A 71,816-nucleotide genomic window follows, 5' to 3' on the forward strand; every position below is an offset into this window, starting at 1 on the left:
CGGCTGACTTGTGTGTCCTAAAATGAGAATATGTGCAGCTATGTCAGGGGCGTATAGACAAGCCATATAGACAAGCCCAACTCTTTTGGGCTTCAAGAACTAATGTATGGGTAGTAGTCTCTCATATTTCTCTCAAGCCAGACAACACAAATGGTGTATTAAAGAATGCATTTTTATTTCTCAAAGAGTCTAACAAGCTTTAGCGAAGATGAGGCAGATCACAAGCATCCCTAAATACCCAGTAGTTAAAATCACTAAAAGTACAATGAAGAGAGTAGCAAGCATATAGTTAACAGAGTAAAACCTGGGTTCCTCTCAATCTAACGTTCAATATCAGAGTTTCATGTTTACCTAAAAGGAAGGCATGGTGGGCAAAGACACCCTAACCATACATGGCATGTTTCTCGTTCACCCAGGAGCTCCCCCAAATTGATCAAACCCTGGTCTTTTATAACTCCCACAATGTCAATGACCTCATCCTTAGTTTTGGACCTGGTCAGATCACTATTTCCATTTCTCTCAATGAAGCCAGGTCTGTCACTGATACCAGTAACACCCAGATGAAGGTATACCTGCTAAGCTACGCTATGTGATGCTTCCAGCACTTGACTTCATGGCACCCTGCCTTCCTTTCCAAGAATACATGCCATTGCTCATAGTTATCTCACCACACCCTTTTTCCCTTTGAGATGGATTTGCTTGAGGACTGAGGGCTTTATCACACCTACTTTTTTTTCCTGGTTTGCCTCCACGATTTCCACCTCTGTTTCATTAGCACGTCAAGCTAATGGTCTCTTTCACATGTGTTTGTGGTATTGCCTTTAGCTTGTTCGTTCTCCCACTCCATTGCCACTTCATCCTACCCTGCCCCGCCCCTTCTCCCTCCCCCTCCAGTTCATTGGTTCTTGTCATTGATGGACATTGTGATGGACATGGGTGCCTTCCCTCCTCCACCCTGGAGTTTTGATCTTGCTCTAGTCATTACAGCTCATCATCCACCTGCCTGTAATAAGCCCCCTCAAATCATAAATGGAAAAGTTAAGCACACACACATAGAGACGCAGGCCACAGCTAGACCTAAGGTTTATCCTGGGATCATCCAGGGTTCGCCCTTGCTTGAGCACTGGATCCCCTGTGTGTCACCTAGATGAACAGGTTTGACCCCTGGATGATCCAGGGATAAACCTTAGGTCTAGGTTAGGCCACAGTCTCTATCACTCACAAACAGACACAGCCAAAAACCCTATGCAAAGCGACTACTCTCTGATCCACGTGATTCCTTCTCTCCACAAGCACCACTACCTGCTCCCCACCTCAAATCTGTCCCCTTTTAGCATGTGAAGGAAAGGGTGGTGGTGGTGGAAAGGATGACCAAGATTTTCGCTAGAATAATAATAATAATAATAATAATAATAATAATAATAATAATAATAATAATATCATCATTGGCTTGATGAGGGCTTGGCTTTCTTTCTTTTTTTCCTGGGGGGTGGGCTGGGGGAGAGACTCACCAATTGGGACAAAGCACAACCAGATCTGCAGTCCGGTGTCAGCTCCCAACTCCTCCCCTCCTCTCTCTGCCTGCCTCTCGCTCTCCATGTATGTAGTACATAGGCCGCTCTGCTGCAGGAGGAGCATCAGCAGCATCAGCAGGGAAGTGCCTTCAAGAGAGGCTTCCCAAGCACTTTGGGAAAACTTGATACTTTGCTGCCTTCCCTCCCCACCCAAGTTCCTGCGTCATGCTTGATCTTCCTTTTCTCCACTGTGTGTGAGTGCCTGTGTGTGTGCATGTGTGTGTCAGGGAGGGAGAGAGAGAAAGAAGAAGCCAAGCTCCCTGTACCAACCAGCCGCACTTGAGTGAGACAAGCCAGGAAAAGGGGGCTTTACAAACAACCACAATGGCAGATCTTTTTTTTATTATTATTATTATCATTAAAAAAAAAGAATAGACCCACCACCACCACCACAGTGTGCTGGAGGAGGAGAACCACCCCGCCCTCCTCTTTGGTCAGCAAGACCTCCTTCTAAAGCACATGCCCCCAACAAAGGACATAGTGCAAGGGCAGCAATACGCAGGGGCGGAAAGGCGCTTTAATCCCACATGGAGGAAATAAGCTGGACTTTCCGCACTCTAGGAAAACACGGAAAGGCAGGGTGAAGAGGTGGGGTGACTGCAGGACAGGCATGATGTCATATGAGTACCGCGCTGCAAACAGCAAACCAGGCATGATGAGAGTGTGATAAAACACTGGTGTGATGGAGCTTTGAGCCTGAACCAGACACAGCAAGAGAACAAGATTTATAAATTGCTCACTTCAAAGAGAAACAATGGCAGCATATGATAACTAAATTAAAAAGTAGAGATAGAATAGTTACTGCCACAAAGCCTATAAAGATGCAGCCCCGGACCTGGGCAGTATCTACACTATTCATTACACCGGTGTTTAAGTGCATTGTTGCGTCCTTCCTTGTTACGTTACAAAATGCAACTTGAGCCCAGTCAACCGGAATACCTTTTCTTCTATCGTTTTATCCCAGCACACTCTTCTTTAGAATGTTCTTCATTATGCTCATTGTCTGTGAAGTAAACCTCCTTCTTCCTGGCCGGCAGGGAGGCGGGGCGATGCGTTGGGACGAGGGAAGCCCTGCAGCATTTTAAAGGGGCCATGTGCGCCCTGAAAGGTAAGTTTTTTTAAAAAAAATTAAGCCTCTGCCCCCTCTTTCACCGCCCTCCCTCCCCCTCCCCCTTGTCGCGTTGTGCCAGCTCTCCTTCCCCGCCTCTAGCAAGGCCCTCACTTGCTTTGGTGGTTGCACTGATAGATGTAATGGCTGGCGAACGGAATCTCAAGACATTTTTTGATATGATTTCGGTGGCATTGCATACATTGGAGAGTGCAATTCATGCCTTGCAAGATATGGATGAGGAGGAAGTGATGATTCGCTGTTCACGGCTGAGGCGGTACAGATTATATAGAAGGAGGTTTGCCTGCCTTGTTCAACGTGTAAACGTTAACCTCAATGACATGGCCAAAATTTCACGAGTAATCCACATGCCTGTCGTATTCCGACGATACTGGTCCATTCCCACTAGCAAGGATTGGTGGGAAAATTTTGTCCTAAAGATATGGAGCGATGCACAGTGGATCAAGACCTTTCGAATGACAAGGGCAACTTTATTTGAAATAGTTGCCCTGTTAACTCCTTCTCTCCTTCGTAAGCATACCGCAATGCGCGAACCCATTACAGTTGAAAAGAAAGTTGCAATTGCGATTTGGAAATTAGCCAATCCGGGGTACTACAAAAGTGCGGCTAATTTGTTTGGAGTTGGGTGGTCAACTGTTGCTACAGTGTTCGTTGAATTCTGTTTGGCCCTGGAGGAAAAGCTTCTGAAAAAGACTGTATGTGTTGGAAACCTACAGAAGGTAATTGAGCATTAAGAAGGGGGTTGGACAACTCTGGTATTCTATGATTCTATGAGCATGGGCAGAGTGCATTGCCTGTGGCTGATGGGAGTCAAACAAGCAAGGATATCTGGAGGGAGGAAGTTTTCCCAACCTAACAACTGAATTCCTGCATTAAGAAGGGGGTTGGACTGGATGACCTCGTAGCCCCCTTTTCAACTCTGCTATTCTATGATTCTATGATTGGGGTAGTTTATGTTCTCTCTCTCTCTCTCTCTCTCACACACACACACACACACACACACAAATATGTGTCAGTGTACTGGAATGGTTAGAGTGTCAGGCAGGTTCTAGTCCCCACTTGATCATGAGGCTCACTGGCTAACTTTGGGCCAATCACTGACTCTCAGCCTCACCTACCTCAAAGGGTTGTTGTGGGTATTAAATGGACAAGAGGAGAACTATGTAAGCCACCTTGGGTTGCTTGCAAGAGGGAAAAAAGGTTTCTCTCTCTTTCTCTCCCCCTCCCCTCTCTCTCTCGCTGTATGATGCATGATTGTGTGGACTTGTGTGAGACACGCACACACTGTATTTCAAAATTAAAAAATACAGAATAGTCCAAAACACACCTGCAAATACTGCTATAAAAAAGAATTGTTCCAGCACTGAGCAGGGGGTTGGACTTGATGGCCTTGTAGGCCCCTTCCAACTCTACTATTCAATGCTTCAAACAGCAAAGCTAAGCTCTCTGTTTTTTTCTTTTTCCAAATGGATCCAATGGCCTGCCTGGGTGGGGAGTCAGCTCAGGACCTGAAGGTCATGAGAAGCTGCCACCTCCCCAACCAGGCGCACCGAACTGGGGCCGCAACCTGACATGCCCTCAATGGGTGCGCGGCTACCGGAGGAGGAGGGCACGGGATGCCCCAGTCCCGCCAGCCCCGCGGCGCCCCCAGACCCTTATCTGCGCAGGGGAGGCATCCACCACTGGCCGCGGCTCCATGGCGCAGTGCCGGCGGGGGTGCGGGCCCAATCCTAGGGCTCCATGCAGCCCGTCAGCCGGGCGGCAGCCCCCGCTGGCCTCCACCTGCCCGGGCTGCTGCAGCAGCAAACCTCCCGCCGCCGCCAGAGAGAGCAGGTAAGGGGAATTAGCAGCGGCGGGGCCAGGGAACCCCCCCCCACTGCGCCCAAGCACCAGGTTGGGGAAGGGCTGCTCTAAACAAAAAAAGAAGTAGGTGGCTCTAACTTGTTTGTCATCACTTTCCACAACCCCACAGTCACCTCTGCATATCCTATTCTCCATCCTGTCTTCATGCTTTATCTGCTTTGGCAGAATGAGAATATCACTGGTACTTTCTGCCTCCTTAGGGAGGATGTAGCGTTAAGGCTTGTGAGCCGTAACTTCCAATTTCCCTGCTTTTTGGTGCTTGGTGGAAAAGTGTACGTCCTTAACGTTGTTTTATAAACCTTAGGTTTTTTGTTCATTGAATCAATTTGTAAGCATTCCATTAACTTAGAGTTCCGAGTAACATTGTTGTTTCTTACATCAGTGATTGTAGATGCTGTTTAAACGTGATATTATGGATTCATATTGTTGTTGTTGTTTTTTATTCCCCCCCCCCCCCCCCAGATTTTGGATGGATTCGAGAAATTAGGCTTCAAGCACTGTTTTTCTGCTCTAGATGGAACTCATATTCCTATTGTCTCACCGATAAGGCAAGGGGATGATTTTATTAATAGAAAAAGATATTACTCTATGGTTCTTCAAGGAGCAACCGATCACACCGGCCGTTTCATCAATGTCGAAATTGGCTGGAGCGGTCGCAATCACGACGCCTATGTATTTCGTAACTCGAACCTGTTCGAGGTTATGGAGGCAGGGGCACTGCTCCCTGAAAATCCAAAATGGACTGTTGGGAGAAATACAATCTCACCAGTGATTGTTGCGGATGGCGCATATCCGATCCGCCCATGGCTTATGAAACCCTTCGGTGGACATGTCTCCTCCAAACAGGCTTATTTTAACTACCGGCTAAGCCATGCCCGTAATGTAGTTGAGCGGGCTTTTGGTCATTTAAAAAGCCGGTGGCATTGCTTAACGGAGAGATTGTATGTTGCTGAAGAAAATGTAATTTCCGTTATCTCTGCTTGTGTAATTTTACACAATATTTGTGAAACTAAGGGCCACGCGCTGCATGAGAATTATGAGGAGCAGAACACCATTTCTGTAGCTACCTTGGGGATGCCTTACAATGGACAGAATAACACTGACGCTGTGTCTGGTACTAGAATTAGAAAGGCGATGTGTGAGTACTATTGGGAACAGCGCAGGAGAGTGTAATATTATAAAACACTCTTAAACTCTGTTTTGTATCTAAATGCTATAATGTGCACTGGAAAAATATACAGTTGAAAAACACAGTATGGCAATGCTGTAATTATTATTATTTATTTATATAGCACCATCAATGTACATGGTGCTGTACAGAGTAAAACAGTAAATAGCAAGGCCCTGCCGCATAGGCTTACAATCTAATAATTGTTTATTTAGGATATTCATGTTAAGTAAAATAAAATGTTTATTTTCTCTGTCATCATCAAGGTGGAGAAAGAGTTATGTAGAATTGCCAGAAAGGAACGTGAATCAGAGAACTTTAAAGTCTAATTCTCTTCAAGACATTTCTATATGTAATGTTGAAAGTTTTGGTACTTATATGTAATGATGAAAAAAAATTTGGGTGACGCAATTCAAAATAAAAAATGTCCAATTACCTATTTGTTGAAAATTCCATTATTTAAAAGGAATCATGTGTAGGACATGTGAGTTGTAGTAATTGTTTTGTACATGTGTAGTTCTTTTATGCAAAAACTGACTTTGTTTAAACTTAAGACATTCTCAATATATACCACAGAAGAAGGGAGTGGTTCAAATGTTTATTATAATAAACAATAATGTTGTAATTTTTACAATATTTGGTCCTTTACTCTCATACACACATATAATCAACTATTGCTGTTTTTTAAGAAATACTTTGAAAACATAACAGCAGTAATTATATATGGTTTCCAAGGGTATCATTACATCAACAATAAGCATAACCCAACGTTTGTAACAATTTTAACTTTACTAGTAAGCTATGTTTCTCAATGCTATCATTTAACAGCTTTGCATTAACATTTTTTTTAAAAAGGTCATGGTAGCTTTCTATAAGACATAATATGGTTACAGATTCAAGTTTTTTTTAAAGACTTTATGTTGTTCACATCAGAGAATTAACTTGCTTACTGTTAGGTTTTTTTCCTTATACCAACAGTTAAAAGTGATAGTGAAGCTCTTGCCGTGCTGCATATATGTGCAGGTAGTAATAAAGCAAAGAGAAATTGTAATTTTTAAGGAGAAAACACAAGAGGCCTTTTAATATTATGTGCTGGTCGCCGATGTTCATACTGAACCTTTTTGGGTGTACTTGATTTCTCTAAAAGTGATTCATTGCTCTCTGGTGAGGTACTTATTTCTATGTTTTCAATGACAGGCTCTGGACAATCTGCAAATACAATACTGTTATTAACTGCTGAGTTAGTGATTGAGAAATTGCTAGTGGAGGCATGCATGCTATTCACCATGACTTTTAGAAGTGAAGCAGTTTCTTTAACAGATTTCAGAAGCTCTTGTCTATCTTCTCTTAATTTCTCTTCATTTCTGGCAGACCGCATGATTTTCTCTGCAATTTCATTTCCAGCCAGTCTCCTCTTCCTGTTCCTGATCAAGGTCAATCTCGTGGCAGGGGATAATGTCGCCTTATGGTTGGGTATTCCTGTATCTGGAATATATTTTAATTGAGCAATAACAGGAAAATATCACATTAGAAATATAATAGAAATCAGGAGGGAAGTCTAATTCCATTTGATCTGCTAGTGAAGTAGTTTCTTTTAAAACCTATAAACACTTCCTCTTTAAAGACATATTAACCTGCAAAATTCAATTTTAAGAATGGAGTAGATTAATATTTATGAAATATTACATATAGCTTGTAGTTTTAAAAAAAATAAAAATGAAATTTAAAATCGTTCTCACAGTTCTTAAGATAAAATGTAGAAATATGAATCTGTTTGTAAAACAAAATAAAAAAAATATATCTACCTATTGGAGGTACATTTATCTCCACAGTTGATTCCTCTGTGCTGGTTGATTCCTCATTTGTTTCAGCTGTTCCTACGGATGTAGGATTTATAATTAATGACAGTTTATACTGTAGAAATGTTTTAAAAATTTCAACAATTACAACAGGACTTAAGAAACAAAAAAGGAAAGTAGTATGAAAAGTTCTATGTTCTTATTTCAGATAACCTCACCTGAAGTACTTTCAACAGATGATGACAGTTCAGAAAGTTGAACATCCATTATAACTGGGTCTTCTGCTTGAATGATTAAATCATCTTCTAAAATTGGAATTTCTAAAAAAAGGAAAGATCAGAAGTATACCCATTTGACTGTTATCATAACAGTTGAAAAGTATAGTTCCAAAGATAAGACATAATCTCCACCGTGCCTGGATGCAGCTCCAGCTGAGAGCCCCCTCCCTCCTGCTACCAACTGTCTCTGGAGAGGCCACCAGTGAGGGAGGAAGCAGCAGCCAGGCACCTCTCCACCGTGCCTGGATGCAGCTCCAGCTGAGAGCCCCCTCCCTCCTACTACCAACTGTCTCTGGAGAGGCCACCAGTGAGGGAGGAAGCAGCAGCCAGGCACCTCTCCACCGTGCCTGGGTCCAGCTCCAGCTGAGAGCCCCCTCCCTCCTGCTGTCATCTGTAACTGCTGAACTTTACAACTAAGATTGTAGTGCCTGAATTTGCTTTCCTTTTCCCCCTCCTCCTCCTCCCTCCCCGTCCCCTTTCCTTTTGTGTCATGTCTTTTAGATTGTAAGCCTGTGGGCAGGGACTGTCAAGAAATACTTTTGTAAGCCGCCGTGAGAGCTTTTTTGGCTGAATGGCGGCATAAAAATCCTTAAATAAATAAAAATAATAATAATGCAGTAATAATGACGTCTCATCTTTTTTTTAATATAGTCACTACGATGCTGTTACATACCACTCTGTTGAATTATCATTGAATTGTCTTGATGATAACCACTACACGTTTCCTCCTCTGTATCATTGATTGTTGTTACTGGCTCACTGTTATCTTCCAAACTTTCCTCGTAGCTGTCTAACACTGCCTCTGTGTGAATGAGTTTTATACTACTGCTGACACGTTTGGGTCTTATGGTAGCGTCTCCCCTTAGAATGCTATGCAACTCATCATAATACGGACAGGTAGCAAAATTTTTTCCAGATCTGTTGTTGTGATTGTAAACCTTACGATACTCAAATCGAAGGGATTTTGTCTTTGACCTACATAATAGGCTACATTCCTGAGCTGTGCGGCTGTGTCCTTTTTTCCCTATTTCCATAGCTATATACTCAAAAGAATTCAGGTTCCGGTGCTTTGTACGTAGCTGCTCCTGGATTCTTTGCTCACCCCAGATATTTAGTAGATCTAAAATTTCATAATGACGCCATGTTGGACCTCTTCCCTTGATAGGATTTTCCATGGCGATTTTTTTCCCCAAAGACGTCAAAGATCTTCCACAAAATAACTTTTAAAGTAATAATGTCAAACGGAATTTACTGTCGCTGTATTGGAAACAGAAATGTAATACTATTAATTCTATTCAGTATTTATGAAATGATTAATTTACAGAAATAGTAAGTTTAATTTTGTGTGGGATGTGATTTCATTATAAACAATAGCAGAGCTAGAAATATTTTTTACATATGCATATATATATATATATTGTACCGCCTAGAATTTATAAATCAAATCAGAATCAGCATTACATAATTTTTTGTATTTAATACATTTAATTATTAGGTGCAGCTGATGTAGTAGTTAAATAAGATAATGATTAATCTACTAAGGCCGTATTGAGTGATGGAGAATTAGGGCGTAGCTATACCAGAGCTTTATCCCAGAAGTGTCCTGGCTTTAAACCTGATCATGTAAGTGTCAAAAAGGGCATTCATCACTCAGGCTTGAACCTTCGATAATCCTTAGGTATAGCTACAGCCTAAGCAGACTGTTTAATAACAAAGGTAACCTTGGAAACGCAATAATGGATATGTATGAATTACTAGCGCTTATGCATAATACTGAAATACATTACTTATGTTCCAGAAGAAAGTTGCACTAATGGACAACTTCAATTTGTGCTTCAATAAACAGCAAAGATCTACCTTAGTTGAAAAAAAAGAACAAGTCTGGGTTACACGCACAGCACTATTAAAAACCTTCTAGACTAGAAATTTTTAAATCAAGCGTTATGACTGATGAAATACGTACGTGGGAGAAAGCAGAAAGTTATGCCAAGGAGCAGTAATCCTGCAGTAATGAACTGCTTATCAATAACTGTGAAAACATTAAATAGGGGGTTTTGCATCAAAGGGGGGTTAGAATCAAAGCATTGACAGCACTTTAAATATGAAAAAACATAGTTACAGCAAAACACATAATTGCAGCTGGAATGCATAGCGAAGTACTATAGAAATTTAGAGAAAAAAGGTGTTTGGGGGTTGTTTCATCACAGACATTGATACACTTAGCAGATGCTTATCTTTTAAGAAAAAATACCAGAAATGAATAATACTTACATGACTTCAATCCATCTTGTTGTAAAGTATAAGCATTGCTGCAACCACGCTCAGCATACCACTGAAGGATTAGAAAAATAAATTGAGGGGGTTTAGAAACACAGTCTTAGCTACACTGTGCTGTTGAAAACGTTTATTTAAAATATTTAAATTAAAAGAAATATCATACTTACGTTGCAGGAAATTAACTTTTTTCTAAATAAGTTCTACTAATAGAAGAATGCTCAACGGTGCACTAAGAAACTGAAGAAATAAAAAGAGGGGGTGTTAGAACCACAGGAGTGACTTCACTTTGCAGAGTAATAAATGCAATAAAGGAATAGAACCTTTCTAAAATATTAATTTATTTGAAAAAATATATGGGCGTCATCAATGACTTGAATTGCAGCAGGAATGTAATTAAAGAAGCATAAAGAAATTTAAAAAAAAAACAATTGGGGAAATTGGCATCTCATCCTAAATAGCAACAAGGTTATGAATTAAGTATTAGCACATAATAACTTTAAAGACAGTAACAAAGTTGAGGTTGGAGAAATTTGTCATCTTTCCCAAGTAGAAAAATTGCAGCAGGACTGCTCAGAGAAGCAATATCCCTGTTTTGTAATGCAAAACACAAGGGATGTAAATGAACTCAAAACAAAAAAAAACATTAGCAAGATTGGAAACCGGCTTCGTTTTAAGAATGTAAAACAAAGAAATGCAAATACCCTCTTATATTAAACTGCTCCTGCTGTACGAGTAAAATTGAACTGGGGTTAATCAAGGGAGCATTAACGCTTTAATTTTAAAAAGGAGGGTTAGAAAAAAAACAGTAATTACACTTAGCAAAGGAAATCCGTTTATTATAAAAGCACGGAGGTAGGGAAACAAACCGCTCCTAATCACCCACTTGTAATGAAACATGAGAAATCAGCAGATCGATAGAGTGTTGTTTTTTTAAAAAAGGGGGAGTTAAAGAGAGCACAAAAATAAAGGAAACAGTTTCTAAATTAATCAGTCAGCACATTCAGAAGACAAAGCTGATGAATTAGAAACAAGAAAGACAAAGCACTTACCCAGTAGAACTTCATTCAGTTGCGGATTAGCACTAATGGCAGACTCAGGAGAAAACGGCTGCTTTTGGCGCCTACCAGAAGTCGTCCTAATCAGGAAGCAAAGACCATGGTCACGAGACATGACTTTGAAAGACGGCGTTGAAAACAACGAAAGGTTGGAGCACATTGTTACTATTAAAACGATTTTAATGGGTTAAAACGGAAAGTGGAACGGTTTTAAAAGTCAGAAGAAACGTAACAACAACAGCATCACGTGACCACTGACGTCATCTCTGCCAACTTGTTACGTTTCATCTAGACAAGTGTAGACAGCCTCCTGGAGGCTTATGATCATGCAATGTGGGAGGAGTGGCAGAGGGGATCTTTGCCTCCCTTTCCTCCCACCCTGCATGTTTTGCTAGATGTGCTTTTCTTTGCCCATCTAGTGAAGGTGTTTCAGAGGGAGATGGAAAGAGGCTGGAGAGCCCTTGGGGTAGCTTATATTCTGGCCTCTCCTTCCTTCTCTGCCCACCAAAATGGCCCCTTTCCCTCCTCCTCGAGATCCCAACCTCAGAGGCCAGCTGGCACGGTTCTTTCCATGCTGACTGTGGGGTGCCAGGGGAGGGGCTTCAGGTCTTTGTTTCCCTCCTCCAATGTCAGAGCACTGTCTCCAACCTTGGAAGGGGGGGGAGAATCCAAACTACCCCATGGCCTCCTTGATCACTGTCTAGGATTGTTCCCTCTATAACAGATGTGTAAATATTTATGAATAATTCTATCCACTGGATAATCCCTCTGATTCGACAACTAGATTATTCTAAAAATGTTGTTGTTGTTGTTGTTATTGAGAGAATATATTTCCTTACTTTGACTATGGAAGCTGTAAAGGGTTTTAAAGACTAACAAAGTACCAGGTTTGGATGGTCTCACAGCTGATTATTATTATTATTATTATTATTATTGTTATTATTATTGCTGCAGGATATTTATAGGCCTTGTTATTAAATGCAGAGTACTGAGTTTCCAAAGACATGGGAAGAGGGTAAAATTATTGTTATCTTTAAAGGAAAGGAAAGGAACCTCTCGTGCAAGCACTGAGTCATTACTGACTCTTGGAGGGATGCCAGCTTTTGCTGACGTTTTCTTGGCAGGCCTTATAGCGGGGTGGTTTGCCATTGCCTTCCCCGGCCGTTATTACCTTTCCCCCAGCTAACTGGGTACTCATTTTACCAACCTCGGGAGGATGGAAGGCTGAGTTGACCTGAGCCGGCTGCCTGAAACCAGGGCCAGATCTACACGTTGTTGTGAAGGCGCTTCCGTGCGCCTTTTTAAAAGATGTACCTAAAAGAAGTGCCTCTTTCTTTACTGTGTGTACTGTAAGCTGGGCAGCGCCGCCTGCAGAAGAATCTCTACCCCATTCAAAGACGCTGCTCGGGCCGCTTCTCCCTCGCGTGTTCTTCCATTCGAATAATCCCCCCTCCCACCCGGTGGCTCTTCTGGCGCGTCCCGGCAGCGGCGGCTCCTCCTGCAAAACACTTTTCTCCCTCGGTGTGTTTTTATTTGCATTTGCGTGCACGCGGCGGACAAGTTCAGCTCCTGCCTCTCACTCTCCCCTGCGGTGTCATCTCCCCGGGACTCTCATCGGTGTGTGCTTGCACACGCGCATGCAAACGCAAATACAAACACACCAAGGGAGAAAAGTGTTTTGCAGGAGGAGCCGCCGCCACCGGGATGCGGCAGAAGAGCCACCAGGTGGGAGGAGGGATTATTTGAATGGAAGAACACGCGAGGGGGAGATTCTTCCACAGGCGGCGCTGCCTAGCTCACAGTACACACAGTAAAGAAAGAGGCGCTTCTTTTAGGTACGTCTTTAAAAAAGGCGCACGGAAGCACCTTCGCAACGATGTGTAGATCTGCCCCAGCTTCTGCTGGGATCAAACTCAGGCCGTGGGGAGAGTTTCAGCTGCAGAAACTGCTGCTTTACCGCTCTGCGCCACACGAGGCTCCTGTTATCTTTAAGCAGGGGAAATATTACATTATATCAGAACCATATATACTTATTGCCTTGCTAAATCAGGATTTTAAGATTTCTACCAAATACTTGCAAATAGGTTTTGCAAGTGTTTTGTAAATATATTAAATTGTTTGGGTGAATTTATTAAATTGCATGGGTCATTATATAAAGAAAGATGAGACAAGGTGTCTCAAGAGACAAATCTCATCAACTAAGATTCAGAAATTCTTGAATTTAATATTTAACATTTAAATATTAGAACAAAGTCTTTGAACTTTTGTTTCTAGGTGTAGAAAAAGCATTTGATAGGCTGGAATGGAGACATCTTGAGCACATGTAAACAAAATTTGGATTGGGGCAGGACTTTATTGGATGGATCAGAATAATATTGTAAAATCCTACTGCTTCTGTTCGTGTTAATGTTGGAAAGTCAGTAAGAGAGCAATCCTATGGCCGCAAATAGTGTCTGGGGTGCCACAGGATAGTTCAGATTCCTGGACCTGGAGTTGGAGTCAGCCAGAAGTCCAAGTTCCCTGCCCCCTCCCACTTGCCCTCATAGCCAATGTGGAGAGAACTGCATGGGCAACTTCAGAGGGAAAGTAAAGGGGGTGTTTCCATAGGCAGAGAGGGGAGGTGACTGGGGAAGCCAGTTTATGAGGAATCCTCTGGCTTCCCCAATTTCCTTCCCTCCCCTTTCCATCAGCTAGACATGTGAAAAAGCTCATCTAGCTGAAATGCAGAGCAGGAGGAGAATGGAGGTGAAGATCACCTCTGCTGTTCCCCCTGCCCTGCATTGGATGGCTGTAAGCCTCCGAGTTTGGAGGATCATACCCTAAGGCCTTAGCTAGACCTAAGGTTTATCCCGGGATCATCCCGAGGTCATCCCTGTTCATCTAAGTGACACACAGCGGATCCCAGAAGCAGGCAGGGACGACCCTGGGATAAACCTTAGGTCTAACTAAGGCCTAAGTTTCCAATTGAGAAGGGCCACCTATTACAATTGTCCATTGTCATAGTTACTTTTTTTGCCATAGCTATAGAATTTGTTGCAGAAGCTATTTGATTTGGGCAGGATCTACACTACTGCTTTAAAATGGTTTATAACAGTAGTGATAACTGTTGGGGCCCAGGACATCCATGCCATAAACAGTTTTCAAACTGTTTTCAAAGTGTCATATACTACTTGGTGAAGATCTGGCCTCCATCACAATATTATGGGCCTAAAACTGAAGATAATCCAGCTGAAAATAAACCCATTTGCAGATGATAGTCTCTTGATTATAGAAAGTCCCAAACATTGTTTTCTGAGGATTTTAGAATTGTTGGGAAACTTTGCTAGGGTTTCTGGATATAAAATTAACTTAATATAATCTGAATTTAATTTTGATAATAGAACTAGAAGGTATTCAATTCCACAGAGGGACACACCAATAAAATATTTTAGAGTTTGGATTACTGGTAAATTAGGGGGTCTAAATTGATTTAACTATGATAAAGTGTATCAGGAAATTAAGAGGGATTGTTTAAATTGGACTCAACTAAGAATTTTTTGGATAGAAAGAATTTCAATTATCAAAATGAAGATTTTCCCTTTGATCTATTTTTTAAAAACAATTATCTCTATGCAAGAAAACATTGTAATAATAACAAGCTTATTTTGGATTTCCTATGGGATGGAAGAAAATCCAAGAATCAGAGCACAAACCATGTATCTTGAGATGGGAAGTTTTGTATTTTTGTGTATAAAATGGTAATTGTGACCATGCTATGCCATATAAAAGCATGGGCCAAATTGGATATTTGACACATTTGGAGCAAGGAAATGTTCTCAACCAGATTTAAATAAATACTTTATGGTACTGTGAGAAGAAAAATCTAGGCTCTATCTGGGAAAAACTGTGTATTAATTTATTGACATGGCAAAATCATAAAAGCAAAATTAATCCAGGGGTGTTCCCACTTACTGCTTTAGATTACAAAGAAGTGGATGAAGGTCAATTGAGGAATATGGGAAGAGGGTGGACTAATGAAATTTACGGAGGTACGGAGTTAAGGTTTAATGAAATCTAATAATCATATCAAATGAGTGGCCTATTTTATAAATTATAGGATAGATTGGCAGAGGTAAATAGTTGTAATTATATTGGACTGAGTATAGGGTGACTATATGAAAAAGAGGACAGGGCTCCTGTATCTTTAACTGTTGAATAGAAAAGGAAATTTCAGCAGATGTCATTTATGTATATGGAGAACCTGGTGAAATTCCCTCTTCATCACAAGGGTTAAAGGTGCAGGAGCTATACTAGAGTGACCAGATTTAAAAGAGGGCAGGGCACCTGCAGCTTTAACTGTTGTGATGAAGAGGGAATTTCACCAGGTGCTGCATACATACCAATGACACCTGCTGAAATTCCCTTTTCAATCTAACTGTTAAAGATACAGGAGCCCTGTCCTCCTTTTCATATGGTCACCCTAACTGAATGCACTCCCATGTAAGGTGGCAGGGGGCTTATTGCACCAGCAGACCAGAAGAATGTAGCAACTGCAACACCAAGCAACATTTGTTCAACGTTTAAAACTTATAGCTTACAGCAGTACTGCCAGACATAGGGTGCTTCCAGATGGAGGGCTCCTAGCACCACCAGTTGAAAGGCATTGTGCAGCAATTCGGTCTTTTTGTCCTTAATGGATTTTCAGTAGTGACATGGGAAAACACAGGTGGGTTATGAGTTGAAGAGAATGACAGCTGCCCTCGCCCCTAAAAGTGTGTGAATGAGTCAGGGCAACGGGGCCATGAAAGCCTTATCTGGGAACCTCCGCAATGTCCGTACCAGGTACCACTGCTGGGCCATTGATAACATTGGCTTGGGGTATGTGGGTAAATCCTTTCCAGCCCCAATACAGCCATAAGATTCCAAACATGGGCAAAGCCAGTTTTCCAAAGGAACACTGTGGAACCCCCCCGCCCACCTTCAGCATCCTGTTTCTGATTGCAACAGGCCTCTTCCATGGACCTCCATCATGTAGGGTGACCGTATGAAAAGGAGGACAGGGCACCTGTATCTTTAACGAATAGAAAAGGGAATTTCAGCAGGTGTTGTTTGTATGCATGCAGCACCTGGTGAAGTTCCCTCTTCATCACAACAGTTAAAGCTGCAGGAGCCCTGCCCTCTTTTGTATCTGGTCACTTTACTGCTGTGATGAAGAGGGAATTTCAGCAGGTGCTGCAAGCATACAAGTGAGACCTGCTGAGATTCCCTTTTCTATGAAACTGTTAAAGATACAGGAACCCTGTCCTCCTTTCCATATGGTCAACCTAACCCTCCATGGAGAATGTTTTTCTAAATCTTGCTAATGAGGGGAGGTTAATTTGCTAGGCCCTCCAGTTTGTGACTCAGAATGATTATTTCCCCGGAGTTTATGCTCCAGCGCAAAACCTCCAAGGTGAGCATCCCTTGGGCTCACAGCCCCCCTGGACAAGGAGGAGACCTGAATTTATTTATTTATTTATTTATTTATTTATTACATTTCTATACCGCCCAATAGCCGGAGCTCTCTGGGCGGTTCACAGAAGAGAGGCTGGTGGTGTTTTTTCTCCCTGGGCATAGAGACCAAATTTGGTCCGTTGCTTTTCTAGGAGGGACAAACTCTCTTAGCTTTTCACACAGAGAAGAGCGACAACGCACACACACATTTTGCTCCCCAAAACGAGCCTTTGGGGATCCATGCATCACATCTGTAAGTAACTTCCAGAACAGCAGCCGTGTTAGTCTGACTTAGCAAAAACAAGGAAGAGCCTTGTGGCACCTTAAAGCCTTACAAATTTGTTATGGCATAACATTTCATGATCAGCACAGCATTTCTTCAGATGCATAAAGTGTTGCATTGAGTTACATTTGTACTGATGATTTGTGTTCGTGGAAATTGTAAGTGAGGCCATAAAGAAATGAAATGCAGCAACTATAGGCTGTGATAAGTACCTTATTAACAGCAGCAATTCACAGAACAGTTGTTGGTTGATAACACAGATGTCCTTGCATTGGTAAGCTGATCTACACATGTAGCATGATAAAAAATAACCCCTTATGTCAGTCCAGGCCACAGGAGATTGAGTTGGACCGTTTGATGAATTTAGTTGCTTCACGTAGCAATCTTCCTTTGAGCTTCTTTTGTTCAAGAGTGGACACTTTAAGTTCAGGGGCAGAGAGTCCCCATGTCCACTCTGACAACACTGTTGCAGCCAGGATCTAAAAATGTCATCCACATTTTTAGATCCTGTAACAGCGTTGCACAGGTAACTCAACATAATACTTCATGCATCAAGGGTTCTTACACCCGCATTTCTTCCAATGTGATATATGCCATCACTGGCTAGCAATGCCTCACTACATTCTACAGTACATATGACAAACAGCTCAGATTTCTTGCTCACTGGTGGCTGCCAATTCTTAGGCGTCCCTGGCCATCATTGATAGTGAAGGGTTTTCATCCTTCCAGAAGTATGCAAGGGCAGAGGGTTAGTGGCTTTCAAAGTGGCATGGGTAGGAGAGGGAGGGCTGTGTGCTGTGTCTCGCAATGATGTCACCGGCACTTAGGATGTACGGATTTTGTTCCATCTGTGTTGGACTTTTGTTCCGTCGTACACCTATTGACAGAATTGGATTTTTTTTCCACAAGAATTTCATTCTACTTGTGGTAATTCGCAAAAGTGAAAAAAAACCAATCAGCACATCCACATAATCAGGATGACTTGGAAAAAGCCGGTCTGCTGTGGAATGTGCAGGTTGGACTCCTAGAAGTCCGAAGTCATTTGAATCCACCACAGATTTTCCTGACATACTTAAGGCACTATCCAAAAGGTGCCCATCCGTGTGTAGGCAGGAATCTCTGGGCTCATCTACACTTCAGACAAGGAAGTGTTCTGATCTGAAACCAGTCCAACTCTTGAGGCTTTTTCTGCTCCCCGATTCCTGGCCATTGCTTTCTTAGTTTCCTGGGTTCCTTGGTTGCCAGCCATGGAAGTTAAGTAGATTTGAAAGTGCTTTCAATTTGTAATGTAAACATACCCTCTCCTTCCCCATTGTAAACTACATGATACAAACTTGTGCAAAGAAGCCCTGATGGCGGTGTTTGTTTGTTAAGTTAAATGCCAGTTGGGATGGGGGGTTGTGGGGAAGTTTGGGCAGGAGGGAGGAATGGTGGCTGGTATTCTGTATGCAGCTTGGAAGGCAATTTATTTATTTATTACATTTATATCCAGCCTTTTTTCCTCCAAGGAACCCAAGGCAGCATACATAAGTCCATTGAGTCCAACTCCCTATTCCCTGCATTGAACAGGGGGCTTGACTCGATGGCCTTATAGGGCCCTCCCGACTCTACTGTTCTATGATTCTCCTCTCCATTTTAGCCTGTGTACGACCTACCCTATGAGGTAGGTTGGGCTGAGAGTCTGTGACTGGCCCAAAGTCATCCAGTCAGCTTCCGTGTCCAAGTGGGGACTAGAACCTGGATCTCGCCAGTTTCAGTCCAATACCCTAGCCCCTACACCACACTGGCAATTGGATTTGGAGCAGAAAAATGGCAGCTGCAAAAGGGAGAAGTATCACCTCTCATTTTGCCACTCAAAACCACACCTTGCCAGTTGTGCAGGAACAGTGCATGCATCCAGGAACAGGGGCAGAGAGGCAAGGAGAAGCAACATCTAAAAAAAAGAGGGAGAGACAGCCACAGATATAAGCAGTCACAGACATGACAGACAAGAGGGTCCTGCAACAAAATGTTGTGGTACAGAGCTTTTTAGGATACTCCATTCCATCCTCCACCCCTAGTTTTCCATGCTCACTTTTCTTGCTCACTCCTCCTTCCGCTGTTTGTAGGATAATTACCCTATATATCTATATTGATATATAACTTCTGCAAATCTGGGTTTCTACTGAGCTGGCTGATGCCCTCTTTTGTGTATGGATAGTGCCTTTTTTGGCTACAAAAGGGTTCATACTTTGAGAATGCATTTGCTATAAGTATCTTATATATATGGGCATAGCTGGGAGTGATTCAGAGAACCCTCGGGTGCTCAAGGAACCCCTGGGTGGGAGTGACAGAGATGAGCAAGAGAAGTACAGGCAGGAGAGGAGTGTAGGCAGAGTGAGAGATGGACAAGAGACATATAGGCATGGGGGGAGGAAAGAAAAAGGGTTTCCCATGATCCCCTGACTGGGTAGCTAGGAGGCAAAGTTGCTTGTGTTAGAATTTACCAGCCTAAACATTGGCTGCTGGATTTCAGTGTTCCTCTTGCTCTTGTTCCTCCAGCCTAATGAATCATGGGAACACAAGTGATGTCTCCGAATTATCCCTCCGTGGCTTCGCCATCCAGCCCGAGTTCCAAGCTCTCCTCTTCCCCCTCTTCCTCTCCATCTACCTGCTGACCCTCCTGGGAAACATCACCATCATCTCCTTGATCTACTCCAATAACCAACTCCTCCAGGCTCCCATGTATTTCTTCCTCAGCTACCTTGCCCTAGCCGATGTAGGTTTCACCACCACCACCGTCCCCAAAGCACTGGAGAACTTGTTGTCTCAGGAAAAGACCATCTCTTACCATGGCTGCCTGATCCAGATGTACTTCTACATGATCTTTGGCAATGCAGACAGCTTCCTGCTGTCTTCCATGGCCTACGATCGCTATGTGGCCATCTGCCATCCACTACACTATTCTGCCCTGATGAGCCACAAGCGGTGCCTCCTTCTGGCAGCTGTGTCCTGGGCTATCCCCATCATCCACTCATCGCTGTATACCTTTTTGATGTCCCGCATTTCCATTTGTGAACATAGCGAGATCCCACATTTCTTCTGTGACATTTACCCTGTTCTGGACATCTCTTGCTCTGATACCAGCATCATCCAGCTGATGCTGATGACTGAAGGAGTGGTGGAGGTCCTGGGGCCATTTGTGCTGACTGTCTTCTCCTATGCATTCATCTTCTACGCCATCATGAAGATCCCATCTGCCACTGGGAAGTGCAAGGCTTTCTCCACGTGTGGGTCCCACATAGTTGTGGTGACGTTGTTCTATGGCACCGTAAGCTGGGTCTATTTCAAGCCACATTCAAAGACCCAGGACCGTTCGGACACTGTGGCTGCTGTGATGTATACCATGGTAACCCCCATGCTGAATCCCTTCATCTACAGCCTCAGGAACAGTGAGATGAAAGCAGCCGTGAGGAAGTTCATTAGGCAGCGTTTCCATTAAGTTCTTTCTTTAATTGAGTTTGAAAATAATACAAAACAGACACTGATGATGAAGCTAGCAGTCTTACATTGCATCATTCCAGAATTTGAATTGTGCAGGTTGAGGAGCAAGGGTCACCAAACGTGTATGAGCATATGCAATAACTGGATACTGAACTTCTTTAAATAAATCTCAGTTTTCCAGTCCTTTTATAAGTCTCAGTCAACATGTCAGCTTTTCAGAAAGATCAATTTTCCATATCCTGTTCATCCATTTTTTTTTATTGATGGTCTGGTGCATTTCCAATTTAATGCAATCTCAAGTTAGGCAGCTGCAAGCATGACAGCGATCAAGTCTTTGTAATTTCACGTATTGTAGAAAGAACTTGGTTCCAAATGTCTACAATTAAATGGAGATAATTGCCATCACACCAGCAATTTATTGCACATTCACCATGCCTGGTATGTAGTTTTACAGTCTGATACTCACATGACATCGTTCATGTCCTGTACTTATTTCACCTCTTCCCCTCCATGTTTCATTTCTTTTTGAAGCAGGGAAAGTCTGGATTATTTCCCCTCTATGTGAAATAAATGCATTCTTCCTCCTGTCTGTTGGTGTTGCATTCTAGTAGACCAGACCATTCTTTGTTGGGGGCTTGTGTGTCTAAGGGCAGTCTCTCTCTAAAAAAAGAGAGGAGAGTGGTGCGGTTCTCCACCCAACTGTGAAGGGGGAGGGAGAGAGGTCCCATTTAATTCTATGTTCTTACTCCTGAGTAGGCAGCTCCCTAATTTTTAAAGATCAAAATTGGCACAGTGATAGATCTTAAGTAAGACTTTCAACATGCAAAGTTTGAATCAGATCGGTTCATTCCTTGATTTTTAAAGGATTTTTTAAAATTCCCCCTAAACACTTTTCCTGATAGTCCATCAGTGCAAAGGATCAATTTTCCTTTTCTTTGATCATGCAAAGCTGTGCATCTTCAAGTTCATAAAATAGAGGGTGAACAGGAGTGGGGAAGTCCAATAGACTCCCAGTTGGCCTTGCATCTGGGAAAATGGGCACCTGAATGATTTGCATGTCCAAGGTGGAATCCAGAGCTGCATCCAGATCTAAAGGGAGTCATATTGGGGCTGAGAAGGGATGAGGCAGATTGGAGCTGATTCGGAAGTTATTTATTGATCTCTGAAGTGGGTTGGGGGAGGTGTCCATGCACAGCCCTAATTAAAACACCAGGTGGACAGGAGAGCTAAAGATCTCGATATCCATCCTGGTTGCACTCTACCTCTTCCCACCCTATTTTCATTAGTTTTGTAAATCTCTCAGTTTATGGCAGAAGGAGCCTAAGGCCTTAGCTAGACCTAAGGTTTATCTTGGGATCATCCCGTGGTAATCCCTGTTCATGTAAATGACACACAGGGGATCCCAGGAGCAGGCAGTGACGACCCTGGGACGATCCCGGGATAAACCTCAGGTCTAGCTAAGGCCTTGGTCTCATGGATAGCAGAGCAAAGAATACTTCTTTTGGCCCTTAGCAAAATTTTGAAGTTTGGTTCATAGCAGTAATGGTAAAATTATGTGCAATCATCTCTTGTAGAGACAGAATGGTGAGTTTAATGTAAACAAGACTAGTCAGATGAACGTTTGGAATGAAATTGAGAGACTGTTACAAGTTCTAAATGATGTCTTTTCAAAATGTTTTCTTGCAAGTGATCTGCTTTGTTCATAAAAATAAATCAATTAAAATAAACAAATACATTATTTGTCTTACTGCTTTCCCAACAATTTAAGTCCTGGCATGCATATGGTGAACCAAGTCATGACAGCAGCAACAGTGAGGGAAAATGAGATCAAGATGAGGTTCTCTGTGTATTTTCTGATTCTACAACAAAAGCAGAGGATTTAGTACTAGCCACAGCATTCTGCAAAGTTCTAGCTCTTATGGCTGCAAATATAAGAATATAACCATTGTCTGATGGAATCTAGACAGGTGCTCAGTAGGGTGGCTAGTTGTCAGGAAGGGTGGAAATTTAATGCCCTGCATGGTTCCTTATTCCTCCATATGACTAGCAAAAGATGAAATTACACAACAGAAGCAAATGTCAGCAGTGTTTTGAGGCATGGTGCCATCAGTGTGGTGATGTCACAGAGAAACAGAGCTAGCATCATTTGAGTATGGTATAGATGTGCTAGATAAGTACCTGGAAACAGCAGTGGGCTGAGGGTGTATCCTGACAAGATGGAGTCACTGTGGAGGCGCAATTCCCATATCCACAGATTGGGTAGGTCACCTGTTTGGGACAGGGTCAAACTTCTAGTTACCGAGCCCACCTGAGCCTCCAGTGACAAAGGTGATTTGAGGAATACCGCCAGACCATAAAATTGGTGGTCTGTTGGTACTCCTCAAATCATCTTTGTCACTGGAGGCTCAGGTGGGCTTGGTGACTAGAAGTGCCTTTTACCACTTTTGGTTGGTATGACACCTATGTCCGTTCCTGTGTAGAGATAGTCTGGCCACAGGGATCCATGCATTGGTATTCTCAATGAGCTCTGTGTGTAGCTTCCCTTGAGATTTGTTTGGAAACTGCAGGTAGTGCAGAATTTAGTGGCTAAGGTTGCTGAGTGGGGAAGCCTACCACAAGCATATTACACTTTTTCTCAGAGAACTCCAGTGGCTGCCCATATATTATCAGGTCAGGTTCAAGGTAATGTCATCACTGACATAAAAGGCCATAAAAAACTTTGGGCTAGGCTATCTGAGCAAGAACCTATTGTCCTTTTCCTGTATCATCCTGCCCATTCACTGAGATCTACAGAACCAATCTACAGCTTTTTGGTTGTTCTGATTGCCTGGCACAATAAGGGTGATAACATTCAACCACAAAAGGACTTAGAAATGTAAAATAGATGCAATATATTAGAGATATGAATGATATATACAACATATATATATATATAGTTTGTAATCAATCTACAGAACAAATTCTCATAGCTGGTACATATTCTTAAATCCCTTCAAAACAAATCCACCAGTGCAAAACCTCCACAATAACAATTAGTAAGGAAAACAGAAAAAATGTCCAATGTTACCAGCACTGAAGTTCACAGTAGCATTTTACATTTTTACAAAACTGCCTAAGAGCAAAAATTTTAAAATAAATAGTTCAGAAGTATATCACTCATGCACAAAGACAGACGTATAGATGACATTCATAAGGTGTCTATCAAACATTTGTAATGAAGCATCTAATAGAGAATCTATTAAACATTCATGATAAGACATCCAATCATTTCATAATAATGCATCTAATAAATGATTTCATAATAAGGCATCTAATAAACAGTTGTCCGGTACATGTCCTGTTTAAAAAAATCTTTGTCAGTTGGACGCTGTAAATGATATAAAAATACCTCTCTCAGCATTGGTAACCAGTCACATGAGTTGTCATATACTACATCCAATACAAAAAATCAGAATATATTGGCCTCACCAACTTGTTCACAAAGGGAGCCGTGGCTGTACATTTAGGGTGGAACCCTCCAACATGGTCTATGAAAGAACATAATAAAACTTACAGTTATAGTTATAAAATATCCCAAACCTAAATTGGTTATATAAAACTGTACAAAAAACTATCAAGGCTTACCACCATATCATTTACACATTTCAAACTGCCAGATAATGCTCTTAACTACTTGAAGAGGTTTCAAAAGCTCCCAGTTCTTATAAAGTGTAGTTAAAGTAGCTTAATTGGCTAATAAATCACTTCTAAGGGAGGAAAGCTGTGAGATCTAGGCTGGCGTTAAGTCCAAAAGGTTGAACACAATTAAGCTGATGAATCCACTCAGCTTCCTTTTGAAGAAGCTATTTGTTCAAATTACAATGGTTATACTGAAGGGGAAAGATCCTGTCAATAACTAAAAACTGAAAATCGTAATATAGATGATGATGCTCAATTAAATGCTGGACTAATGGTGCCTCTGTTATCCTATTTCTGAGTTTGGAACGATGTTCAATGATTTGTGCACGTACACTCCGCATAGTTTTGCCCACATAAATCAAACGACATGGACAGATAATGATGTAAACCACCTGTGAGAAATAAAGAGATATGTTACTTTTTCAATAAAGTTAATGCCAATATATATTCAATAAAGCTAATGCCAATATATATTCAATAAAGCTAATGCCAAAATGTATATTATGATTTTGTTAGAGTGTGGGCCAATGGGGCAGGGTCTTGCTACTGAGAATATATGGTTGAAAATAGCTTCAGCCTAGAAACACTGATCTTCGCTGAGGCATAATTAATGGACAGGGAAGGGCCCAAACAGGTGCAAAGCGCCGTTAGACTATTCAGTTGAAGTAAAAGAGAATAATACGGAACTTGTGGTTAGACTAGTGGTCAGAAGAAGTGACAAAACTGAAACATACATCTGTTGTTTTTGAACTTATGACTTTTGTGGTTACCTGATGGGTGGAGGGATGATCAAGAGCAATAAAGTGGGTAGGCCCAGATAAATCAAACCTATATTTGGGCATAAGTAAATAGAGATGGGTGGAATATTAAATGAAATGAAAAAGCAAGTAATCAAAGGCGGGACAAAGCTGCGTGCCGGGATAGGCTGTAACCCCACAAGTCTCTGACCAATCACGAGACGGGGAGGGACCTCTTCGGCCGGGTGTAGGGTATAAGATGTCTTGACATGTGCTTAGAGGGTGTGCCTACTTTGCTGGACACCCAGACTTGCAATTCTGTATCAATAAAGGTAACAGAGTGCTTTCACCATTGTCCTTGAATCTTTATTCAAATCGCATTTCTAACAATTTGGGGGCTCGTCCGGGATCAAGCCATCGTGGCTGCTGGCCATCGGTGCCAGACACAGGGAAGACGCGTCCTGCTGAAGTTTTGGCAGCCCCTCTGGCCAACACCGAGGGTCAGTGGCCTGACTGGCAAAATCCTGGAACATTTGGACTGGTGAAACCACTTAGGGATTCAAGTGTAGGCACTGCATCGACCAGGCAACTTCGTGCACGAACCAAGGTAAAAAAATTGACTATTAAGTATTACCTTGGTGGTCGGGATGGTGGGTGGATGGGGAGTGGAGAGTCCTGATTGATGTCTGAGACGTGCCCACGAGGCACGAAGCGAGTTCGGAGTCTGGATCCGCGGTTCCATTTCTTCGCGAGAAGTATGGCCGGAGAAAGACAAAGCGATTGAACGATTGACTGTTGTGTGACGTCTCCACGTTTCTTGGGTTGATTTGGTGGTTCGCGCTTAGCCCCACTTGGGTTGATTTGGCGGTTCATACTTAGTGGTTCGCGCTTAGCCCCACTTGGGTTGATTTGGCGGTTCATACTTAGTGGTTCGCGCTTAGCCCCACTTGGGTTGATTTGGCGGTTCGCACTTAGCCCTGAGGAATTTCCACACCCTGAGTGGACTATTTGTAGGAGTTACTTGGTCCAGGGTCCAGGGTTACACCATGGGAAATAAAGTGCCTAAAAAGGAGAAAGGACCATATGAGTCTCTCCAGGGTCATGACATTCCTCCTGATAGTCCGTTGGGGAGGATGCTGATGTCATGGGAATATTTATCTTGCACAAAAGAGAAAGATAGGAAGAAGATGATTAAATATTGTTGTTTAGAATGGTCAAAGAAAACCATAGAACCCCCTAGTGTTTTCTGGCCAAAATATGGGTCTGATGAAGCCTGGGTGTCAGACTTTAAACTTCTATGTTAACAATAAAACTCCAGGATCACAAGAAAACGTATGCCTCTTGTTGGATGACTAAAGATAATAAGGAGCAGTTAATACCCCTAAAAATCCACAGGAAGAAGAAGGAAGTCAAAATACCAAAGACTCCTGAATTTAAAATCCTGAATTTAAAATAGGAACCGTTAAATTGACTGCCTCCTCCTTATGTATTTCTGCCTAACCAAGCTGGTAACATAGTGCCAAATGCACCATGAACAAAGGGGGGGGGCAGAAGAGGAGGGAGAAAAATAGAAGAGAAAGAATAGAATAGAAACTCCAGGTGTGCCTGTGTCAAAACCTGGAAATTGCCATATGCATAAGCCCTGTATGTGGCTTGATTGTGGTTATAAGAACATTGCAGTTAGATTCACCAAGTTAAAATCAGACTGCCCAGAAATAGTAAAAACATTACTATTAACATTACTTATAAAGAAAACATGTAAAATTTATAAGATGCCATCTAAGTTAAAGTTAAAAAGATTAGTGACTTTGAGTCAAGAAGATTGGCCACTCTTCACCAGAGTAACCTACATTACCGTGGCCTGCCGAAGGTTTATTTGAAACAGATAGGCTCACGCACTTGAAATATTATTTAGAAGGAGTGGGGGGAAACCCTCTCCTTTTCCTGTACTAGCAGCAGTTGTGGTTAGACGGCCAGAGGTAAAAAGACTTCAAGCCAACATGCCAACTCCCAGAAATAAAAGTGCTAGGTTATTTGCTATCCCTTCGTCCATAAGAATTCGAAGGTTAAGCATACCCGATTTGAGTAGAGCAGATACAGAACATAGAAAACTTTATTTGTCTAGACAGGTGGCCCAACCAAATGTGATGGGCTACTTGAACAGTGAGCTTGAAAAGACTTTGAAAAGCAAATGCAAGCTTTCTATTTGGACTTGTCATTTAGGAGTCCTTGGCCAAGATCCAAAGAGTCAGAATAGAAAAAGTGAGAAGTTTATTAGACTCTAGCATTAATAATAAATGCTCCCTGTAAATTGTTTCCTGTGCTAAAATTTTGCTGCCCCAAATCAAGCTCCAGTCAGAGCTTACCAGCTTTAGAATTCAGCTGATAATTAGAATTCTTGAACAGAGATTACTTAGGCCTTATGGTCTACCTAGAAAACCCTTCCCCACTGGAGAACTTGTTTTAACAGAAGCAGACCTCCAGTTGTCAGATTTGTGAAAAGAAGAATAAAAAAAGCCACACCTAAAACCCAAAATTTCTCCAGCGTTCAAGAGAAAGAATGAGACAATATTCTTTTTTTTTTAAAAAAAAAAAAAAATTAATTTTGTCACCAAGAATTGGCAAGACGTGGCTAAGAAATTACAAAAAGTTGAAAGATAGAATGATCTAAAGCAGCCACCTGAAGCGGCAGATCTCGCCAGCCTGGCCCCCCTTCTCATGCAGCAGGGGGGGGGGAGCTCGCAAGGCAGACGCTGGCTGGCTGGCTGGCTGCACGGCTCTGCCTCCTTGGAAGGGGAGGGGAGCTCACTAGACCAGATCTGAGGAGAAAGAAGAGGAAGAGGAGAAACGCTTAAAACACCGCGTGTGCGTGCGCAAGAAGCAGGATGGCGGGGGATGCTTGCCCTCTACGCCTGGGCTGGTCTCCTTAGGAACAGGGGTTGTCTAGGTCTGGGGGACTAGCTCCCGAGGAGACATCCCCCTTCGCAGATCGAAGGCGAAGGGACTGGCGTTACCCGACACCCCCTGCCCTTGTCGGTCTCCCTAAGAGCAAGACTTTGAGGAGTTAGATTCTTTTCTTGGAAGTGAGGGAAAGTCACCGTGACTCTTTTTGTTTTTAAGGAGGGAAATGGAGTAAGAAGAAAAAAGCAGAGCCACCCCTTTTTCCCTTCTAAAGTGTTCAAGGAGAAGCAGACACCACTAAGGAAATGCCTGCTCCCCTGATATGCTTCCTGCCAAAAATGCAGAGAAGGGCAACTAAAATGATGAAGGGTCTAGAGCATCTCCCTTACGAGGGAAGGTTGCATCAACTGGGATTGTTTAGTTTAGAAAAGGGAAAAGGGAAAGGGGAGGCTGAGGAGAGATAGGATAGAGGTGTATAAAATGACGCATGGTATAGAAAATATGGATAGAGAGACATTTCTCTCTCTCTAAAAATATTAGAACCCAGTGGAGTCATCCCATGAAGCTGAGTGGTGGGAGATCCAGGATAGAACTCACTACCACAAGATGTATTGATAGCCACCAATTTGGATAGCTTCAAAAGCAAGTTGAATAAATTCCTAGAAGTAATAATAATAATATATTATCAATACCTACTAGCCCTGATGGTTGTGTGCTATCTCTAATATTCAAGACAACAAGCCTGTGTGCACCAGTTGCTGAGGAACATGGATAGGAGGGTGCTGTTGCACTGTGTCCTGCTTGTTCATCCCTGGCTGATAGCTGGTTGGCCACTGTGTGAACAGAAGTGCTGCTGGATGGACCCTTGGTCTGATCTAGCATGGCTCTTCTTATGTTCTTATGTTTTAAATTTTGTGCTTTTTATTTTTTTTTCTATAAAACATCTGTTCTTAAAAATCAAAGTTACCAATTGGGGGGGGGGGTGCCAGTAGCTCACTTTGCCTAAGGCGCAAATTAGTCTGGCACCAGCCCTGACTAGATACAAAATGGTTTAAAAATGAAAGTACTTCTAAGAACAGATCTGGATGAAATGTGCTATCAAGCAAATAACTGATTTGCTCCTGAATGAGCCTTTCAGTGAAATTTTAGAGAAATCTGCACTGCTGCTTTTAAGGCGTTTTGAAGCACTTTGAAAATGTTCATTTGAAAACTGTATATGCAGCGTGTTCTGGACCCCAGCAGTTGTCAGAACTGTGGGGGGGGCACCTTAGGGCGCTTTGGAGCAGTAGTGTAGATCCTGCCCAGGTGCTGGGAAGATATGCGAGGAAAGAGGGGCCTCAAAGAAGCCAAGGAGATGGACCTAAATGTTAATAGTGTAAAAAGAAAAGCCATTTCCAAAACCAGTGCTGGCTAGGGCAGAGAAGTGGGGTCAAAGTAAATACTGTCCTGAGACACAAGCCCCAGAGCCTAGAGATGAGCAATCCTGAACCCCAAAAAACTACACCCTCCAGTTTAGAGTGTTAGCATTTAACGAGGTTAAAGTGAAATCAAAGTTGAAATAAAACAACCCAAACCCCTACAATGAGCTTACCAACTTGTAGAGAATGATTTATTGAAATGGCTGCGGTGTGATTGTTCAGCAACAGCCAGTAGCAAGTTTCCGCCTTGTCTGGGAGCAGGTGCTGCATCTGCTTTGTGTGTAGAAAGTTTTTTTATCAAATCAGAGATTGACTTGATATGAATAGATATTGCATGGAGAATCCAGATAAATCTATTACCTTGAATCCAGGTATCTTGTTTTCTTTGTTGAGAGCAACATATCTGAGATCCACATGATTGAAAAGTTGAAATTTAAAAACCACTCCCAGGCAAGAGTGAGGTTGCCTTGATAACACCAGATTGCAAACAGGAAATGTTGTAGTTTCGTCAAGCTGACAAAAAAGAGGAAGTAGATACTTGTAATAGAGAATCATAGAATAGCAGAGTTGGAAGGGGCCTACAAGGCCATCGAGTCCAACCCCCTGCTCAGTGCAGGAATTCACCCTAAAGCATCTCTGACAGATGGTTGTCCAGCTGCCTCTTGAATACCTCTAATGAGGGAGAGACCACAGCCTCCCTAATAGAGGTTGTGTTTGTTCTGTCCCAGGTATGAAGCATAAAATAGATTATTTTTGATAAAGCAAAGGGCTTATCTATAAATATCCACACTAACGTTCAATGTTCCTTTTCAATTTGCTACGTAGCTAGACTAATTTGTAAACCTAAGAATTTCAAGACAGCTGTGGGAGGCCCAAGGGCCAAATAGCCCTCTCATTGAGAAATTGTTTGAAAGAATCTTAATTTCAAAAATATAGTTGTCAAAGAAAGATAGAAAAATAGTGTGTGGATATCTTATGGTGTTAAGCCAATTGCATCCTGAGACTTAATTAAGAATTATGTAATATGTATAGAGTTTTTAAAAGTAATTGAATTTACTAATGCTGTAGAGAGACTTGAATGTTCAGTTACCTTAACTACTTTTGTTATGGTAAAATAACTGATTTCCCCTTACCCCTTCGCCCAATCTCTTCTCTCCCGTCCTTCTTCCAAGATTCCTCATTTTCCTTTCCCAAAATGCCACCCTTGGGTGATTTCTAAATGATTTAAATTGAATAAAATAGACCCCCTGCTCCTAGGTGGGAGAGAGGGGTCTCATTTGCCTATTTGGGTGGGGTCGGTTGCTCAGGGTTGGGGACAGGCCCTAGCTGCTGGTTAAAAAAAAACCAGGCGCTTGACACACACACACACCTCTTGTTTCTCCTTCCCCACAGCTCAGTGGGAAACCGGGAAGAGAAATAAGAGGTAAGAAGCATGCCCATTGGAAAGAATGTCAAGCGCCAAAAAGGGAAACCGGGGAGGGAGTGGTTAACAGGTATTGGTTGAGGATGGTGGAGTATGTGACAAGAAAGTCTCAAGATTCATTGCTAGGAGAATCATGTAATGGTGAAGTTTGCAAGGTTGATGGGTTCACTCACCCATCTAGGCATGTTGGGAGGGCAGGGAAGAAGGATCAGTTGTGACAATCTAAACAAGCACTGTTCTGAATCTTTTCCCTTACATTGCCAAGGGGGGAGAGAGACCTTTGTATAAAGTGATTTTTTTTAGTACCACCTTGAATCTAAGAAACTAGTTTTAATTCTTTCCTGTCTTAAAATAGACTGAATAGAAAACAGAGTGATTTATAATTAGAACCATAAGATTGTTTGATGAGAAATCCCAAACTAATGAGTGTGCAAGAAGATTTCTTCACAGGTTTTCACAGCACCAGACCTAGAAGCCACAGGTCTGCTGCCTGATACCAAATTAAAACAACAGAAGTTATGAGCTGGAAGCAAGAGAGTTTGGACCCTTGTTCCTGACTGACCACTGTAATTGTTCAAAGCACTTGAACAACTAGCAAGTATTTGACTGTCCAACACATATAGAAATGTTTGGAGAATCTATAGCTGTAAGACTGTCTCTATCAAGGAAGAAATAATCTGTTGTGTTCTAAGCCTACACAGACTGATAGCCCAAATCTAAAAAGTCCAAGCAACATATGTGAAAAGCTGAACCTTGGATGCCATGGAAGTGATCCAGATGACCCATTTGTACCAGAGACTGAGAGTTGTCCAAATCTGATCGAGAAGTTAAAAGACGAAGCAAGCTGCCAGGAGGAAGTTGGAAAGCCCCCTGTGAGCACTAAAGACAGGTGTCCAGTAGAAGGAGATTGCTGAAGAGCCCCCTCCATGGAACGACATCTGGTCAATCAGCATAGCTGTCTTTGTAAACTCAGATCAGAGATATTCCTGAGATAACGAAGCATAAAAATCCTCGCAACGAAAAGTAAAACGACTTAGGACAACGCCATAGCATTCTTTAACAGTGAGAGTGTGTGCATAGAGATAAGTAATGGTCTAAGAACATGTGGTCCAGTCAAGAATACATCTTTATATACTGTGGTGAAAAAGATAACACAGGGTGAATAAAGAGGAGGGATTTGTGAGAAATAAAGAGATATGTTACTTTTTCAATAAAGTTAATGCCAATATATATTCAATAAAGCTAATGCCAATATATATTCAATAAAGCTAATGCCAAAATGTATATTATGATTTTGTTAGAGTGTGGGCCAATGGGGCAGGGTCTTGCTACTGAGAATATATGGTTGAAAATAGCTTCAGCCTAGAAACACTGATCTTCGCTGAGGCATAATTAATGGACAGGGAAGGGCCCAAACAGGTGCAAAGCGCCGTTAGACTATTCAGTTGAAGTAAAAGAGAATAATACGGAACTTGTGGTTAGACTAGTGGTCAGAAGAAGTGACAAAACTGAAACATACATCTGTTGTTTTTGAACTTATGACTTTTGTGGTTACCTGATGGGTGGAGGGATGATCAAGAGCAATAAAGTGGGTAGGCCCAGATAAATCAAACCTATATTTGGGCATAAGTAAATAGAGATGGGTGGAATATTAAATGAAATGAAAAAGCAAGTAATCAAAGGCGGGACAAAGCTGCGTGCCGGGATAGGCTGTAACCCCACAAGTCTCTGACCAATCACGAGACGGGGAGGGACCTCTTCGGCCGGGTGTAGGGTATAAGATGTCTTGACATGTGCTTAGAGGGTGTGCCTACTTTGCTGGACACCCAGACTTGCAATTCTGTATCAATAAAGGTAACAGAGTGCTTTCACCATTGTCCTTGAATCTTTATTCAAATCGCATTTCTAACACACCCTCTCTGTGGAACGATTAGAAAAGTATCTTAAATCAAAGGTTAGATTATCCGTGGGATGTTGAAAGTTCTTGATTTGTAGTGCCAGGTCGCACACTGAGCAACCCCCACATCTATAATGTCCTTTAATGTTATGTGTGGGTTTTTTTGGAGGGTCTATATCTGAACATATAAGATAATCTCTAAGATTCTTAGTCCTTTTCCAACCAATCCATGGTGGAACAGCACATCCTGGGAGATGGTTAATAATGTGCCAATGCTGTTGGATAATGGCGTGTGCAGATGGTGAGTACTCAAATGCACACGTGAGTCGGTCACTGATTGGACGTGTAGATCTAGTTAGTAGAGTGTTCCTGGAAATGGCGTTCACGCGTCGTTTGGCCTCAGTAATAACCTTATGGGGGTATCCCCTATCTGCTAGTGATTGTCGAAATTTAAGTTTTTGATCATGAAAATTTGAACGATCCGTTGAAATGCGTTTGAAGCTAAAAAGTTGGCCCACTGGAAGATTATTACGTAAATGGGGAGGATGGAAAGACGAAAAATGGAGAAGGGAATTCCTATCCGTAGGTTTTACAAAAGTCCTAAAGCATAGCGCATTATTTTTCCGATATGTAATTGTGTTCAAAAAGGATATGGACCTGCTATCACTCTGAAAGGTAAATTTAATATGATCATGAAGTGTGTTAATCCAAGTTTTAAAAACCTCGAAGGAGTTTGGATTTTTATAGATCAAAAAGATATCATCTATAAAACGCTTATAGAGAAAGGCATGGGGTGGGGGTGGGGGGAAGCAGGGTAAGAAGCAAACATTAAGAGGCCATTTCAGGCCTTGATTGCATGTGGGGAGCAGTGCACACACTTTTCAGGCCTCCAGAAAGTGCTCATGGCTGAGAGGATATCTGTGCCTGCTGAAATTCCCTTTTCTATGCAAGTGTTAAAGATACAGGAGCCCTGTCCTCCTTTCCATATGGTCACCCTAGTTTTGGAGCCCATCTGTGGAAAAAGTTGCTGGGAAGGAAGGGGTTTTGAGGAGAAGGTATGGAAGGGAAGGGGTTAAGCAACCACCCTTCCCACTCCTTCTCCACATGTAATTGCATCCCATTTTACATGCTTTTGGCCATGATTTATGTTCTAAAACTAGGTTTGTCAACTCATGAAAAATAAACTTCCGGGACTGAGGCAGAATCTAGTGGAGTGAAGGTGAGGAGCTCAACAGAGGAAAAGGGAAAGCTGTAAATATCAGTCAACAGGGGGAAATGGCCTCCTCTGTTAAAAACATACATACATACATACATACATAATCTGGCAACCAGCCAAAAGGCACCTGCCCGCATGGCCATACCTGCAAACTAGGGTGGCCACTTGTGGATCACCCCAAAAGAGGATTGCATATGCTAATTTATATGTATAGACACTAATTTAAGGAGTAATACAGGGGCCTTGTTCAGAAGACACCTTAAACCATGACTTTAACCATGGTGCTTAAGCCAGAAAGCTGGGCTGTGTTCAGAAGACACATTAAACAATGGCTTTAACTATACTTAAAGTCATTGTGGTTAAATCTGTGGTTTAAGGTGTCTTCTGAACGGGGCCAGGAACTCTTGTCATAGAAATACAGTACCTCTTGTCATAGTGTGAAAGATTGTGACCGGGTGACCTGCTGGATAGCTATACGCCACTGCCTTGGAAGAGCGTCTGCTCAGAAGCCTGCAGGCTAAACCTATAAAGCTAGATGGGGGCAGGAGGGAGCGTGGGCTATCTGGCTGGAAAAGCCTGCCCCCCTGCCCTGTGTTCTCACATTTGCCCATCCCAACAACAACAAAAGACTGCCTCTTGCTCCAGCCAATTGGAGCCTTTTCGCAATGTGCATGGATAACCCAGAGCAAAGTTTAAAAAATTGCTGTAAATCGGCACTTTGAAGATGATAATTTCAGGTGTGTGGGGGGTGTAAGGGTAAGGTGAGGGTTAATCGGACCTTGGGACTGGCATGTTTTTTAATGTATGAATTTTATGGTTTTTTATGGTTCTTTAGGAGGGGAGATAAGAACCAGGCAGCTGCATGAGGGGGAGAAGACCGGAGCCAGGCCGATTGTAACTGTCTTGTGTCCTTGAGTGATTAACCATCCTGGACTGAAGTGTGAAGAAACTCCACGCATCAAAGCCGAAGGGAGGGGGGAAGGAGTAAAAAGAATAGTATAAAGACCCCCCTGTGAAGGGAACAGGGAGGCGTCGGCTGAGGCTGGTCGGGGTGACGTATGACTTTGTAGTTTAGTTTGCAGCTTGCTTGTGCTGGGTTCTTACACTTTTATGCATGTTTTATTAAGTTTTATTCTGCTAATCCCATGTATTCTTACCCTTTTCCAAATAAATGGTCTTAAACCTCATCTGTGTGAGCCGTGAGTGTCTGGCCCGGGGATCCGTGCTAAATCCAGTCGAGAAGCCAGCTGGTTGCTGGGCGCTCTTCCTTTACAGGGGGGAATCCCAATGTGGTAGCGAGTTGGTAGCTGCATCATTTAAACAAGGCATGTGCTCCGCTCCGATTAGGAGCGGAGAAGCAGTAGCGAATTGGCCTGCTCTGCCTTACCCAGAGGCAGAGTAGAAGCGGACCGCGGACCCCTAGAAGCAAGGCGAAGAGAAGCGGCCATTTTTCGGAGCTCCTCTTTCAGGCGGACCGCTCCGATCGCCATCTTGAAAACATTTTGCCCATAGGATTGCATTGTGGGAAATAATCGCAGATAACTGGGTTGTTTTTGAAGCTATCGTTCTGAAAATTCTTGTGCTCAGAGAGTCGTGGATGGGGGTCATTTTGAGACTACTCTCAGCTCTCTGCGTCGTGCGGGTCGCATGCTAGAATTTTTTAAAAATCGGGTAAACAAACGGACAGCGCGGGTCAAACGGCGGTTTTCGCCCATAGGATTGCATTGAGGAAAAGAATTGGGGATAACTGGGTTGTTTTTGAAGCTATCATTCTGAAAATTCTTGTGCACAGAGAGTCATGGATGGGGGTCATTTTGAGACTACTCTCACCTCTCTGCGTGGTGCAGGTCGCGCGCTAGAATTTTTTTAAAAATCGGCGGGAAAAATACCTTTTTCAAAGGGCTGAGGGGCAGAGTCAGCTCCCGGTCATGATGATCCCAAAGTTGGAGGAGGGCATAGGCAAAACGGGTAACTTGGGATTCTGGGAAACTTCTCTTTCTTAATCTGAACAGACTTTTCCCAGTGTTTTTTAACACAGTAGCCCCACCAAATGCACAAACACAACCTGAAATCATATACTAAGCCAAGAATAAGAGATAGAAACACAGCACTGCTACCCACCCTAACTTTGGGGAACAACTGAAAAGATGTGGTACAAGGGGATGAGCTCCCCTAGGGCATCTCATTGTGGACGTGCCCCCACTCTCTCCTGTACTGGAAGGCCATCAGAGCCTTCCAAAGAGAGTAACCCGGTGGAGCAATGCCTATTATGAGTCGAAGTGAGCATTCTACTTCTCTTAGTGGTGGAGCGATGCCTATTATGAGTTGAAGTGAGCGTTTACTTCTCAAGTTCTCAGAGCTGTTGGTGAAGCAATGGCTTTCTTGAGCTGAACTGGCAGCTGCTTCCCTCTCCCCCGGGCACGTCCCCCTATTACTGGTAAAAGACAGATATAGCCTTTTTTTTAAAGTTCTTCTTGTTGTTTATTCAGCAACACTGCTGCTTTTAATTCCACCCCTCCTTTGTTTATTTATTTATTTATTCCATTTTATATGCATTACTGGCTTATCCTTGGCTCACTTCCTTATGCCCCCAGAAATGCCAGCTGCATGCCTGCCTGCCTTCCCTCCCTCCTCCCCTGCCCACCTCGCAGGGATGTTGTGTGTGTGTGGCTTTGACTCAGGGGAGAAGTCCTTCCTGCACTCACTTGGAGTTTTGGAAGTTCCAAATTTTGCAGGTTTAAGCCCCGCCAAAAAACAGGGGATGATGGGACTGCCTTGAGTCTCGGCGTGCGGCATATGTATCCCTGGATAAGCTGTCATGGTGGTGAGTTTGAGGGGTTTTTTTAACGTGCAAATTGACGGAGCTATTGGAAAGGGGTGTGAATGGGTGTTGGATTTTCATAAATTCCCCCAAAATCAGGGGATGATGGGACTGCCTTGAGTCTCAGCGTGCATATGTATCCCTGGATAAGCTTTCATGGTGGCGAGTTTGAGGTTTCTAACGTGCAAATTGACGGAGCTATGGAAAGGGGTCTGAATGGGGTGCCCGATTTTCAAAAATTCCCCAAAAATCAGGGGATGATGGGATTGCCTTGAAACTTGGCATCCATGTGGACACATGGATAAGCTATCATGGTGCCAAGTTTGAGGTTTCTAACATGCAAATTGACGGAGCTATGGAAAGGGGTGTGAATGGGGTGCCTGATTTTCAAAAATTCCCCCAAAATCAGGAGATGATGGGATTGCCTTGAAACTTGGCGTCCATGTGGACACATGGAGAAGCTATCATGGTGGTGAGTTTGAGGTTTCTAACGTGCAAATTGACGGAGCTATCCCAAGGGGTCTGAATGGGGTGCCCGATTTTCAAAAATTTCCCAAAAATCAGGGGATGATGGGATTGCCTTGAAACTTGGCGTCCATGTGTATACGTCCATGAAGTGTCATGGTGCCAAACATGAGGTTTCTAACTTGAACAGAAAAAAAGTTGTATACTTTTTTAGCTTTCAATGCAACCCTATGGGGGGAAAACGGAGCTCCGATCCGGATCCGGAGCTCCGAGCGAAGCGGAGCGGAAGTGGGTGGAGCGGGGGCGGGGTGAAGTGGCCCAGTCTGAAAATCGCAGATCTGCAAGTGAAGCGGAGCGGGGGGTCCGTGCACACCCCTAATTTAAACTATGCAGTGCCACTGCACAGCCACCACTACGGGGTTAATAAAGCATATAGACACCCCTCTGGATGCCTTGCTCAGTTTGCTATCCAACAGATAAGTGTTGTTGGGCAACTCCATGGCCCCTTCCTGATCCCCCTTCTTCTTGGTCTTTATCTTTAAACCAGACTTGGGCTTGGGAGCTCTTCAAATAGAGGATTGTCCTCTGTAAAAGAGGACACATAGCCACCCCAGCAGTTGTGGATCAGGTCATTCATTGGTTTACATCTCATTTCTCCAACCAATTAACAGGTTTTAGGTAGGTTGCTATCTTTGAGAGCCTAGCTCTTGTTTGTCAGGTCTGCATCATTTCTGAGTGAAGATGGAGACTCATGCAATTTAATGCTTCTTCTTACCCGCTGCTCTGAAAACAGAAAACTAGCATGTCGCCAAGAAGGCCTGATTTGAACCCTGACATCTAATTTTCTATGTTAAGGATTTTTTTTTTTTTTTTTTTGCATAACACTATTCAATCATGTGGGCCCCTAGAGTCTAAAGTGACATTAAAGTGGTACAGGCTGGATATTGGTTAACACCCTCATTGAGGACTAGGCCTTTGTGTTAGGCCCTGATCTGCAGCATGGGAATAATAATACTGACCTACCTGAAATGTTATTACTGAGATAATACATGTGGAGAACCTCTAATGTGATTTGTACAATGTATTTTCTGATAATTCCTCAGCCTACCCACCCTGACCAAGATATGGCATGGCAGAGGTTTATTTATTTATTTATTTATTTATTACATTTTTATACCGCCCAATAGCCGAAGCTCTCTGGGCGGTTCACAAAAATTAAAACCACAAAAAACATCGAACAGGTTAAAAACACAATTACGAAATACAGTATAAAAAGCGCAACCAGGATAAAACCACACAGCAAAGTTGATTATAAGATTAAAATACAGAGTTAAAACAGTAAAATTTAAATTTAAGTTAAAATTAAGTGTTAAAATACTGAGTGAATATCCCCTGATAAACTGGAGGAGTAAGAAGCTGGGCTGAAAAATCTCCCGTTGACTGGTGTACAATGAGCCTGGGGATTTCATGCCACAAAACCTTCAGAATGGCGTATATTTTTCTTTAACAAGTTCCCTGTAGAGTTATGCAAACCTGCTGCTTCCTTCTTTGGTGACTCCAGTCTCACACCACTGAAATTCTCCCCAACTTAATACAACATTTATATGCTCTTCTGTGTAGCTGCCTGGGTGTGTTAGCTTCAATGACACTATCATTTGGCTACGCAAAGTGTTCCTGCCCTTTAAACTTGGCAAGCATAGATGGGATCATCATTACCATCAATAACTAAGGGATACGGTCCCCAGCACTGGACACCATATTGCTTTCTCCTCCCCTGCATTACTCTTCCCTTATTTCCTTCTCACACTTCCTGCTTTTAGTTTGATCATTTCTTTCACACTAAAATCAAAGCTCCTCTTAGAATCATAGAATCATAGAATAGCAGAGTTGGAAGGGGCCTACAAGGCCATCGAGTCCAACCCCCTGCTCAATGCAGGAATCCACCCTAAAGTATCCCTGACAGATGGTTGTCCAGCTGCCTCTTGAATGCCTCTAGTGTGGGAGAGCCCACAACCTCCCTAGGTAGCTGATTCCATTGTCGCACTGCTCTTCTATGGTGTTGATCACCTTCTCAAATTAGCTGCACCATCTCCAACAGCAATTTTGCCATAGAGGAACGCACAAACGCTTTCAATTCTGCTGTGGTTCATGTCTTTTTATCATCCAAGATGCGTCCTGTGCTGGCTTCATCAAACTGCTGAGATTCAACAAGGTGAGTCTGAACCTCATTAGCAATTTTCTCAGATGTGGTCAGGGAGACAGTTTGGTGTTGCAAAGCTGAAGCTATACAGCTTCACAATGAACATGATACACAGCTTTGTTTAGAGACCAGTGAATGTTTCATTAATTGATACACACAGAATGCTTTCCTCGGCCAAGATCCCCCCTCCCAAGGTTTTTAATAAATGCCTTAAGATCCATTTTGAACAGTTAAAGAGATGTTTTGTATTAATTTGCCATTATCTCTACATTATGTCGTTCATGCTCTTAATCTGGTTACTTTTCTTTTGAAGGAAAAGCTGCTGCACAGTGCCCATATTTGGAATGTGCTTCTGATCTGGACTGGGACCCTACATGAGTTTCATAGCAATAACATCCACTATTATTTGCCTGTGAAATTGCTGTTTACAGCAAATAGCACTTTTAAGGGCAAATAGCAACTGTAAGGAGGGTGATTTATCAGCAGGAAACAGGCGCCCCTCCCCAATCTGGAGCAGTTCAGGGTACCAGGGAGTTGTTTTTCCTTCAAAATAAAAGAGGCAGCTTAAAAGTGTGAATAATGCAACATGTAGTTTGACCCTTACAGGCTTTAAAGGTACACTGAACTGAAGTTCGGTTGCAAATATGACATAATTCTACCTTGCCTTAATCATGACTGAGAGTGCTTCCAGACCAGGCTTTTATTTTGCAATTGCCCTGTCTCAAATACTTAATTGTACAGGGGGTCCAGGTGATGTAGTCTACCATTTCTAACCATCCTGAGTTTTCTCACTGCTTCTTCCATTTTTTTTTCTTACCAGAAAAGAATCCATTAAGAAGGTGGGAAAGGCAGAATAACTGCACAACCCATTTTGATTGGTAATAGTAAGTCTTCCATCGGGAAACACCATTAGATAATGGCTTGGTTTGCACATGATAATAACCTAGAGTATAGGATGAATATTAGGGTGACCATATGGAAAGGAGGACAGGGTTCCTGTATCTTTAACAGTTGTATAGAAAAGGGAATTTCAGCAGGTGTCCTTTGTATGCATTCAGCACATGGTGAAATTCCGTCTTCTTCACAACAGTTAAAGCTGCAGGAGCTATACTAAGGTGACCAGATACAAAAGAGGGCAGGGCTGTGAAATACAGGGCTGTGATGTAAACAACAATACGATGCCATTCCTTTGTTTGCATTCCCAGCTGATCCATGGAAAAGGAGCAGGAGAACCACACCACCTTTGCTGGATTTATCCTCCTGGGACTCTCCGCCTCGCCAGAGTTCCAGGGACTTCTCTTCCCCATCTTCCTCTCCATGTACCTACTTAGCCTGCTGGGGAACCTCTTGATCATCTTACTGATCTTCTCTAGCAAGACCCTCTTCCATGCCCCTATGTACTTCTTCCTCACCCACCTGTCACTGGCTGACTTGGGGTTTAGTTCCAACGCTGTGCCCAAGATGCTGCAGATCTTGGTGTCTCAGACAAACACCATTTCTTACAGTGGCTGCCTAACCCAGATGTATTTCTTTGTGGTCTTTTGTACAGCAGATAACTTCCTGTTGGCCTCCATGGCATATGATCGCTACATAGCCATCTGTCGCCCACTACATTATGCTACAATAATGAGCTACAAGTGCTGCTTACTGTTGGCAGCAGGGTCTTGGCTTCTATCTTTTTTCCAGGGCTTGTTATATGTATTTACAATATCTAATTTTTCTTTCTGTGGGTCCCGGGAGATTCCACATTTCTTCTGTGACCTCCACCCTTTACTCCAGCTCTCCTGCTCAGACACTTCATCTGCTGAAACACTGCTCATGTTTGAAGGTACTGCAACCATGCTTGGACCACTCATCCTCATCGTCCTCTCCTACATCTTCATTGGATTCAAGGTTTTGAAGGTCCCATCAGCTTCTGGGAAGTACAAGGCCTTCTCCACTTGCAGTGCCCACCTCACCACAGTGGCCTTGTTCTATGGCACTCTGATAGGCACCTACATTCGCCCGTCCTCCACTTACTCTGGCTCTAGGTTGAGAGTGGCATCTATATTCTACACCGTTGTCACCCCTATGCTCAACCCTTTCATCTATAGCCTAAGGAACCGTGAGATGCATGAGGCCCTGAGGAGGTTATTGAGGGTTTGGTTTCAGAGGAGGAAAGTCATGGGGAAGTGAGAAGATCACAGAATAAGCCCTGAGCAAGTTTGAAAAGCAGATAAACCTGGCAATCAATAGGAAGACAACAAGTTTTCTCTAGTTTTTACACTGTTCTGGAGCTTTAATCCTCCTCTTCAAATATCATGCATGTGAAGTCACATGTGAGTGCTTAAAGATGCTCCTTTCCATTCTTTCACTAGTGTTTCAGGGCATACTATTTCTTTGTGAAAAATTAAGCTGTTACCACCTCTTTGGGCCTTTGAACAGCTTTATTTTGAAAGTGCTCCCCGAATGACCTGCGATAGTTGGTGGTGGCTACCCCAAGCTCCCTGAATTTGTGTCATGCTCCAGCTCTTAAGACGGGAGCTGGAAGAAAGAGTTTAGCAATTTGCATCTGCACATGAGAAAGCTGATTTGCGATTTTTCTTTCCTGGCAGGTTGGCAGGAAGCAGTCGTAGGGTGCTACCAATGAATTTGTGGCTTTTGGGGGACTGATGCTGTCTCAAGGCTAATACTCCCTCTGCATTTTCCATTATGAATTAATTTTACTTTCTCTCTTTCTCTTTGTAGAATTCATACCCTGCCCGTCAACAATTTTCCCACGGCAGATTTGATATCTGAGTGTGGCAAACTAGGCAAGCAACTGATGCTTACTAGGAAGGTCTTGTGTATATGGCCCTGGTACAGTGTCATAGATACGCCCCATATCTCAGAGTGAATTGCTGAATTCTCTTCTGCCGGGTTCCTCTGTTTCTGGATGAAAACCACTTGCCCCTCTTTCAGTGCCAAATTGCCCACCAGGGCTTATCTGTATGGACCATATTTGCCTGTAATTGCTCATGTAGTCATCCCATGTTGATTTTTTTTCATGCTGCAACCAGTTGAACAGGTCGCATAAGATCAATTGACCTTTGAGTTTTGTTTCCCCAGTCATTAATGAAGAGTAGAATTGTTTATTAAAAGTGACCAACAGCTATCTATCTGCCTTCTTTTACCTGTGTCTAATTTATTTCCTTTAATATTGCTGCATGCTCAGATAGTTTACCATTCTCTAGTGGGGAAATTCTAGTTCATCTGCCTAGAAGAATAAAATCCATGCCACTGCCATCATTTAGTCTATGAGCTCATTACTTATAAATCCTTAGTATGCTCATGGCCTATTTCTATCTTTTCCCCATTTGGGCAATGAAAAACATTTCCACCCTCATCCTATACAGCAGCCTTCCTCAACCTGCTGCCTTTCAATTGTTTTGGATGTCAACCCCCATCAGCCCCAGCTTACACGGCCAATGGCCAAGAATGCTGGGAGATGTGGTTCAAAACATCTGAAAGGCCCCAGGTTGCTCTAGGGATTAGAGACATTCATGAAGGAGACAGCTACCAATCATGATGGCTATATATTACCTCGGTATTAGAGGCCTCAGTATACCAGTTGCTGGGAAATATGAGCAGGAGGGTCCAAGCACTTGTGTCTTGCTGCTGGGTTTCCCAAGAGGCATCTGGTTGGAATTGTTGTAGATCACAAGCTGAATATTAGCCAACAGTGTGATGTGGCTGCAAAAAAAAAGTTATTTTGGGCTGCATTAATAGAAGTATAGCTTCCAAATCACGTGAGGTACTGGTTCCCTTCTATTTGGCATTGGTTAGGCCTCATCTTGAGTACTGTGTCCAGTTCTGGGCACCACACTTCAAGAAGGATGCAGATAAGTAGGAGCGGGTTCAGAAGAGGGCAACCAGGATGATCAGGGGTCTGGAAACAAAGCTCTATGAAGACAGACTGAAAGAACTGGGCATGTTTAGCCTTGAGAAGAGAGAATTGTGGGGAGACATGATAGCACTCTTCTTGAAAGGTTGTCACACAGAGGAGGTCCAGGATCTCTTCTTGATCCTTCCAGAGTGCAGGATGAAGAATATTGAGCTCAAGTTACAGGAATCCATTTTCCGGCAGGACATCAGGAAAAATTTCTTGACTGTTAGAGCAGTACAACAAAAGAACTAATTACCTAGGGAGGTAGTGGGCTCTCCCACACTAGAGGTATTCAAGAGGCAGCTGGACAGCCATCTGTTAGGTATGCTTTAAGGAGGATTCCTGTATTGAGCAGGGGGTTGGACTCGAAGGCCTTAATCAGTGTCCTCCAAGAAAGCCTGCAGCTTTTCCACCATGATCCTCTCCAATACCTTCCCTAAGAAAGGGGTACTTGCAACTGGGTGATAGATGTCTAATACCATTGGGTCCAGAGTGGGCTTCTTCAGGAGAGGTCGCACTATTGCCTTCTTAAGGATAGCATTCACCACACCCTGGACCCACCCAGTCAAACCTCTTCAGCCAGGAAGGCCAAGGATCGAGATGGCGTGTGGTTGGTCTCATTGCTGCAGGTACCTTGTCTGCATCATCAGGCTGCAGCAATTGAAGCTGCTCCCACAAAATCAGACAGATAGTCAGACACCTCGAATGAAACTGCCCCAACAACATCATGTTTGTTGCGGAGACAAGTGATTTTGTCCTTAAATGAGGTTCAAAAAGGTCACAGCAGCTCCTTGAGGGAACCAGGGCCCCATTTGCTGAGGAGAGTGGTAACTACCCCCAGAGCACATGAAAGAGCTCTGCTGGACAGTTACTCAAGTACACAATGGAGGCATCAAAGTAAGCCTTCTGTGCTGTTTGCACCACTGTGCAATAGGCATGATTATGTGCTCTAGAGCATGCTCAGTCATCTTCACTTCAGGTTTTGCACCATTTGTGCTCTAGCCAACATTTAGGCTGTTTCATTGACCACAGTTTCCCAATATACCAGGGAGCAGAGCGAGCTCCACAGCGCCGGAGAAGGCACTCAGGTACAATCAAGTCAGTGGCCCTCCGCATCTCACTGTTCCACAGTGAGGCTAGGGCCTCAGTTGAACCACCAGCTCTATCCATGGGAAAGTCCCCAAGAGCATTCAGAAATCCATCGGATTCCATCAGTCTCCTGGGGCGGCCCATCCGAGTGGGTTCCCCACCCTTGCAGGAACGAAGTAATGCCATGAGCTCGAATCTCACCAGGAAGTATTTTTTCATAGCCAGAATGTCAATTTGAATTTCAAATCCAAAATTTCAGTAGAGAAATGGGAAACGTTTGGGCCACTTTAGAATACTTGTGCATTTTCTTCTCAGCTCTATCTCAAACCTGCTTCATCTTAATATCATTGAGCAGTCTTTGGATGAAAAGAGGCAAAAGAGCCCTTTGGGGGAGTTAAAATTTCTCCTGGATAACACATTCCAGCAAGGTGATGGAATACTTGCTTCTTGATGTAATTTCTTTCTCCCACCAGCTCCGGAGGATGCTGGGTTGGGAAATTATCGGGCTGCACAATTGTTTTGGGGCCTTTGTATCCCCAAATTTCCAAAACAGCCTCTGTTTTTTGTTAACTAGTTCCCCACAGAGCACTCTCTGCTGCTGCTTCACTCCTTGGGGAACCACCGTTAGGATCACTGAAATCTCCCCCTCTTGTGGCAGCACACGTCCTCCTCTCAGCCATTGGCTGGGTTCATTTGCTCCAGCCAAAGCAAGGAGTCTTTGTCCTTGGAACCAAACAAGTATATACAGAACGATCTTTCCCAAAGCTGGAACCTGTCCTCGGTGCTGACTCCAAAATCTTGCAGATCCAATAGAGGTATGGTATCATTTCCAGCTATATTCTATGGACAAAAGCTAGCATCTTTTAGTATTTCATTCTACAGATGAGCAAGAATTTTATTTGGGTTATCATTTTGAATAAGAACTTACCCAATTTCACAAATGTGTTCATAAACAGGATGAAAGGAGTTGAGATTAAAGCATTTAATTTGGGAGAAAGTGAAACTAATATTTATTTATTTATTTATTTATTTTAATACATTTATATACCGCCCCACGGCCGAAGCTCTCTGGGCAGTTTACAACAATTAAAAATGGTAAACATTAAAAGTATACAAAATTTAAAAAACCATCAAAAACATAAAAAGTATAAAAACAACAGTTTTATACAACAATTAGTATAATAGATTTGTGGATGGACAAATCTATTATACTAATAGATTTGTCCATCCAGGCAGAGGGCTTTGATTTCTTATTTCTTCAATGACTTTGAATCCCTGTGTATTCAACTTACATTCGTAATGCTAAATTACTATAGTTTTTTTCTGGAAGACTCATAATCTTTAACAGCAACATGGCAGGCAGGTACAACAGGTTCTTTTTCATGGGAATAGCTGTACCAACTGAATTGGCTGCATGCAGGTGGATGATGTCCTGAGGAAGCGGCTTTGCAACCAGCCACTTTTTAACTTATCTACATGGGCTGTGTGCCCAGACTGGGAAGACCGCCAGGTACCAGCAAATACACCAAATGAAGAGATAACACTTAATTTGTATTTCTCACACAGTTCAAAACATAAAGAAACAGAACAGTCTTTCTGTGCTTATGCCGAAGTCAAAGCCAGTCCATAAATCCATCCAGTTGTCATAAAGGGTCCGGGAGAGAGGGTCATGAAAGTCCACAAAGCCAGTCTGAGTTCCAAAGGGCAAGAGAGAGTCACAGAGTCCAAGAAGTCCGTAGTCCAACCGGTACAGCAGAAACACGACAAGGCCAAGGTTTCAAGGTCCAGAGCTTTCTCAGGCAAACCAGATTAAGTCTGACAAGATCCTGGCCTGCGCACTGTTACTTAAATACCCAAGCCCAGAATCACAGCTGTTCCCTGTTTATCTGGCGTTTAGTAGCAATACGCTTGGATCTGCGTAACGTCTCCTTCTCCGCCCTTTGTTGTTTGAACGATGGCACCGGTAAGATGTTTGTTTGCTCTTCCTCTAAGGCTGAGCTGGAGGGAGCCTCTGCTGGCTGCTGCCCAGCCATGCTGGTACTGGGTCCAGCCTGCGGCTCTTCATCCCCAGACTCATCCCCGACACATGGGATGGGGACGGGGAGGGAGGGTGGATGGGGGGCTTAAGTAAAAAAAAAACACCCTCACCTTGTCCGGAGTCTTCGGGGCGCACATGGCCCCTTTAACAAAAAAAGAAAAAAATGGCCAACATTGCAGGGCTTCCGTCGTCCCTGTGCGTCGGCCGTCTAGGAGGCGGGGCGGCCGGCAGGGTCTAGCAAGGTCCTCAATCTACCCCTTTGTACAGAGTTTTGCACTTCTTCCATCCACATGAATTTCAATCAAAAACAGCCTGAGCTGAAAGTATTTCTCCATCTCCCATAATACTAGAACCCAGGGTCATCCATTGGTGGGAGATTCAGGACACATAAAAGAAAGTACTTCGTCATACAGCGCATAGTAAAAATATGGAATTCGCTACCACAAAATGTAGTGATGGCCACCAATTTGGAGGGGATCGACACTAGTCAAGTTAGAACGTGTCTTACTGTTTTTAAGTGTGTGTTTGGTAGTATTTCGCCACATGACGTTCAGTTTGAGACGTTTTATTTTTGTCTGTTCTCCGGTTTTTATTTTGAACTTCTCTGAAATAAGTCGTTCTATTTGGTATGATGTGGCTGATTTCATTGTATTAAATGGGTTTCCTGTAGTTCTTTTTGTGAACTGCCCAGAGAGCTCCAGCTATTGGGTGGTATAGAAATGTAATAAAATAAATAAATAAATAAATAAATAGCCAATCGCATTCCTGGGGGCATGTTTATGTAATTTCCGTGCCCAAAATTGGAGCTGTTTTTTCCTTTCAAACCTCTTTTTTGCAGACATTTTTTGGTTTCAGTTTTGGGAGGCTGCTTGCTGGATTGTTTGCTGGTGGAGAGAAGAGGAAGTGGGAGGGGAAATTGGCAGATGGGGAAAAAGAACAAACAGATTTGTTTTCTTAGTGTGGCCAAAAGGAATGCATTCCCACGGAAAGAGAAAAGTAAGTAAACGTTTTAAAAACTGCTACGTTTTAAATTGTTCAAAAACGAAACGTTCAATGACTGTAAAAACGTTTCATATATTAGTGTAGATCCCCTGTTGGATGACTTTAAAAGGGAGTTAGATAAATTCCTGGAGGAGAAGGCTATCAATGGCTACTAGTCTTGATGGCTAGGTGCTACCTCCAGTATCAGAGGCAGTAAGCCTTTATACACCAGTTACTGGGGAACATGGGTGTTAGGGTGCTGGTGCACCTGCACCCTGCTTGTGGTTCCCTGGTCAACAGTTGGAGTGCTGGACTAGATAGACCCTTGGTCTGATCCAGCATGGCACTTCTTATGTTATCTTCTTATGAAAGAAGAACTGCTGGAAAGAGAGTGTATATGTGTTTCTACCCTGAGTTATTTTTAAAGTTCAAAATCACGTCGCACTGCTGCTTTTTCACAAGGTGGGAGACAGAGATACAGTGATGGGGGAACACCATATCCTTCCTTGTGGGTGAAAAGGCAGCTGATTTAGAGTTGAAAAGGGGCTGGTATGAAAGAGTTAAGCAACCTCATGGGCAATGCTGACTAATGTGAGTTGTAGGCCAAGACTTCTGGAAGTGCACAAGGTTGGGGAGGGCTAGTCTATGGTTTAAGGTCTGTTTCAATGGCTCTCTGAAATGATGAACTGCATGTCTCTTTGGTCCCTCTTTGACACTGGCTATCAGGCTTTCAGGATCTCTTAGAATTGATGTTTCAAATAATCATGAAATGGAAACACTTCTGAACATGAAGTGCACCTAGTTAAATTATGGAACTCAAGATGTAGTGATGGCCACCAATCTGGATGGCTTTAAAAGGGGGTTGGATAAATTCCTGGCGGCGAAGGCTATCAAGAGCTACTAGCCCTGATGGTTGTGTGCTATCTCCAGCATTCGACGCAGTAAGCCTGTGTGTACCAGTTGCTGGGGAAAATGGGCAGGAGGGTGCTGTTTCACCGTGTCCTGCTTGTTCATCCCTGGCCAATGGCTGGTTGGCCACTGTGCGAACAGAGTGCTGGACTAGATGGGTCCTTGGTCTGATCCAGCAGGGCTCTTCTTATGTTCTTATGAAGAAGAGGGCAGCTCCTCTTGCCGCCTAGAGTGATAGTTGCGAAAGTAGGATTTGCCAATGTGCACAGAAGCAAATTTTTCTCTGGGTTCAGGCAAGCCAACTTCCTCCCTAATTTGGAGGGATCTGGAGGGATCTTTAAAACAGAATATCTTTGGGATTATGCTCCAATTGACTATGATCTACAGAATTCCAATACTGCACTTTTAATATGAAAGTCCAGGAGTGAAACTGTCAGGAAAACAATACAAGCCTAACCACATACAGGGCACCAATCCAGTGACTCTTCGAAAAGCTGGGTCCAAAGTACCCAATGGGAACCTTCCCCGTTACAACACTCTTCTTCCCCAATGAGAAAAATTGGAGATTTCTATAAGCCTTGATCCTTTTCTTGTATATAAGATGCATGAATGACTTTTCATTGGGGGGAATAGAAAATTAACTGGATGCGTATGATAACTAAAAGCTTCATCCCATGTACCTGTTTCCCTTGAATTATCCCCTACAGCGCTAAGCTGTCAGCATTGTTGTTGATGTTGCTTAATCACACCCCCGGCAGCAGCACTTTGCAAAGGGTTTGAAGGGGGGAAATGTATTTTTTTATATATAAAAAATCAATGGATGACCCAATCTGATTCAAATTTGGTATGCTTAAAGCTCTCCTTAATATCTATTACTGTGCCAATTTTGATGTCTTTATGTTTAAAGCTTACACAGATGTTAGCATTTGTTTAATTTTTCTCAAATCCTGCTCCTGCGCCCCAGTGGCCGCTCGGAAAACAACAAATGATAACGCTCGAAAAGTAGTACCGTAATATTGCACTTCTTTTGGCTTTTTAGCACAATTAAAGCAGGATGCATGGGAGTACTTCACAATCAAAGCAGATTATAAGGTGGAAAACTTCTGAGTCCTTTGCATGCAATTCACAGTGATTGCACAGTATAACCCCGGTGTGATAAAGCTCTAAAATGTCCCATAGCAAATTCTGTCATGTCCCAATGTACTTCTCCCACTGAAGCTGATTTTTCATCTTTGTACCTAGACGTAATACCTGGCTGCTGCATAGACAAGAATGTGTCCCCACCCACCAGATTCATCTTGCAAGCTGAGCCATGGAAAGGGAGCAGGCGAACGACACCAGCTCTGCAGGTTTCGTCCTCCTGGGTCTCTCCGACTCACCAGAGTTCCAGGGGCTCCTCTTCCCCATCTTCCTCTCCATATACCTACTTACCCTGCTGGGGAATCTCTTGATCATCTTGCTGATTTTCTCCAACAGCAGCCTCTTCCATGCCCCCATGTACTTCTTCCTCAACCACCTGTCATTGGCTGACCTGGGATTTACTTCTACCACGGTGCCCAAAATGCTGCAGATCGTCGTTCCGAAATCTCTTCAGGTCGCCTCTTTTAAGAACGTTCCTAAACGAGGCAGCTCTTTCTTATTGCTTTTCTTTCATTTCGTTTCGTTTGAGCGGTTCACACTTCTGTCCCTTCCGTCCCAAGTGGGCGTTTTTTAGGGGCTGGCTTTGGGGGATGCTTGTGATGTTCTCTCTTGCTCCCCCCCTTTTTTAAAAAATTCCTCCAAACCCAGAATTTCCTGTTTGGTCGTTCGTTGTGATCTATGTGGAGAAGATGGATAGGCAAATGGAGTTAGTCAGCATCATGGCTGTTTCCATCAATTTACTCCTATGTGCTCTTCGAGCACTGTCTGTGCTCGAGGATGACTACCAGCGTTGCCGCTCGCGACTCCTTAAAATCATGAAAATGCACCAGAGATGGAGGATGCTGTTCTTGCAGCAGCTGGAGCAGGAGAGGAACTTTGTGGTGTTAGGCACCGAGTTCATTCGTCTCCCTGCTTTTTTCAGACGCTACTGGGTCCGTCCCAGTAGCAAGGACTGGTGGGAGAATTTAGTTCTGAAAGTATGGAACGACAAAAGGTGGATCGAGAGCTTCAGGGTGACTCGAGCCACGCTGTTTGAAATCGTTGCTGAGCTGACTCCTGCACTCCAGAGGAACCAGACCGCCATGAGGGAGCCCCTTTCCGTGGCTAAGCGTGTGGCAATTGCTATTTGGAAGCTGGCTAACCCGGGGTTCTATAAAAATGCAGCAGAGCAGTTTGGGGTTGGCCACTCGACAGTTGGCGAGGTCTTTGTTGAAGTGTGCTTGGCAATGGAGCTAGTTCTTCTTCGTCGCACAGTCTATCTTGGCGATCATCGAAAGGTATTTTTTATTTCTTCTAAGAAAAATTGGATGCACAAGTGAAAATGACGTTCAATTTTCCTCAGTGTTTTGGCATTCCCATTTTGTAATTTTTTTCCCAATTGTTATGAACTATGCGCATCAGTGCATATTCGTTTATAGGCTCTTTACTGAGCGCAGCGTAGTCTGTGTATAGTGTATAGGCACAGAGCGCAGGCTAGTGTGCTTTGAATTCTATAGGCAAACCTCAATTCTGGCGTGAAAAGCAGCCATTTTTTCTCTTCACCTTTCCAGCCAGGGAGGGGGGAGGGGGCAGGTATCCATTATCCCCAGCCTTCCCTCTTTCGCCATTCCCAGTTGTAATTTTTTTTAATTGTTATGACCTATGCGCATAATCTATGTTAACATTACTGGTGGTTTAAAAATTGACTTTCACTTTTTAATACAGGTAATGGATGGCTTTGCAGCGTTGGGATTTCAGGGAGCCTGCGGAGCCATGGATGGATGGCATATTGAAATAGTTTGTCCCATAAGGCAAGGCAATGATTTCATCAATCGCAAAAACTATTATTCCATGATTCTGCAGGGGACTACGGACCACACTGGCCGCTTCACCCATATTGACGTGGGGTGGAGTGGAAGGAACCACGATGCCCATGTATTCAGAAATTCATCCCTCTTTGAGGCAATGAATGCAGGACTTTTTTGCCTCTCAAATGAGGTTTGGAGAATTGGGGACGTCGAAGTGCCGCCTTTCATTGTTGCTGATGGGGCTTATCCGTTGTGGAAATGGCTTATGAAGCCCTATGGGGGTAACCTAGAGCCACCGCATGCTCACTTCAACTACTGCCTCAGCCGTGCCCGGAACGTGGTCGAACATGCCTTTGGGAGGCTGAATAGCAGATGGCGGTGCCTCAGTTCTCGGCTGGAAGTGGAGGAGGAAAATGTTCCTTCAGTTATTACGGCTTGGGTAATTATGCACAACATCTGTGAAGCCAGAGGTTACACAATCATTAACAGAGACGGACCTCTAAACCGTATTACACTGGCGACCCTAGGACAAGCCTATGTTAATGATGCAAACGAGCGTCTAGCTGAGGGAACAGAGGTTAGGGATGCAATTTGCACATACTTGTGGCGCCAGAGGGAGTTGCGTCGGTAAAATTAAACTGAACTATAATTGCAATGTTGTTGCTGTATTCTCTCTCTGTGCGACTTTATGTTTTGTGTAACGTTCTTTCATATTGAATAAAATCATGGTTTTGGCAGCTGTACTTCCGTTTTAAATTATTATCCCTGCGCATGTCCGATTATCTGCAATTACTTCACCGTGCATATTCATTTAATAGGCTCTTTACAGAGCGCAGCATAGTCTGTGTATAGTGTATAGGCGCAGAGCGCAGGCTAGAGTGCTTTGAACTCTATAGACAAACCTCAATTCTGGCGCGAAAAGCAGCCTCCATTTTTCCTCTTCACCTTTCCAGCCAGGGAGGGGGGAGGGGGCAGGTATCCATTATCCTCAGCCTTCCCTCTTTCGCCATTCCCAGTTGTAATTCTTTTTCAATTGTTATGACCTATGTGCATCCGTGCATATTCGTTTAATAGGCTCTTTACAGAGCGTAGCGTTGTCTGTGTATAGTGTATAGGCGCAGAGCGCAGGCTAGAGTGCTTAGAACTCCATAGGCAAACCTATTCATGCATATTTGTGTAACGTCCTTTCATATTGAATAAAATCATGGTTTTGGCAGCTGTACTTCCGTTTTAAATTATTATCCCTGCGCATGTCCAATTATCTGCAATTACTTCACCGGGTTTGTAGGGGGCGTAATTCAGGAAGCAAACCACTTCCTGTACTATACCCCGTGTATAGAACAACCTCGTGTATAGTACAAAATGGCCCCCAGGAGAGTTGCTTTTTGTCAATTTCACGAAATAGAGTTGCTGCTGGAGGAACTGCAAAAATCAGGCCATGCAGAGCGCCTAATGTGCAGCTCTAATTTAAAAACAATACATATTTTTAAAAAAGCAGCCCAAACTCTGACCGGCGAGGGATACCCGCGGAGCGCCATCCAAGCCCGCATGAAATTCAAGAGTATTAAGGCTAAATTCTTTGAGGCCATGGAAAAATACCAAGGGCAACCCCCAAGGTGTCATAGGCCCCCTCATTTTGAAGCTCTTTTTAGGCTGTGAAAAGAGGCAGGGGAGCCAAGCTGGTTTGAAAGGAGACCTGCTAGTAAGTTTATATTCTTATGTAATATAATGAATTTTTTTTTAAAGATTACATAGTTTTTTCATATGCTGCTTCATTACAATTTCAGTCTTGTCTGATAACCTGGCTGTATCTGCAGCAGTTTGAGCACTACAATAACAATCATGTTACTGTAATGTTAAGGCAATTACTATTGCTATACTTATGAAGTTGTGTCATTACATAACATATATAGACTGTAACCAACTTAATGAAACAGCAATGTAAATTTGTTAAGTAAAGACAAGAAATGTCAATACATATTGTAATAAAAAAAATTGCTTTTCCAGTTAAGAGAGCATATTTTATTTTTTAATTCAGTATATCATTATCTTTAACTTTATTTAAAATATTTTAATAGAATAAAATAGCTATGACTTTCTATTGCCAAACGTTAACATTAACAATTGTTCAATACTCTAACGTACTACTTCTTTGTTTACTTTTCAGACATGCAGCCAGCTCACAGCCAGCAACACTCGGATGAGCCACCACTGTCACCAGCAGTTGATGAGGCACTGTCACCAGCAGTTGCTGAGGACCCAGGTCTATCCCTGATTCCAATAAACTGTAGAATAATTTAACACACGAAGGTAATGAGTGATGATCCCTTTTTTTCATAACTAAAAGTACATGCTTTCCCTTTCAGGGACATCAACCCTCCATCCTCCTGCAGCTGAGCAGTCAGGGCAATCATTGGGGAAACCAAACAGTGACCCAGTGCTACAAGCTGTCGTCCGGCTGGAGGGTTCGTTTCAAAGAACAAGTAAATATGTTTTTTAAAAAAAGATTTTAAAGTGTGAATTGTGAATAACCTCTTTCCTGCATGGAATATTAACGGTTATACTTACTCTATTCATAGTGCGTCACTTGGAAAGGAGAGTCTCCTTATTAGAGGAGGATAATCGCCAGCTAAAATGCACCATCGGGCTCCAGGTGCTCCAAGAGGGTCCACCAGCACAAGCCCCTCCAAAATGATCAGTGATCAAAAACTGTTTTGTAAATTTTTTTTTATTTTAAAAAATAACTTTATAATGTCGTATTAAAGAAATGAAAGAAATGTACAGTATAAAAAAGTATATTACCATGCACTTAAAAAATAGTTGTTGCAAAGAAAACATAAACGTGTTCTCTCCTTTATTGTAGTTATAATACTTACAATGCCCTAAAATAATTTTTTAAAAAACAAAATTATAACTATTACAGTAGGACCACAGTTTAAACAAAGCATTTACCAACTCCATAAACATTTAACACGTTAAAAGTGGTTAGATGACTAATATTAAAGTGATGGTGAAAACACAATAGGAGGTTTATTAAGCCTTCTGGGACTTACAGCATCTGCTAAAGCTCCATTAAACTACTAAAGGTAAACGTGCTAAATACTAAAAAAAACATTACAAGTACAGCAACCATTTAACAACATCATAAACCATCTACATTAACATTTAACAAGTTTTAGGTTACTTCCACACTACTTTGACAGTTATGGAGAAAACACTAACGGACGTTTAATCAGCCGTCTTGGACGCTCAGGATTTTCTACACCTCTTTTTGGAGTAGATGTAGCAGACATAATTTCCTCATTTTCAAGAATCTCAGCATTTACATGCTGAGCAGCAGATTGAATCTCTGCTATTTCTGCAGCCTGGATATTCCTCTGTCGCACCATGCTGTTGGCATCTAGAATTTTATCAACCAGGCGTTCCAAAATAGATGAGTGATGTGCAATAGAGTTTATCAGCATCTTCCTGTCGCGTTTGTATTCCTCATCTGATTCCAAGGACTTGTGTAAGAAATCATTAAAAAAAGTTGAATCTTCCTGCATCATTGCTCTTGTTTTGGCACTTTCTGACGAAGAGTGCTGCATTAACCGTTCAGCAATATCATTTGCTGTACGTCGGGTTTTTCGATTTCTAGTCATCGCAAGCCTTGTGGCAAGCGACAAAGTGGCCTGTGTATTTGGAATCCCTGTGTCTGATAAGAAAAAAAAGGAATTGAAGTTAGAGGTAGTGGTTGTTGGCATTATCATGACTTAGAATATTAATGTCTAAAACATAAAATATGATGGATGGTATAATGTTAGATTTACCAGTTTCAGGGTGCTGGGATGCTTGCTGTTGTGCATCAGCTGCAGTGCTGCTGGTTGAGCCTGTTTCTGTGAATATAAGTTGAAAAAGATGAACTCAGTTCCTCTTTCCATAGTTTACATGTTCACAATGGTTCATGTTATTAAATTGAGGAATATAAATAGTTACAATGTTAATATACTACATTAGAATGTTTTTAAAAAACACAGTAATAAAAAGTAACAGCATTATTAAATGTGATTATTGCATTGGAAAACATATGATTACTCGTAGCCAATGCTACCCCGGAGAAAACAGGTTCAAAACCCAAAATATTGTCAGCCCATCTTTAACAGATCCAAACCTTGCTCCACAGTAATCAGTGCTTGCTCTTGATCTGTCAATGTGCAGCTCATATTTGGATCCGAATCCATGCTGACCTGTTCATCTGTGAGTAGTAAAAAAAAGCAATACTTAATACACACTTCTCCTGTAGGTAAGGGAGAAATATAATATTAACAAAAAAAATACTCACCATTGTAAAGGTCTTCAGTATTCACCGTTTCCAGAGGCACATTTTCTTCTTCCTGTGAGGACCCATAACTGATGTTCGATGAACTTCCGGATGAGCTGCTGCTGCCTGATGATGGCATGGTCCTTCTAATTTCTAAACTTGATACTACACGCTTAGGTCTCATTGTAGCATCACCCCTGAGAATGCTGTGTAGCTGTGAGAAGTAGGGACATGTGGTTGCATTGTTACCTGACTTTGCATTGTGCATGATCACTCTACGATAGTCTAGTCTCAAAGCTTTGCTTTTCCTCCTGCACTCTACAGCTGTTCGGTTGTGCCCCCTCTTTGTAGTTCCTGTGCTATCACTTCAAATGAATCAATGTTCCGATGGGTTGCCCTCAGTTGCTCCTGAATTTTTTCTTCCCCCCATATGTCAAGCAAATCCAGAATTTCTGGGTGACGCCATGAGGTGCCTCGGCCCTTACTGCCACTTGCCATTCTCAGATCTAAGGATTATGAAGAAAAAATATATTTATAATATTATTAATTAAGAAAGATGTCTCTTGCTTAAACTCGTTAACTCCTTGATTTGGTTTTAATGTTAGGTCAATGATCACTTAGCAGAATTGCTAACAGAATGTAGTTTTTTAATATGTCACCAAAAATAAAGCAACTTTTAAAAGTATTGCACTTGGAATAACTCTCCTCCTAAAACCGTTACCTGAAATATGAAGAACAATTACAAGCATGAGGGAAATGCAAGCAAGGTTGTGGGGAGAGGAGTGGGGGTGTCTGGGAGACTATACAAAAGTAGGTAAAGTTCCTGAACTGAAATATCAGTTCTAAGAGATACATGTAAACTTCAGCAGCCAAAAAGGAACACTGATTTAATGAAAAAGGCATGCAAAAGCTTTATAAGCAAACATTTCATTCCACATTAGAGTGCAATAATCTATGTGGGGGTGGGGTGGGTTTGTGTGTGGAGGGGAGAAACTTAACATTAATTACATTTCAACATCTAGACATTAAAACATCATCATTTTCTTGTAAAGAAACAAGTAACATTACAAATGAGAAAGCAAAAAGACTGAACGACTGAGGATAATGGATACCTGCCCCCTCCCCCCTCCCTTGCTGGAAAGGTGAAGAGGAAAAATGGAGGCTGCTTTTCGCGCCGGATTTGGGGCTTGCCTATACTAGCCGGCGCTCTGTAAAGGGGGAAAAGGTGGGATATAAATAAATAAAAAAAGAATTACAACTGGGAATGGCGAAAGAGGGAAGGCTGAGGATAATGGATACCTGCCCCCTCCCCCCTCCCTGGCTGGAACGGTGAAGAGGAAAAATGGAGGCTGCTTTTCGCGCCAGAATAGAGGTTTGCCTATAGAGTTCAAAGCACTCTAGCCTGCGCTCTGCGCCTATACACTATACACAGACTACGCTGCGCTCTGTAAAGAGCCTATTAAACGAATATGCACGGATGCGCATAGGTCGTAACAATTGAAAAAAAGAATTACAACTGGGAATGGCGAAAGAGGGAAGGCTGAGGATAATGGATACCTGCCCCCTCCCCCCTCCCTGGCTGGAAAGGTGAAGAGGAAAAATGGAGGCTGCTTTTCGCGCCGGATTTGGGGCTTTGCCTATACTAGCCGGCGCTCTGTAAAGATTTGGCGCTTTGCCTATACTAGCTGGCGCTCTGTAAAGAGCCTTTTAAACGAATATGCATTGATGCGCATAGATCAGAACAAATTAAAAAAAATAGAAATGAGAAAGCCAAAAGCGGGAACGACTGAGGTTAATGGAACTGACCTCACCTGTCCTCGCACGCGGAAAAGTTGATGATTAAAGATGGATGGTGTGAGGTAAATGGAACCGACCTCACCTGTCCTCGCACGCAGAAAAGTTGATGAGTAAAGATGGATGGTGTTGTTCGGACCGGAAATGTTATCGGAAGAGGAAGTCAAAAGGCAACAAAGTAAGTCTGGTGGGCGGAGCGGGGCGGGGAGGAAAGAGCGACTAATTGTTTCACACCTTGGAAGAAGGGACACCTTAAACTGACCTAAGACGGACTAAATAACAGCGCCCCAAAACTGGGAAAAGGCGCTTTGAAAGTACGCCTGTGTGTCCCGATGAGCTTCAGGGCGCACTCCAGATGCAAGCGATTTCGGAATGACGTGTGGATCCGCCCCCAGGCAAACACCATATCCTACAATGGATGTCTGACCCAGATGTATTTCTTGGCAGTCTTTGTAGCCACAGATAACTTTCTGTTGGCCTCCATGGCATATGATCGCTATGTAGCCATCTGCCGCCCACTACATTACACTACAATAATGAGCCATAAGCGCTGCCTAGTGTTGGACACTGGGTCTTGGCTCCTGGCTCAAGTCCACTCCCTGTTGTACGTTCCTTTAATATCTGGTTTTTCCTTTTGTGCTTCCCGAGAAATCCCCCATTTTTTTTTTTGCGATTTCCACCCTTTACTCCAGCTCTCCTGCTCAGACACCTCATCTGTTGAAATGCTGTTTGTTACTGAAGGTACTCCAGCTCTTCTTGGACCACTCATGCTCATTCTTCTGTCCTACGTTTTCATTGTGTTCAATAGGGATGTGTTCTGCTTCTAATCGGACCGGAGAAGCAGGAGCGGAGCGGGGGGCTTCGCCTGCCCTTAAGGCAGAGGCGAAGAGGATTGGGGGGCCGGCGGAGCGTGGCGAAGAGGATCGAGGTGAAGGTGGATCTTTCGCCTCGATCCGGAGCTCCGCCGGAAAGGTAAGTGGGGTTTACTGGGCCCTGCCGCTGTCACAGCAGGGCCCGGTAGCCCCCCTCCCCGCCCTCCTCTCCCTTACCTGCCTCCATCCGCGGTCTGTCAGCGTCTTCAATTGAGCCCGCGGTGCCACCAGGAAGCCTGGGCCGCTTGCGGCCCAGACTTCCTGGTGGCACCGCGGGTTCAATTGAAGATGGCGATGGACCACGGACGGAGGCAGGTAAGGTCCCCCTCTCCCTTGGTCCTTTACCGGGCTCTGCCGCTGAGACTGCCTTGAGTCTTGGCGTGCATATGTATCCCTGGACAAGCTATCATGGTGGTGAGTTTGAGGTTTCTAACGTGCAAATTGACGGAGCTATGGAAAGGGGTGTGAATGGGGTGCCCGGTTTACATAAATTCCCCAAAAATCAGGGGATGATGAGACTGCCTTGAGGCTCAGCATGCGTGTGCAGCCCTGGACAAGCTATCATGGTGGTGAGTTTGAGATTTTTAACGTGCAAATTGACGGAGCTATGGAAAGGGGTGTGAATGGGGTGCCCGGTTTTCATAAATTCCCCCAAAATCAGGGGATGATGGGACTGCCTTGAGTCTTGGCATGCATGTACACCCCTGGATAAGCTTTCATGGTGGCAAGTTTGAGATTTTTAACGTGCAAATTGATGGAGCTATGGAAAGGGGTGTGAATGGGGTGCCCAGTTTTCATAAATTCCCCAAAAATCAGGGGATGATGGGATTGCCTTGAATCTTGGCGTGTGTGTGTATACCTCCATGAGGTGTCATGGTGCCAAACTTGAGGTTTCTAACTTTAACAGAAAAAAAGTTGTATACTTTTTTAGCTTAATGCAAGCCTATGGGGGGAAATGGAGCTCCGATCCGGATCCGGAGCTCCGAGCAGAGCGAAGTGGACATAGGCGGAGCGGGGGCGGGGTGGAGCGGCCCGATCCACAAATCACGGATCTGGAAGTGAAGCGGAGCGGGGGGTCCGTGCACACGCCTAGTGTTCAAGGTTTTGAAGATCCCATCAGCTTCTGGGAAGTACAAGGTCATTTCTACTTGCAGTGCCCACCTCACCATGGTGGCCTTGTTCTATGGCACTCTGATAGGCACCTACATTCGCCCGTCCTCCACTTACTCTGGCTCTAGGTTAAGAGTGGCATCTATATTCTACACCGTTGTCACCCCTATGCTCAACCCTTTCATCTATAGCATAAGGAACCGTGAGATGCATGAGGCCATGAAGAGGTTACTGAGGGTTTGGTTTCAGAGGAGGAGAGTAATAAATCTTCTATATAAATAAAAATGTAAATGTTCGTTCGAAGCAGACGTTATATCTCCGAAACTTCTTCACCGATTGCTTTGAAATTTTGACACAACGTTGCATTCGAATATGCGAGCGTTGTTATGCAACTATGTTCTATATGGGGACAAAAGTTTGTCTTAAAATCGAAGAAATAGGCCTCCTCAAAACCAGTCCTGCTGATCATTGTGACATCGCCAACCAGTAGGCCAATCCACTGCCTCTGCCTCCTCTCACATTTGCATGTTCTCTCACAATTGGCTGAGTGAATATAGATGTCACACCTGTGACAGTTACACGTTCTGAAGAAAGGTAACTGCCAGGAGTTTCCACTAACCTCCTCACCGTAAAAACATCCTTTTTAAAAAACCAAACAATCTGCTTTACTTCATCCAAATAATGCCTCGCAGAAGATCACACTTAGGTCGTCGTACTCGCAGAGCGGAAGCACGGCGACGAGAAATTGCAAATCAGACTGAGGAAGAACAGGCATCAGCAAATGAGAAAAAAAGAAAAAGAATGCCTCAAATACGTGCCAAGGAACCAGCCAAGCAACATTCAGCCAGATTTGAGGATGCACGGTTGCGAGCACAGCAATCGCATTCTACAGCTTCAGATCTGCTTTGTTCTCAACAGAATGAACGCGACAGGCTGAGAGTGGCTGAAAGATGTCAACGAGAAACAGCACATAAGTGTCAAACACGACTCCGTGGTAAACAATCACATGATTACAATCGCCTTGCATTCCGGTACAACCCAGCTGATGATTATAGTTTGAGGCGGCATGTTCTCATCGGCACTGTGACTGAAGTGTGTCCTTATTGCAAGGCTCTTAAATTTAATGGAGAAACAAAAGGAATGTGTTGCGCTGCTGGAAAAATTAAACTGCCTCAACTTGGAGAACCACCAGAGCCATTACAAACTTTGCTTGCCAGATATACCACAGAATCAAAGCATTTCCTATCTAACATCAGGAAATACAACTCATGCTTCCAAATGACGTCGTTCGGTGCAGAAATCATCACAGCTCCATTTATGCCAACTTTCAAAGTCAAACGACAAATTTATCATAAAGCCGGCTCCTTCCTTCCGTTTCAAGATAGTCAACATAAATTCCTACACATGTATTTCATTGGTGATGGCAATGATGAATTGAATGCACGCTGCGGAATTTATACCGGCATAAAAAGGTCCATTGTTTCAAAACTGCAACAGCTACTTCACGAAAAAAACAATTTAGTACATTTGTTCAAAACAGCAATTGACATGATGCCATCTGATACACACAAGATTGTTATTCATGCTGACAAAATGCCTGCTGGAGAACATGTGCGAAGATTCAATGCTCCAACTATAGACGAAGTGGCAATTGTTATAGTCGGAGATCAATCTTGACAGGACCTTTCAAAGGTGAAGATGTCCTCATTCCTCGCATTCCTATGATTCCAATAGATCTGCCATTTCAATTTAAGAGATTGCAATTCCCCATTCGATTGGCGTTTGCAATCACCATCAACAAAGCTCAGGGCCAATCTTTAGAATTGTGCGGTTTACACAGCAGGAGCGGAGCGGGGGGCTTCGCCTGCCCTTAAGGCGGAGGCGAAGAGGATTGGGGGGCCGGCGGAGCGTGGCGAAGAGGATCGAGGTGAAGGCGGATCCTTCGCCTCGATCCGGAGCTCCGCCGGAAAGGTAAGTGGGGTTTAGACACAGATTGCTTCTCACATGGACAATTATATGTTGGGTGTTCTAGAGTCGGCAAACCAGACAATCTCTATATCTACACAGACAATGGAACAACTAAAAATATTGTATATCCACAAGCATTGTGAAATTAAACATATTAGAAACATCTGCTTTGTCTTTTCTTTCTTTTCAATTTAACCAGACTGAGCCACAGCAACGCGTGGCAGGGTACAGCTAGTAAATAAATAAATAAATATAAATAAATAAATAAATGATGAAGTGAGAAGTCCGGAGTGAATTTGTCAAGCTAATAAATATGGCAATCCATAGGAAGACAATGAATTTCCTCCAGCTTTCACATAATTCCAGCGCTTTAATTATCATCCTCATATGTCATGACTGTAAAATCACATGTGAGTCCATAAAGATGTTCCTTTCCATTCTGTAATTAGTATCTCATGGCATCCTATTTCATTGTGCAAAGTTAAGCTGTTACCATCTCTCTTGGTACCCAGAAACCCTCGGGCCAGTAAAGACCCACTAAAGCTGCTTGTGGTTCCACTAAAGGACAGAGACAGTTTATGACAGATAGCTTATATCCCTCAACTGCAAAACAAATTGCAGGCCAGTTGGGAAGGACCCTATATTGTTAGAGAAAAATTGGACACGTTAACCTATGTAATTTCATCACAACATCAAAAGAGAAGCAGAACTGTGCATGTGAATATGTTGAAGACATATAGAACACAGGAAGAGAAAGAACGGCAAGTATCTTTAGTCCCTGAAAGAGAAAGTCTACATGTGCCAGATCTATTAAGTGACAGTAAACAGGAAGGTGGCAGCACTGGGATACAAAAATATCAAGTGCAGTTCAACAGGAATATGAAAATATCCAGTGCAGTTCATATAAATCCAGTTGTGAACATATAACAAGCCATGACGGAGACAGCAATGTGAAAAACAGTTAACAGAAGTAAGGAATAAAACAACTGTGAGGAAAAATGGCAGAAATTTTGGCTTTAAAGAAAGATGCACTAATTGAGAGATGTAAAATGTTGAAAGTAAAGTTTGAGGGGGAAAGAACAGAAGAACTAAAAGTTATGTTAATCAAACATCAAGTACCAGACCCTAGTGAAAGAAACCCTGTGGTGAATATCTCTGACCTTGCTTATACAGAAACATTGAGAGAACAAAACAATATTGATGGCATGCCTGTATAAATTGGTCCTTCCAGGCTTGTCGCTAAAAACTTTTTCATGCTGTTGCAAGATATTCAAAATACCCTTCTTCACTGGCTCCTCCACATTGCCATTCCATACATAATTGTTATGGGCTGTGTTACATGGGAGGAGAGGGGCTACCACATGCTTTGAATTGAATAGAATCATAGAATAGCAGAGTTGGAAGGGGCCTACAAGGCCATCGAGTCCAACCCCCTGCTCAATGCAGGAATCCACCCTAAAGCATCCCTGACAGATGGTTGTCCAGCTGCCTCTTGAATGCCTCTAGTGTGGGAGAGCCCACAACCTCCCTAGGTAGCTGATTCCATTGTCGCACTGCTCTAACAGTCAGGAAGTTTTTCCTGATGTCCAGCCGGAATCTGGCTTCCTTTAACTTGAGCCCATTATTCCGTGTCCTGCACTCTGGGAGGATCGAGAAGAGATCCTGGCCCTCCTCTGTGTGACAACCTTTTAAGTATTTGAAGACTGCTATCATGTCTCCCCTCAATCTTCTCTTCTCCAGGCTAAACATGCCCAGTTCTTTCAGTCTCTCTTCATAGGGCTTTGTTTCTAGACCTCTGATCATCCTGGTTGCCCTCTTCTGAACACGCTCCAGCTTGTCTGCGTCCTTCTTGAATTGTGGAGCCCAGAACTGGACGCAATACTCTAGATGAGGCCTAACCAGGGCCGAATAGAGAGGAACCAGTACCTCACGTGATTTGGAAGCTATACTTCTATTAATGCAGCCCAAAATAGCATTTGCCTTTCTTGCAGCCATATCGCACTGTTGGCTCATATTCAGCTTGCGATCTACAACAATTCCAAGATCTTTCTCGTTTGTAGTATTGCTGAGCCAAGTGTCCCCCATCTTGTAACTGTGCATTTGGTTTCTATTCCCTAAATGTAGAACTTGGCATTTATCCCTATTAAATTTCATTCTGTTGTTTTCAGCCCAGCACTCCAGCCTATCAAGATCACTTTGAAGTTTGTTTCTGTCTTCCAGGGTATTAGCTATCCCACCCAATTTGGTGTCATCTGCAAATTTGATCAGCGTTCCCTGCACCTCCTCGTCCAAATCATTAATAAAAATGTTGAAGATCACTGGGCCCAGGACTGAGCCCTGCGGCACCCCACTCGTTGCCTCTCCCCAGTTTGAGAAGGTTCCATTGATAAGTACTCTTTGAGTCCGATTCTGTAGCCAATTGTGGATCCACCTAATAGTTGTTCCATCTAGCCCACTTTTAGCTAGTTTGTTAATCAGAATGTCATGTGGTACTTTGTCAAAAGCTTTGCTGAAGTCAAGATATATGACGTCCACAGCATTCCCACAGTCCACAAGGGAGGTTATCCTATCAAAAAATGAGATCAAATTAGTCTGACAGGGTTTGTTCCTGACAAATCCATGTTGGCTTCTAGTAATCACTGCATTGATTTCAAGGTGTTTACAGATTGACTTCTTTATAATCTGCTCCAGAATTTTCCCAGGGATGGATGTCAGACTGACTGGTCTGTAGTTCCCAGGTTCCTCCTTTTTGCCCTTTTTGAAGATAGGGACAACGTTAGCCCTCCTCCAGTCGTCCGGCACCTCACCCGTCTTCCATGATTTTGCAAAGATAATAGACAAAGGTTCTGAGAGTTCGTCCGCTAGCTCCTTCATTACTCTTGGATGCAGTTCATCGGGCCCTGGAGATTTGAACTCATTCAATGAAATTAGGTGTTCTTTGACCATTTGTTTATCAATCTCAAACTGCAATCCTGCCCCCTCAACTTCTGCTTCACTTTTTCCAGGGGGGTCATAGACCCGCTTTTGGGAGAAGACCGAGGCAAAGTAGGAATTGAGCACTTCAGCCTTTTCTTTGTCATCTGTTATCAATTTGCCATCCTCATTAAGCAGTTGAACCACCATTTCTTTCCTCTGTCTTTTACTACTCACGTATCTGAAGAAAGCCTTTTTATTGCTTTTAGCATCCCTCGCTAATCTCAGCTCATTCACAGCTTTAGCCTTCCTGACGCCATTTCGGCACTTCTGCGCCACTTGTCTGTACTCTTCTTTTGTAGCCTGGCCTTCCTTCCACTTCCTATATGTATCCCTTTTTGTTTTCAGTTCATCAATAAGGTTTTTTGTGGAGCCACATTGGTTTCCTCTGTTGTCTTCTATCTTTTCTCCTTGTTGGAATTGTTTGTAACTGTGCCTTTAAAATTTCATTTTTTAGATACTCCCACCCATCCTGCACTCCTTTTCTTTTTAGGCTCCCTTGCCACGGGACCTTACTTATTATAGTTCTGAGTTTATTAAAATCAGCTTTCCTAAAATCCAGAGTACGTGTATGGCTACGCTCGACTTTTGTCTCCTTCATAATCAAGAATTCAAGTATGACGTGGTCACTTTCCCCCAGAGTTCCCATAACTGCCACTTTATCCACTAAGTCATCCCTATTGGTCAATAACAAGTCAAGGATTGCTGATCCTCTAGTTCCTTCCACCACTTTCTGTAGGAGAAAGTTATCACCCATACATGTCAGGAATTTCTTGGAAGGGCCGCTTTTGGCAGTAATGGTCTCCCAACAGATATCAGGGTAATTGAAGTCCCCCATCACTACTACATCACACTTCCTTGAAACACTGGTAATTTGTTTCTCAAAAGTTTCGTCCTCGTCTTCTCCTTGATTGGGTGGTCGGTAGTAGACTCCGATTATCATATTCTTTTTATTCCTAGCCCCATTTATTTTAATCCAGACGCTCTCGACGGGGCTCCCAATCTCATCCGCCTGTATTTCTGTGCAGGGATAGGTATTTTTAACATATAGTGCAACTCCACCTCCCTTTCTATTTCTTCTGTTCTTTTTGAACAAGTTATATCCTTCAATTGCTATATTCCAGTCATGGGAGTCATCCCACCAAGTTTCAGTTATACCTATCAAGTCGTATTTGCCTTCATGTAATAAGAGTTCAAGTTCATTCTGTTTGTTTCCCATGCTCTGGGCATTAGTGTATAGACATCGAAGACCATGTGTTTTATAGTCTGGCTTTGTTCCTACCTTGTTGCAGACACTATTTTGGGACACTGTTGGAGCTGTTCTCTGTACTGTGGTGCATTGGCCTTCATCCATTGTTGCCTCAAAATTTACGTCTCCCACCCCCGTAAGATTCAGTTTAAAGCCCTCCTGATGAAGTTCTTCATGCTGTGGCCGAACTCATTCTTTCCAGCCCTTGTGAGGTGCAACCCATCTCTTGCCAGCAGTCCATGTTCCAAGTAGCATAGCCCGTGGTCCCAGAATCCAAAACTCTCACGACGGCACCACCTTCGAAGCCAGTCGTTCATCCGGAGTATTTTTCTTTCCCTTTCTAATCCTCTTCCAAGAACCGGGAGGATGGATGAGAAAACTACCTGGGCCCCAAAGTTCTTCAGTTTCCTTCCCAGAACTTCAAAGTCTGAAATGATTTCTTCATAGCTCTGCTTGGCGACATCATTTGTTCCCACATGGATGAGAAGAAAGGGGTATGTGTCCGTTGTCTTTATGAGCTTCGGTAACCTTTCAGTCACATCTCTAATCTGTGCTCCAGGGAGACAGCACACCTGGCGAGTCCATGGGTCTTCACGACATACTTGGGCTTCAATCCCACGCAGCAGGGAGTCTCCCACAACGACTACTCTTCTCTTCTTCTTGGTTGACCTACCTTCTGTCCCTTGGTCACTGTTGCATGGTGTCTCCTGTACTTCCTCCTCTGCAAACTGTCCTTCAGTCTCATTCTCCAGAAGCTGAAAGCGGTTGCTTCCCCTCCCTTCACTTCTGCTGAGACAGTGCCATCTAGTGGTGGCAGATCCAGCTTTTTCCTGGCTATTTCCATTTTAAAAGTGTTTCTTTTCACATTGGGATTTCCAAGATACACTGTACTACAGGAGACATCCTGGTTGTTGACAATGTCATGTAATCGAGCTGAAAACTTCAATGAGTGGCCAATCACGAGCGTGCAATAAATTACTTGTTTAGAGGAACCTTCTGTTGCTGGCAGTCAGCTACAATATGCTGTTATCTTCTGTATTTTCATCCCGCCCCTTTTGCCTTTGACCCCACCCACCACTGGAATATGGTCCCTAACAGTTTCTCTGAAATTAATGAGAGCTTCTGTGAAATTGAATTTGGCTCTCAGGATGAAAGAATCCCAATGGATGTATCTAGGGTGTAATCTAGGGTGTTGTGAAGGGTGGGTGGAGGGGAGCCAGCTTTGAATATGCAGGAATGGAGATCTTGGTACCTAATGATGCCTGGCTATGTTGTTTGTCCAGAGACATTTCTGACTATATGATGACACCATCCACATAGCCTGATCAAACCCAATTACAATATATGAAGATTATGCCAGCAATGTGCAGTTAATAACTGGTTTGGAATAAGCACTGCAGTTACACTACTCCCAACCCTGTAAAAGTGGTATAAGAGTGGTACAAAAGCAATGGGGTGTATGTACGAATGTGTCTTTTGTTGCATTGCAGAAACAAGATCTTGGAACAAGGAGCAGCCTGGCTTTAGTTGAAAAATTAGTTATAGTGGGAGCTGTCCACTCTAGAACATGGGTGTGGAGATCACATCTTTCCTGAAGCAACCAAGGCCAGATCTACACCTTGTGTCAAATCATTACAAATGTGGAATAAAAAGCAGGAAATAATACTATGCAAGCAGTATATGGAATGTGGATTGTGCAGTAGCCTAAGAAAAGGGTTTTCAACCAAATGAAGCATGGATACCTCCTCCAATGAAGCATTAGTGCAGGGCTCGGGAGCCTTTTAGGGTTTGGGGGAGTGGATTGTCTCCACAGACCCCCTTTAGGCTAGGTGTTGTCAGAGGGTGGGCCTCTGCCCATGACATCAGAGGTGGACTCCTGACCATTGACATTACTAGGTCGCTGGCTGCAGGTCCTCCAACTGGCACTTAGCCAGGGGAACTTGCTTCATTCTGCCAACAGGCACTACCCAACAGGTGCCTGTGACAGTCACATAAAACATACATTCTCCTTTAGCACTGGCTACACTTCTAGGGAAGTAAAGTTTGGGATTTTGACAGGTATCACAATTTAAGCACTAGGTATGAGGATCATAGAATCATAGAATAGTAGAGTTGGAAGGGGCCTATAAGGCTATCGAGTCCAACCCCCTGCTCAATGCAGGAATCTACCCTAAAGCATCCCTGACAGATGCTTGTCCAGCTGCCTCTTGAATGCCTCTAGGGTGGGAGAGCCCACAACCTCCCTAAGTAACTGATTCCATTGTCGTACTGCTCTAACAGTCAGGAAGTTTTTCCTGATGTCCAGCCGTTATCTGGCTTCCTGTAACTTGAGCCCATTATTCCATGTCCTGCACTCTTTGATGATCGAGAAGAGATCCTGGCCCTCCTCTGTGTGACAACCTTTTAAGTATTTGAAGAGTGCAATCATGTCTCCCCTCAGTCTTCTCTTCTCATGCGCAGTTCTTTCAGAATCTCCTCATAGGGCTTTGTTTCCAGACCCCTGATCATCCTTGTTGCCCTCATCTGATCACGCTCCAGCATGTCTGGGTCCTTCTTGAATTGTGGTGCCCAGAACTGGATGCAATACTCTAGATGAGGCCTAACCAGTGCCGAATAGAGGGGAACCAGTACCTCACGCGATTTGGAAGCTATAATTCTATTAATGCACCCCAAAATAGCATTTGCTTTTTTTGCAGCCACATCACACTGTTGGCTCATATTCAGTTTGTGATCTACAACAATGCCAAGATCAGTTCTGTAAAGCAGCATCTCATTGCATGAAAACTTGAATATTCTCTGGATACACAAAGATTTACCTTATCTTTGAATGCCTAGTTGATATCCTAAGATATATGATTTCAATATTTGCACTTTGCACTTATTTTGTTTTTGTTTTTCCAATGGAGAGGCATTGCTTGGCCAACAGTACCAATAGTTGCAGCAGACTGCTTAATTTTCACCAACAAAGGTCCCATTTGGTGAATGCTCCAGCTGGGCATTCTTGCTGGGGAGCCTGCTTGAATAAACCAAGAAAAAGATGGAGTGTTTCTACACTGGAGGAATCCCAAGAGAAAGGCAAACTTAACAAGGTCCCCCAGGAACACCCAGCAGCACATACCTGATGCAGGGTAATAAGTAATGTTGCACGGAAACATCAAGCATCTTCACAATTTGGAAATACCCATTGCCAGGCAGGCATCCTCCCACTGAGCGTTCAAAAGCGGAAGAGAAATCTCTTTATAATGAAGGCCAGGTAGCACCATCATGTGCCATATCAATGCCAATCCTTACTATCTACTATAGTGTTACTTTTCTGCAATAGACTGGAGATGAGTCTCTGCACTTCAGTGACTCCATCACTTACTTCTCAATAATTTCTGACTGATCCACAGTGCAAATGGTTAAGGACTTCCTCACAGTGGATTGTGGCCAGTCCTCTTTCAACCTCTGAACTTTATTTCATTTGCTCATTTGCTGGGATCTGAGGACTTCTCCCGCTCGGAGATAGTAACCTCCTCCACAAGGTGGACAGTCCTTACCTGGTGGGTACCTGCTCTGCCTAAACTGGATTGTCTGGACTGGGCATCTCCAGTAACCTGGCATCATTTCATGTAATTGTCCTGGACTCCTCTAGCTTGGGCCTGGAGGCTCTCTTGCTTTCTGTACAGGTGCTACGTCTTGTGCAGCTGCAACTTTTAACTTGGATTTTTTTTTTACGTTAGCCTTTTCTCAAGTGGATTGCACTGTGTTCAAACCCTCTCCCTCTCTGCTCGTTATTCCTCCATTGAAAAGTGGGGATAATTGAGCCACTTTCTAACATACAGCTTTAAAATGATCTCCTTGGAAGAGCTATTGTTGAAAACAACTGTAGATCATCTCATCCTGGGTCAAATAAGGGAACCATAGAGTGTACAGCAGGGGAAAAAATTAGCTTCCAAACATTCTTCTTGGTGAATCTTTATGCCAAATATTCAACAGGTTTTCTCTAAAAAGCATGATTTCAGAACTCACAGCTAAATAAAGAAGAAATAATATGTTAGATAGGCAGCACCCAAGTTTATTTATTATAACATTTATACAGCATTGTTACCTCTAGTGTTGCCTAGATCTTATAGCTTAAACATTCTAAAAACATCTTGATTGGTTTCCTGAGCGCGTTGTCACTGTGAATGTCATGTCTTAATGGCAGAAGGAAGTTTCAGGGAAATAGATCCTCAGAACCAGCAGGAATGAATGAGGTAAGACCATGAGCATCTGGTATTTTGTCAGCACACTGGGCCATCTCTCTCTCGCGCGCGCACTCTCTCTTTTTCTGTCTCTGTCTGTCTCTGTCTCTCTGAGATGAAAACCATCCCATGCTCCCACTTTCACACTTTAGCAATAAAACAGAAGTGAAGGAAGAATTCCTTTAAATAGAAGGCACTGTAGTTTAGAACAATCATGCTGTGATATCACAAATCATATTACACAGATTGCTGCTGTCACTTAGTGATGGCCGAGGGGATGGTATTTCTCTCTAGAACTTTCATACACACACAGACTTTTCTTAGAATCCAAGAACAAACCATGTGTTCTAACTCTGGGTTGTCTCTCCCCCAACCATCCACAATTCTGGGTTTGGATACTATTATAAATAACCCAGAGATGGAAATCCCTGGGTTATTTACCTCAGTGGAAGCAGGTGGCTGACCAGGGTACAGCATGCTCACTCCTACTTGTTCATGACTTCGCAGGGTTTAAATGAATAAACTGTGAGTAGCCATGACATGTGAACCAGTTCAGTATTTCAGATCACATGTAATTATTCCTCAAGAGCACCTGTATCTCTAATAATTATGAGGTATTTAAAAAGTAAGGATAAGAGATGTTTTTAAAATACTCTCTTTCAGCTGTGGGTTATTGATTTTATTCAGGGCTTTTATAAGCTGCCTTTCTTCCATCATGGAACTCAAAGCAAATTGGAACAGGGAAAGTTGCTTTATACCAAGTCAGACCTTGAGCCCTTTGATCTCAGTTTTGCCTACATTGACTGGCTCCCAAAGGTTTCAGATAGGGAAACTGTACCTGGAGCTGCCAGGGGCCGGATCTACACTAGTCTTATAATGTTGCTAGTGTCCCTTTCTAACGTGGTTCTCTGAATCGGTTCTCTGTAGCTGTAAGGTTACTGCAGGGCACATTGTTAAATCCTTTCGTTGCTGGGTTTGCTCCGCCCACTGCCTGCCTCATTCCTAGCTAGCAGTGCTAAGCACACACAAATCCCTCCCTCCCAAAACATCTTAACACAAGTCCCAGGGAATTGCCTGAATGCATAACAACTAGCCACTTTGCTGAAGCTAAGTAGGGTTGGGTCTGGTCAGAATTTGGATGGGAGACCAAATTGAAAAGTTTTAGCAGCAGCCGCATTTAAGCCCCGCTGGTCATGAGTTTTGGGCTTTGGACCCTTGTTAATTCTCCTGCAGGGAGCTACAGCTCCTTTGCAAAGAGGGGGGAAATGTTTTTTTAAAAAATCATAAAAAATCAACCGATGACCCAATTTGATTCAAATTTTAAGGCAGGATGCATGGGAGTACTTCACAATAAAAGCAGATTCTAAGGTGGAAAACTTCTGAGTCCTTTGCATACAATTGTCAGTGACTGCACAGTATAAGGCTGGTGTGATTTATCTGCTGTAGCAGATAAGATAGCAAACGGGGCGAAGGAAGGAGAACAGGAAGTGGGCGGAGCAAACTCAGCAGCTCTGGATTGCGAGAGGAGAATTACCGGTAGGACAAGGCACATGAATCTGCAGCCACGCTGGAACTAAGAAACAGAACCTGTAAGTATGACTCATTTACAACATTGGAGACCCAGGGTCACGTGATGCTATGCATCACAGTAACCCATTCAAAGCGTTAGAATAACACCAGTGTAGATTCCCACAGGGAGCGAACTTGGGAGCTCCAGCATGCTAAGCAGTTGCTCTAACACTGAGCCACAGCAGTTTTCCATAGACTGTTCAGATCCTTACTTGTTTAGCATTACCAAGGTATCTGCATCCTACACCCTGAGGCCATGCCTTGAGCCTTTACTCAAATCTCCCCCTTCTCTGCTTATTCAAGCTAGAAATGGCAGCCCTGCAGATGTACCACCCACTTTGGTCCAGACTGCAGTGCAGGTGGGAGGGTCACTAACCTATGGAGCTGACTGTCCCTTTCCCTCTTTCTCTCCCCCCCCCCCTCAATCTGTCCATACATGCACTCTGGTCCCCTGATGGTTGGTTTGAGCAAGCAGACAGTCCCAAATGTCTATATCTCTTGGATTCTCTTTCACAGCTGAGCCATGGGGAAAGAGAACCACACGGGCTCACCAGGATTCATCCTTCTGGAACTTTCTACCCAGCCAGAGCACCGACGTCTCCTGGCCTTGCTCTTCCTCTCCATGTACCTGCTGATCCTTCTGGGGAATCTGTTGATTGTCCTGCTGATCCGGTCTGATGCTTGCCTCCTCCACACACCCATGTATTTCTTCCTCAGCCACCTTTCTTTGGCAGATGTGGGCTTTGCCTCTGTGATTGTCCCCAAGATGT

The 71,816-nt window shown here is 43.2% G+C and overlaps 4 protein-coding genes across 4 annotated transcripts in view; all 4 read left to right on the top strand.

Annotated features, from left to right (window-relative positions):
- Positions 1 to 19,443: 19,443 nt before the first annotated feature.
- LOC134394247 (olfactory receptor 1L4-like) lies at positions 19,444 to 20,379 on the top strand. The gene has a single exon (XM_063119517.1). The coding sequence runs from the start codon at positions 19,444 to 19,446 to the stop codon at positions 20,377 to 20,379; it is 936 nt and encodes a 311-aa protein (XP_062975587.1).
- Positions 20,380 to 40,349: 19,970 nt separating this feature from the next.
- Positions 40,350 to 42,012, top strand: LOC134393937 (olfactory receptor 1J4-like). The gene is made up of 2 exons (XM_063118964.1): positions 40,350 to 41,308; positions 41,865 to 42,012. The coding sequence occupies exons 1-2, from the start codon at positions 40,350 to 40,352 to the stop codon at positions 42,010 to 42,012; spliced, it is 1,107 nt and encodes a 368-aa protein (XP_062975034.1).
- Positions 42,013 to 49,370: 7,358 nt separating this feature from the next.
- LOC134393938 (olfactory receptor 1361-like) lies at positions 49,371 to 61,559 on the top strand. Its single transcript, XM_063118965.1, has 4 exons — positions 49,371 to 49,652; positions 57,475 to 57,868; positions 59,036 to 59,319; positions 61,542 to 61,559. Exons 1-4 carry the CDS (start codon positions 49,371 to 49,373, stop codon positions 61,557 to 61,559), a joined length of 978 nt encoding a protein of 325 aa, XP_062975035.1.
- Positions 61,560 to 71,569: 10,010 nt separating this feature from the next.
- LOC134394239 (olfactory receptor 1F1-like) overlaps positions 71,570 to 71,816 on the top strand; it is a 3,831-nt gene continuing 3,584 nt past the window's right edge. Inside the window, exon 1 of the mRNA XM_063119507.1 lies at positions 71,570 to 71,816. This exon is cut by the window's right edge and continues 672 nt beyond it. Coding sequence (XP_062975577.1) covers positions 71,570 to 71,816 — 247 coding nt within the window.

This window comes from Elgaria multicarinata, chromosome 3 (assembly GCF_023053635.1).
Source record: "Elgaria multicarinata webbii isolate HBS135686 ecotype San Diego chromosome 3, rElgMul1.1.pri, whole genome shotgun sequence".
Classification (NCBI taxonomy): Eukaryota; Metazoa; Chordata; class Lepidosauria; order Squamata; family Anguidae; genus Elgaria; species Elgaria multicarinata.

Excerpts from the sequence above, each read along its gene's own strand:
- LOC134394247 (XM_063119517.1), top strand. The coding sequence starts at position 19,444 with ATGAATCATGGGAACACAAGTGATGTCTCCGAATTATCCCTCCGTGGC.
- LOC134393937 (XM_063118964.1), top strand. The coding sequence starts at position 40,350 with ATGGAAAAGGAGCAGGAGAACCACACCACCTTTGCTGGATTTATCCTC. Across the intron at positions 41,309-41,864 it reads AGGAGGAAAGTCATGGGGAA|AATTCATACCCTGCCCGTCA; the intron begins GTGAGAAGATCA and ends TTCTCTTTGTAG.
- LOC134393938 (XM_063118965.1), top strand. The coding sequence starts at position 49,371 with ATGGAAAGGGAGCAGGCGAACGACACCAGCTCTGCAGGTTTCGTCCTC. Across the intron at positions 49,653-57,474 it reads TCGTTCCGAAATCTCTTCAG|GCAAACACCATATCCTACAA; the intron begins GTCGCCTCTTTT and ends ATCCGCCCCCAG. Across the intron at positions 57,869-59,035 it reads GCTCATTCTTCTGTCCTACG|CACGCCTAGTGTTCAAGGTT; the intron begins TTTTCATTGTGT and ends GGGGTCCGTGCA.